The 72,089-nt window shown below is 35.5% G+C and overlaps 1 protein-coding gene across 2 annotated transcripts; it reads left to right on the top strand.

Moving 5' to 3' along the window:
- The first annotated feature begins 13,757 nt into the window (after positions 1–13,757).
- On the top strand, positions 13,758–51,184 carry RGMB (repulsive guidance molecule BMP co-receptor b). 2 transcript variants are annotated; one of them, XM_031968174.1, is made up of 5 exons: positions 13,758–13,881; positions 14,975–15,072; positions 18,459–18,697; positions 23,967–24,475; positions 47,737–51,184. In XM_031968174.1, exons 2-5 carry the CDS (start codon positions 15,068–15,070, stop codon positions 48,403–48,405), a joined length of 1,422 nt encoding a protein of 473 aa, XP_031824034.1. In that variant the 5' UTR covers positions 13,758–13,881; positions 14,975–15,067; the 3' UTR covers positions 48,406–51,184. The 2 variants fall into 2 exon arrangements, with proteins under 2 accessions (XP_031824034.1, XP_031824039.1); XM_031968179.1 differs by lacking the exons at positions 13,758–13,881; positions 14,975–15,072 and adding an exon at positions 17,909–18,077.
- The last annotated feature ends 20,905 nt before the right edge of the window (positions 51,185–72,089 follow it).

Genomic DNA, 72,089 nt, shown 5'->3' on the forward strand with positions numbered 1-72,089 from the left:
GCGCTACCTAGTTGCCCCAAAAACCTTATTTCTAAAATATATTGAAAACTGAGTCAAATTTATAAGAATACAAGCCATTACCCAATTAATATTTGGTCAGAGAATATGAATAGGCAGATTTCAGATAAAAATTAAAACTACAGTCATATAGAAAATGCTCTAAATCACTATTGATTAGAGAAATGCAAATTAAAACAAATCTGAGGTGCCATCTCACACCTGTCAGATTGGCTAAAATGACAGGAAAAGAAGATGATAAATGTTGAAAGGGTTGTAGGAAAACTGGGACACTGATGCTTTTGTTAGTGCAATTGTGAACTAATCTAATCTAATTAATCTATAAAACAATTTGGAATTATGTCCAAGGACTCTACAACTATGCATATCCTTTGACTCAGCAATGCCACTACTAAGTATATCCCAAAGAGATCCCCAAAAAGGGAAAAAGAACCACATGTAAAAAAATATTTATAGCAGGATTTTTTTTTTGATGGCAAAAGAATTCCCCATCAACTGGGGAATGCTTGAACAAGTTGTGGTATATAAATGAAATGGAATACTTTTGTTCTATAAGAAAAGATGAGCAGGCAGATTTCAGAAAAAACCTGGAAAGATTTATATAATGCTGAGTAAAGTGAGCAAAACCAGGAAAATATTGTACACAGTAATGGCATCATTATGTTATGATAAGCTATAGACTTATTTCTTCTTAGCAATGCAGAGATCCAAGACACAAAAGACTTGTGATAGAAAATGCCATCCACATCCAGAGAAAGAACTATGAAGTCTAAACGCACATTAAAAGATAATATTTTCACTTTTTTTAAATTTGTTTTTGTGGTTTTTTTCTCATGGTTTTTCTCTGCTATCCTGATTTTTCTTTCACAACATGACTAATATGGAAATATGTTTAATGTGATTATAGCCAGTACATGTAAAACTGGTGTCTTGGGGAGGAAGAGGAAAAAGAAGGAAAGGAAAAATTTTGGAGAACAAAAATTTTAAAAAATGATTGCTGAAAACTATCTTTACATGTAATTAGAAAAAAAATACTATTAAGTAAAAAAGAAAAATCTAAATTGTGAACTAGACATGAATATTTTGAGGAAAAGATCATAATTGCAATTATGTACTATGAGACAAGCTATTTAATATTAAATTTTAACATGGTGGTACAAATACTGTACTGTTTATGTTCCTTTCTGAACTTCTTCTGCTTTCCTTTATGTATTTAAGTGATTAATAAATGTTTCAGAATCACTTTCACACCCTATCATTTCCCTGAAAACTTCTTCCCAAACAAAAACACTCCTTTGTAACAAATAAATTCAGTCAAACAAAACAAATTTGTGTTGTCTTGGTTATTTTTAAAAAATACATGTCTCATGCTTCAATATCAACAATGTTCAGTAGTCAGAGCAGTTGTACAGTTGTTTCAGTTAAATCTGACTCTTCTTGACCCTATTTGCAATTTTCTTGGCAAAAATCCTAGAGTGGTTTGCCATTTCCTTTGTTAGCTCATTATATCGAAAAGGAAATAGAGGCAGACAGGGTTAAGTACTTTCCCCAGGGTAACACCCAGGACGTGTCTTGAAGCTGTATTTAAACTCACAAAGAGTAGTTTTCCTGACTTAAGGTCCAGCACTCTATGAACTGTTCTGAATTATAACTAGTAATTACATTAATTAGAGTTTTTAAGACTTTAAAAGTTGTTTTCCTTTCAATTGGCATGGTTATTATATAAATAATTTATTCTCACTTCACTTTTTCTTCCTGATTCTTCTCACTTCACTTTTTATAGAAGTCTTTTTAAAATTTATTTATTTGAATTTATTTCTTTTGTAATTTTTAAGAGACAATAATATTCCCTCAAATGCTATACCATAATTCATTGGTTCAGCCATTCTTTAAATGATGGGTACCCACTTTGCTTCCAGATCTTTGTTACAAGATGAAATGTTCTGACAAATAATTTTAAACATATTGGAATTTTCCCTCTGCCTTTGATCCTTTTGAAGTACATAAATAGCAGTGATATTATTGAGTCAAGAAGTTTATTCAGTCTAAAAGACTATGGGAGTATAATGAGTGCCTCAACAAGCATTTATTAAGTGCTTTCTATATATGAGGTACTATGCCAAACACTTGGGATTCAAAGAAAGGCAAAAATGATCCCTGTCTTTTACTAGTGTACATTTGAAGGGAGGAAAGCAAAATGTAATAACTATAACTATATATACATATTTACATATATTCATAGCTGAGGGAAATAGAAAAGATCTCTTGCAGAAAGTAGCTTTGAGTTGAGTCCTTTTATTTTATTTTTTTCGTGGTAGCCTTTATTTTTCTAAACATGTGGGAAGATAGTTTTCAACATTCATTTTTGTAAGATTTTGTGTTCCAAATCTTTTCTCCCTTCCTCCTTCTCTCTCTCCCCAGGACAACAAGCAATCTGATATAGGTTATCCTTTTAAATATATTTCCATATTTGTCATTTTGTCCAAGAAAAGTCAGATCAAAAAGGAAAAAAACATGAAAAAGAAAAAGCAACAACAACATAAAAGGTGAAAATATTACGTTAAAGCAACAACAACAAAAAAGGTGAAAATACTACACTTTAATCAATATTCAGTCTCTGTAGTTCTCTTTCTGGATACAGATGGCATTGTCCTTCCCAAATCTATTGAAATTGCCTTGGATCACCAAATTGCTGAGAAGAACTAAGTCTATCATAATTGATTATTGCATGCTATTATTATGTACAATGGTTACCTGGTTCTGCTCACTTCACTCAGCATCAGTTCATGTAAGTCTTTCTAGGCTTTTCTAAAATCAGCTTATTAATCATTTCTTATAGAGCAATAATATTCTATCATGTTCACATACCATAACTTATGCTTTGAGATGAGTCTTGAAGAAAACCAGGAAAGTTAAGAAAGTGAAATGAGGGGGAAGAATATTTCAGGCATGAGGGGACAGCCAGAACAATGACATGGAAATGGGAGATGATGTTTAAGGAATTATAAATATGCCATTGTAGCTGTATCAAAGAGTATGTAGAGAAAAATAAAGCGCGAATAAAAACTAGAAAAGAGTGAGAATTCAGTAGAAGATACTGATTGATAGGTTTATAGTTCAAGATGATGACGACTGAAGATTAGGCACTGAACAAATCACTGGAAACTTTGAAGAGACCAATTTCAATTGAAGCCAAATTCAAGAGGGTTTAGAAAAGAGTTGAAGAACAATTCCAGTTGTTCAGTGATGAGGAGAGCCATCTACACCCAAAGAGAGAGAGGACCATAGGAGCTAAGTGTGGATCACAATATAGAATTTACACTGTTCTGTTGTTGTTTGCTTACATTTTGTTTTCTTTCCCAGTTTTATTTTACTTTCTGATTTTTCTTGTGCAACAAGATAACTGTATAAATATGTATACATACATTGGATTAAAAACAAAAAGCTCCTTAGGCACAGTAAATAGATAGATACAACAGTCTTTGTATTGGATCATTTATAATTTCAGTACAAAAATATTGAGGAGGAAACCTTTGTACTTTTATAGAAAAAAACTATTTAGTTGTGGACATTTAATACTTCACAAAATTTGTATATGTACTTTTGTTTCATAAATTCCTTATGACACTTAGGGTCCAGGTGTACTATGGGACTTTTTAAAAATTTCCTTGAATTGAAGCCACTACCTAGGAAATTTTGAAAAACAAAATAGACGTCACAACAGATACTCCTCTTAGGAAATTCAAGAGAGTCTTAAAGCCTCATGTAAAGCCTGAGGGACTTTCATTGATTTGGCCACTAAAGAGGGAAACAAGAAGTTTTTTTTTTTTTCACATTATTTTTGTTATAAGTCTCATAGTGAAAGTTCAGGCTAAGAATTTTTTCTCACTGATGTTATTGTTCTTTACCAGTAATCCTGCCAAAATGTGAGGCCCCAAGTGCTTGATCAGGAAGCAAGGCCACACCATGTTTTTGCCTAATAATACTGTGTTTTAATATAGAGGCTTCAAATGTTTTTATCCTTTTTATTTTGGCAGTCCTAAAGGAGACTTTCAAAGTCTAAGAAAATACACATACTACTAGTTAAGAACATGAGTTGAGAAATTCCCAAGTTTCTCACTAATAATCTCTTTATAGGCCTGGATAATTTTTCTAATGCTAGTGAGTGGAATTATTCTAATCATCCTAATAAATTATTTTTGCTGCAGCAAAAATAAAGAGGTTTGGTAGGATAAGTTGGATAGTCTCAAGATACTCCAATATGCAGTCTCTCTAAGGACACAATATGTTTTGAAATGGAGTGGTTGAAAAATATATAAGTTATCAGATTTATTAAATTCAAATATTTTCTCCAAGCTGAATGGGAGACTTGGCACAATGAATGACAATCAAGATGCAAAAACATTTTCCAGGCTAATATGTTAGTTTAAATCAAGTAATATGAGATTTAAGAGGACTAAATGGAAAGCCTTACATAGGTCTAAAAGGTCAAATTAACATGTATGAAATAGAAGATACATAGTTGAACTATGTATTCTTTTTATTCATTCATTCATTCATTATTTCATTTATTCATTCATTCATTTTATTTTCCTGTAATTACATGTAAAAGCAATTACAAATATTGTGTTTTTTTTTTTTAATTCCAAATTCCATTCTCTTTTCCTTCTCCATCTCCCTGAAAAGATAATTTGATATAGGTATATAGGTAACTGATATAGGCTAATCATGTAAAATATTTATATATTATGGACTATATGTGTTCTGGCGGTGTTAACAGATTAAAGATTAAAGATTAGTAAAAGATATGACGTTAAGCTTCCTCTCCTCAAAAATACTAAGGCATTTTATATAAGATTTTATTTTATCTCAATTACATGTTAAATTAAAAAAAAATTTTCAAAAAAGAAAAAAAAAGACTTGAGGGAGAATAATTAAGTTCACCAATTGCAAATGGCTTTCTCAAAGAGTTCATCCATGAATGGGAGGAAATTATAAAATGATAACCAAAGGGGCTAAATGGATCAAATAAAGTTTTGTTATTATTATTTTTATGTCATTTTTTTGTTTTGTTATTGGAAAGAGGGAGACATGGAAATATTTGTAAGCATCAGGAAGCTGATAGTGAGGATAATTTGCTACATAAATTAAAAGGCTATAGGATTAAGGGAGCATACAGAAAGGTTTGCTTTCAGAAGGAGAAGAGACATATTTTCAACTGAGACTGGAGAGGAGATAAAAGAGGAAGTTTCTGAAAAAATGATATAATGAGGAGAAATAAATATAGTAGCTTGATGAATTGACTTAATTATTCCAATGAAATATGGTTGAGATCCCGGGCTAAGAAGGTATGATAGCTATATCTTATGAAACTTAAGAACCAAGAAGATTTGAAATAACTCCTGAAGAGTAGGATAGCAAATCAATTAAAGAGGGATAGAATATTTGTCTTGCCTTACTGAAAGTCCAGTTGATATTAAATACCATCAATTTGCCCAGTCATTATGGTTTTGTGATTTTCATTAGTTCTGTTAAACAACACATAAATAGTAATAAGAAAGTTGGGTGGCTGGCGCCTGAACATGGGACATAAGAATTACAAGAAGAACCATCAGCTTTAGAGATCTTTTCGTGAGTAGGATCTTCTCAGAGTTCCTTCGGTAACCCAAGGGAAAGAAAAGTGAGAAGAGACCTGGTAAGAGTTGGGGTAATTAAATGGGCCAATACATCAAAGGGCCAAGCCAGGAGACTGATGAGAGATTTAAATGCTTGTTCTGATTATAGTCCTCTTCTCCATTTGAAAGTTTGCCTCCATGACATCTCACAAAATTCAACATCTACTATAGTGCTATTTGCACTCCCTTGTATGAGGAAACTTACTGACTGTGCTGTGTGTGTGTGTGTGGGGGGGGGGGGGGGGGGGGGAGAGGGGGGGGGGGGGAGAGAGAAGGGAGGAATAATTGCGTTTAAAACAAAAAATGGGGAATTGTTAAGGACCATGCCTAAGTGAAGGTCAATTCTCCTAGAGCCTCCGCAGCTGTGGATAGTGACACCTGAGGGAGTTGTAGCATAAGTGTTTACTGACATAAGTGTTACTTGTGGACTGGGAATGAAATAAATTGGAGGCAGAGGGAAGAGGAGAGAAGTCAGACAATGCAACTGCTTCTCAGTTGAGAGGTCAGAGAACAGCAACTGCCTCTCAGTCTCCTTGTATCAGCATCATCCTCTCACATGAAGAGATCCATTCTACAGGTCTGAGTTAGACCTCCAGCAGCCACTGGCAGGTGGTTCCCATATCACAACAGGTGGTGGGAATATTACAGAGTTGGGGCTTGGCAAAACATGATTGGAAATATAACAAGGACTCAAAGCAATAAAGAATAGGAGATAGTGTAGAGCACAATTGTTTCACCATGGGATGGAGACTGAGAAGGAAGATTATAGCCAATTGAGGAATGATAGCCCAGGAAAAAACTGAGCCATAAAGGCAATGAAGATCATATTGGGACAAAAAAGAAGGTTAAATATCAAAGAGACATACAGAAAGATGGAATGGCAAAAGATTATTATCAGATAAAGGAATTTCAGAATTCATGAACATGGAAGTAGAACTATCTTTTATGTAATTGAAATATAGTGGAGAAATTCTTCACTGGAATTGAGTAGATAGAGGAACTGGGAAGTTAAGGTAGTTGAACATATATATACTGAAATTCCCTAATATGAAGGTAGGAGATGAGTAGATGAAAAGACAATGTGTCAGGCATTGATTTCACTAAAGAAAGGAATACAATCATTTGGGGGTGGAGTTATATGAATAATAGCTGCTCGATTTTGAAATTGGAGTAGATGATAAATGAATATATTTTGAATCTCAAAAAAGGGTCACTTAGTGAATGAGGTCAAGAGATGTTCTGAAAGTGACAATGGAAAACAAGGAATAGTCCAACCTCCTTTTCCCCTGACATATGAATGTGATGGAGTAGGGAGGAAGAGAGGTAGTATTGAGGAATATGAGAAAAATAATGTAGATCTTCCTGTAGGGTTAATGAGCCTTCCTGTAGAGTTAATGTTATTGAAAGGGAGGTATATCTCAGTGAGAAGATATGGAAGATGGAAGGAGTGGGAAACAAAAAGATTTAAGATGATAAATAACTGCCAGGAATTACAAAAAGCATAGTGAATATACCAGGCAGTTCTGAAGTGGGACATTATATAAAGAAAATGGGAGGTAGGATTGAGATAAATAGGTGTGAGGGAGAAGTCATTTGAGAATAAGGAACAGAGCTTCTAAATTGCCACCTGGCAGTTCAGAATCACTAGAATTGGAGAAGTATAAAGGAATATTAAGCATTGACTATGAGTCCAAGCAGAGTGTCAGGGATTAAAGAAGTATAAAGGAATATTAAGCATTGACTATGAGTCCAAGCAGAGTGTCAGGGATTAAAGAGAAACTAGTTCAAGAGGCACATGAGATTAGACTGTTCAAGATTCTCTCTTGAGGTTCAGTCTCCTGGCCAATATGTGAGATCTAAGAAAGTCCACCAAAGAAGAAGGATCTAGAATGGAGGCTATATAAAAGGTCATGTCTATAGGACAGTCCAGTGCTGAAGATTGTCCTGGTGGAGGCTCCACTAGGGTGGGAAGCAAGCAACAAATCTAATACCATCTCTTTCTTAGTGACCCATATATATATATGTGATTCATAAGGCCTGGGAAACAGGCAGGGTCCAAGCATCTTCCCCATTCCCTAATTTTATGTGGCCTGTTTTAAGAAGTAACCCTAGTTTAGAGCCTTGCAAGAAGTCAGCAAGGGGCACACAAGAGACTATACCCACCTCTTTCCTTCAGTTCAATACTGGAGTAGCCCTAGTTCAGGTTCCAAATTATTATCCAGAAAATTAGACCAACTCAATTATGTCAGTTGCAAATTAGTGTATTAACCTTACCACAAGCACTCTAACAACTTTTATTTTCTTTCCTTTTTTTTTTTTTTTTTTTTTTTTTTTTGGTCACTTTTACTAATCTAATCAGTGAGAATAGAAGAGGGTGGTACTACACTTTTTCATTTGCTTATTGATAGCCTGCCTTACTTCTTTTGAGAACTACCTATTTATAGGCTTTGGTAATGTTTCAGGAATTTTTTTTCTTCTTATACAATCTCATCAACGATATGTTTGAGCTATTAGACCTTTGGCAACAACAACAACAACAACAACAACAACAACAACAAAATGCTGCAAACATTCCTTAATTCCATTTGCACCAAAATTTCTATTTTATATATTTACAATTGTCCATTTTTTTTTTTCTGTGATCATTTGTATTCCTTAATTGGTCAAGAATTCTTCCCCTCTTCATAGCTGTAAAAGGTATCTCTTTCTATTCTCCTTTATGATATGAACTTTTATATCTAAGTCATGTAACAATTTAAAGCTTATTGTGGGTAAATGGTGTGAGATGTTGATCTAAGGCTAATTTCTCTTGGGCTACTTTCCAGTTTTCTCAGCAGTTTTTGCCAAAAAATGAGTCCCCAATCTCAGTACTTGGTGTCCTTGGGTTTATTGAGCACCATATAACTACTCAATTACTTCTAGACATTGTGTACCTGTTCTGTTCTTTTGGTCAGCTTGTCTTTTCTTTTCTTTTTCTTTCTCTTCTTTTCTCTCTTTTTTTAAAATTAAAATTAAATTGTCTTGATGATTACTGCTTTGTAGTATGTTCTTTGAGATCTATAGGTAGATGCATTTCCTTTCCACTTTTTTTTGTATTACTTCCCTTGAAATTCTTGACTTTTTGTTTCTCCAGATGAATTTTAATATTATTTATTCTAATTTAATGAAGCAATTATTTGGTATTTTGATTAATTGGTATAGTACTATTATCATCTTATTGTACTGGCATGACTAAATCATGAATAGTTAATTTCTCTGTATTTGTCTTCCTTATTTATGTATACAGTATTTTACAATGATAATCATATAATTTCTCTGCATGTTTTGCTAAGTGGACTCAGATATTTCATACATTCTATGGTAAATTTGAAAAGAATTTCTTTTTTCTACCTGCTTTTCTTCCTTCTTTATTTTATTGGTAGTATAAATAAAAATTTACTGTATTTGTAGATTTGTTTTCTATCCTGCTACTTTAATACATTATAGATCATTTCTATTAATTTTGTGTTGAACTTCTAGGATTCTATAAATAAATATTATCTGCAAAAAATGAGAATTTTATGGGGTTTTTTGCCTATGCTTACTTCCTCAATTTCTTCCCCACTTTATTGCTATAGTTAGTATTTCAAGAACTCATTTTATTGTTACAGCTGGTATTTCTAGAAGAAATAACAGTGATGACAATGGACATTAGCATACCAGTGTTTGTGTGTGTGTGTGTGTGTGGCATGTGTGTGACATGTGGAAGGATATCACTTGTACCAATCTCTGTCCTTTAAGTTTGCCCAAGTTCAACAGAGAAAGCCAAACCATTCAATAGAATTTCCCCTCTCAGTTATTGGTTCAGGGACTGACCCTGCCCACTCCAGGGGCAACTCTATCCTTGACTCAAATTCTGCAAGAGTGAAAAGTGTTAAAGATTCCTTGAATGTATAAAATCCAGAATGATTAGAAAAGAATCCAAGTACTTATCTACTACTATCATCTAGTTGACTACTAGCATAAACCTCATTGGGAAATTTGCAAGATGTTTCTTTTTGAGAGTTAATTGACATTTTGCATTTTTAACATTCAAAATATGATCAATATTTGGGGCGTTTTTCTTTCCAGTGGTTTTTCTCTCTTTGGGTATCTCTTCCAATCTGTCTCTTTTTGTCACTGTAACTTTTCTGATAGTTGCTACTCTGCTGTTCAGGTACCTGGGAAGGATCTGGTAAGGTCTTGTACCACAAGGAAGAAGACACAAATGGGAAGGTGGCCCCCACATGTATAGTATTGCTTAGGAGGCCATGAGCTCATGGCTTGTAGATAAATAAGGAGAGTTTTCTCACTCTGACCAGACTCTCATAACTTAATGAATTTCCTGACACTTCAAATCCTGTAGAAAGAGGAGGTCTTAGTGGCGGTGTTCACCTTTCTAGTTATATAGAGTTTTGGCTCAGCAATTTTTTTTTTTTTGCCACTACTTTGTAAGTAGCCCTAAATCATTATTTAATATGAGACAGCCAGAGAATATCTCACCCTTGAAAGAATACATGAGATAGGGGTTGAGAATAGAGTTTGGAGGCTAGGTTAGTTCTATCACATATGTCTTGAAGCAGAGTCTCCCTAATCTTTTATATGCTTTCTTGGAACAAAAGTTAGCATGTGCCAAAAAGAAAGCTTAGGGGAAGCTACACTAATTTTGCCACTAATCTTATTGAATAGGTAGGCCTGTGATGGTTTTAAAAAATTATTATTATTGATGATACTAGCTCTTGGTTAAGTTTCCTTTAATAGAGAACTTTCAATATTTAGAAATCTCTGTGTTTTCACGTTGTTAGGGGTAAGGTTAATATCTAATTCTGTTAGTTTAGGTTTGATGCTGATACAAAATGCAAAATGAGGCACCTATTTCACAATAGGGGAATTACTTAGCTGTAACAGCAAAAAGAATATGCTTGGCTTCTATGATTAGGTGCCCTTGGTTTCCATGTAAAAACTCATCATGTCAGCAGGACAGAGTGTGGTAACTCTCTGAGGCTGAGAAATGAGTGGGACCTTTTAATGTCCTTAGATGGCCAGAAAGCAGCAATAACTGAAAGTAAAGTTTCATCAAGTACCAGTGACAACTTTGTGTTACCTTCTAGAGAAAACAAACCTATATCTTGAGATTGTAGGGGTAACCTTGGTAATTAATCTTTTCACATAGATGTTTGGGGCTTGAAACAAATTGAAAAATAACATAAAATCATTGAATTTAAAGTGTTTTCAAAAAGCAAAATGAATGATAATATAAAGAAAAAAAGGTTTCTTTCAAATAAGTCAACATTGATATGAAAGTCAAGCACTTCTGAAATTCATATTCATGAAAAAATTCAAAGTTAACTTTAAAAGCTAATATTATTTTATGTTTTATCATTTAAATATCCTGGAAGTGGAAGAGAATTTCCCCCTAAGAAAATAATTAATATTTCATTTTTAATTGCCCATTATTTTCTGGGTATCAGAGCACATCCAGCATAATACAGAAAGATGTCATCCCTCAGAGGAAAGAGGGTAATGTTAATATATGCTTTGCTAAAGTATAATGAGACTAAGTAAAATTTAAATGTGGTTAATTAGCAAACTTATTTGAGTATTAATAAGCTAGTATCTGAGATGGACTGACCAACATTTATAGAAATGGGGGGAAATTCTACTTGTTTGTATGCATTTTTGTCTGCATGTTATGTTGGCAAAAATTCAACAAAGCAAGGGAATGGTGAAGAACTGAAGCAGCATTAGAAAGCATCCTTGCAGACCAGCTTTCTGAATGGCTTTGAACTGTTGCTTATCATTATTTTATACACCTTTTCTTTGTGTTGATGGTAGTAAGAAGAAAAACACTGGAGACTAGCCTTTAGGATATTTAATCAAAGCTACTACTCTGCTGATTGCTGTAGTGGATTTTCAAAGGGAAAAGCAAGTGGGCAAATTAAAATCCCATGTTCCTGTGGGCTGGAAGCTGAGCTTTTTGTAGCAAGAGCATGTTTTCAATTGTATCTTACTGTTACCCTATCCTTTCTGAGAACATCCTCAATACATTTTTCTCTTTCCAGTTGATTGGCACAGAAGGAGAAGAAAAAAGACAGAAACAAAAACATACAGAGAGAGAGACAGGGAGACAGAGATAAAAAGACAGAGAAAGAGATATAGACACACACACACACACACACATACACACAAAGATGGAGAGACAGACAGAGAAAGATACAGAGACAGAAGGAAGAGAAAGTGGAGGTGAAAGAGAAGAGACAGAGAACAAAGATACAGAATACAGAAAGATGGAGACTTAAAAGAAAAAAAAAAGAGATAAGCCAAGTACCAAGAAAGTGACAGAGACACAGAAAGGAAAATAAGGAAAGCATTTTATGAACCTTAAAACACTAATATTATTTTAATAAAGAGGAGAAAAAGTGGTGATATAGTACAAGGATAAAAGTGTTGGCAAATAGCTGTTGTTGAATAAGCTGGTGTTGAAAGTAATGAACTCAATAGGCTAATAAGTGACAACTGGCAGTATAACATAGATTAGATAGACAGATAAACAGATCAGGTTCTTCATTTGAATTTTTGCCCTCCAAATCTTCTCAATGTTGGCAGTGTAACACAGTGAAGAAAGAAAGTAAAATTTTTGTCTTTCTCTGAACACCTCCCACTATCACCCAAAGTCCCAAACATAGTCACTTTAATGGAAAGTTTCTTTTTCTGACAATTCTAGGTTGGTTGGTTTGTTTCTTTCAAATTACAATTTCTCACTCTTACTTGCAAGCTACAGTTCACTCTCTGCTTAACTTTTAAAGTCAAAAAAAAAAAAAAAAAAAAAGAGCCCAAATGACTGCTTAGTAGTGGCACGATTAATTCCCATAGATTTCGAATCCCTAACACTCCAACTATGATCTGTGGGTAGATTTTTAGAGTATACATGGACTTGGATGAGGAAGAATTATATCTTTATTTCAATATAATTTGTTGTTTTTATAATTCAATGTATTTCTCTTTATGCATTTACAAACATTATTCTGAGAAGTTCACAGGTTTTACCATATTGCCAAAGACATCCATACTATCCCTCTCCCCCCCAAAAAAAAGATTGAGCAAGTCTCATCTCTCTTTCGATATAAAATTTATAGCATCATTTTAGTGTGTGGGTGATTCATAGAATGCTGAGACCGGAAGGACTCTTAGAAATCAACTTTATTCAAGTCCCTTCATATCACAGGCAAGAAATTTATGGGCGCACACAACCTTCCATAATTCAAATTTTATAAACCATAAGATGATGTAAAATATGAAACGTCTGTTTTATGACTAAGGTAAGGAAAACAAATGCAGAATGTGGCTCCTAGCAAGAGCAAGGAAAATGCCGGAGGGCTAGACTGGACCAGGCTATTGTGATCTCTAAGGCTCAGCTGGTTTCTGGACACGCCAAGAAGTGGGGCGGAGCGTTTGTTGACTGCTTAAATACTTTGATGTTGAAACACGCGTTGGTCACTGCTCTGTCCAGAACTGCAAAGCCTGAAACAGAATTATGTTGTGAACAAGTGTTGCGGGTGGGAAAAGGCGAGGCGGCAGACTGGGAGGCACTGAATGTTACCCCTGGTGAAAGACACCCTTTGTGCAAGCCTTCTGGAAAAGGGGGAAGGGAGTTGGGCAGAGAAAGGGAAAGGGGAAACTGAAAGGCCAGAATTGCCATGCCCAGCTGATTCCGCCAGATGTGCAGGTACATTCCAGCGGTTACAGTAGCTGCTGAAAACTCCTGTAGGGGGATTTCAGAGATGAGACAGGAAAGGACCAACCAGCACACTCCCTCGACCCTTCTTTGTAGGGGGAGGGGCGGGGAACTAGGAGGAAGGATAGTTTCTCAAAAGCGAGAAGGGAATTAAGAAATTCCCTCCTCTCCTCTATATAGGTGGCAGAGAGACCACGCTGTCATTAAAGGCACAACACCTACCTTGGCTGCTGTGCCAGGCTTCAGAAGACCCGTTAGCCGACACTGAGAAGGGCAAGCCCCTCCTGGGTAGAGGTGTTAGAGACCTTTTTACCTTACCTGGGGGAGAAAGGGGCGCTCGGACCGCGCTCCTTCCCTCCTGCACCAAAGCTGTATGACTAGTGGCTTATTTTCCCAGCTGGCAAACGTCACCATGAAGACAAGGGAATGCCTGTGGTAAGTTGTTTATTTTGTTAGTTTGTGGTAGGGTTGAGATAGGAGGAGGGGGAGAGTGAAGACAGGGAATGAAGGGGTGTGGAGGAGAAGTAGGGGAAGGAGGGCGTTGGGAACTGAACTGCATTGCTTGGGTCTCCATCCACCAACGTAGTACAAGTCTTTCAACCCTCAAGGAAGCCGTTAAGAGAAGGAATAGTGCTAAAAATTGCTTCTTCCTCTACAAGAATTACCCTTTTACAATATTTGCAGAGTTGAGCCAATTTGATGCATAACACTGGGAGGCTATAGCATACTAGGCATACACACAATCCTCCACACAACACACTAGTTGTAAAACAACATGTTCAGGCAGCAGGTTTCCAGTGTTAGCTAACAACAGCAATTTTTTCCTGAGCTACAAAATCAGCCTCTGTCTTTTCCGTTACTTCCAGAAAAGGGGTTCCTGTAAGATGAGTAAATAAATGTGTGTGGCAAGTTGGTGGAGTTGATGAAAAACTTGTCCCGAAGGAATCCCAGAAAAATAGGTGAACTTAGTGTATGCTCTCTTTGTATATGGGTGATTTTCCTCATAATTCTTTCAAATACTAATACTGACTTGGCAGTATTTATCTTGAGGATAAATTGGCTCTGTGGCTAACAGATGGGGAGGAACTCCCCCAAAAAGTATTTGATGCCCCCATCTTTGGGGCAGGTGGTTTCAGAGCCTGATAGAATGAAGCTAGGCCTAGGCTCAGGATCACAAAGTGTAACTGATGGTAATAATTGCCTGGAAGAAAATCCTAAATACATTAGTGAGATGGTAAAGCTTTTAAGGCTTTCTTGGGAGTGAGTGCCTGGCTAATGAGAGGTTAATTTTGTTTCCAAGGGAAGACTGTGCTGGTTTCCTGAGATAAATGGCCAGGAAGCACATTACTTCCCTGGCTCTGGCAATCGGCTCCCAAATGCTTTTTGCACCTGCTACTTTCAAGCTCAGTGAGTGGTTGTAAAGATGCTGGGATTCTGTCAGACAATTTTTGTAGGAACAATTAATGAATGCTCATCCTTCCACTTTTGGACAGGGTACTAACTGTTGTGTCTATTATCTAATACATAGGTTCAAAAAGTAAGTGCCAGAGTCCGAGCTTTTCAAGGAGTTTCCATGCCCCTTTGGCCCTCCAAGAACCATACAGGACCATAAGGGTTAAAGATGATGTAAGTACAAACACTTGGAAGACTTGTATTCTTTTAGAATTTATTTTATTTTAGTCCCTTGACCTCTACCCCTCAAAATGGTAGATAACAAGGGTTGGGGGAAGGAGAGTGGGAAACATATCACATATACTGTTTTAAAAATTGAAACCCCAAGTCTGATACCCAGCTACTCTTCCCTAATGCATTGTGTATTAAGCAGACAGACCTTGAGACCTGTGTTAGATTTCTGAAAATGGAGATTATATTAACAGGGGAACAGTTAAGCCATCATGAATGCCTTCAGGAACAGCAAACCACATTTTGTTTAAAATCCATTAATGCTTCTTGCATATGTTTGAATTCTACCCAGTTACAAATTAAGTTTATATTTTGCTGGATTCTTAAATAGGTTGATACCTTGTTTCCTCTTTCCTGGACTAAAAGAAGGGGGAAAGGAACTAAGTAATTGGATAAATTCCTGAGTTGTTCAGCAAATTGTTAGTTTGAAATTTAAATTCATTATATATGAGATGGATACTGTTTTTCCCAAAGTTAATGCTGGGGACCTCATCTCATTTTTGTTTGAGTAAAAAAAAAAAAAAAAGACGTGCCCATCAGTGTCCATCTACCATACAAAGTTCTGGGTTTAAAACTTGATACAATTTATTGATAACAACTCTAATTCACTGTTACATTCCTTCAGCTCACCAAATGGCTTTGACACTTGAAAATGGGAACCTCCTTCTAAGTTAATTGTAAAAATTAGCATTTCCCTCTAGCCAACTATACACTTATATAGCAATAAAAAGTGAATTGTTACATACATAAATCTTGGGCTTGTCAGATTTTACAACAGAGGAACAATAAAGCACCTTAGAGGAGATTAAATTTTTCCTGTTAAGAAGTGTCATTTAGTGATCCCAGAGTTTGCAGAGAGCGCCCTCTATTGTTACCAAGCTCTAGAGTGTCTGTTATTATAATGATGAAACTAAAAACTTCCGAGTCAGGAAAAAAAAAATTACCTAAGTTATTTTCTTTATTTTAAATATCTCTTATGTGCTGAGATACAAAGACTAATGGTGCTTCTTTTAATTTCTTCTTAAAGCACAAGCTTCTGGATTAAAGTTTCTGGTAGGGAAAATGTTATTGTATCAGTTTTGTTAAAATACTTTGAAATATTTAATAGCACCTGTTTCTTTTTTAAAGAAAAAACTTCCATTGCAACAATTTTGATTAACTTAATATAGCATGATAATGATTTGTGTCTTACAAAATAGTTGTGGCAACAGAATAAGACTTTGGTCTGCAACAAAATCTGGAAGTATGCTAATTCCACATTTGATTCCCCTACCAAAAATCATTTCTCCAGGTCGTAGTAAAGCTATTATTATGTTATAACATAATCAAAACTTGAATTATATCTTAGGCAGTGAAAGTTATGTTTACTACTTGAGTCACCACATTGTGCGTAATAATTATGCAATGAAAAAGGTATGGTTGAATAGCGGAGGCAATCCTGCATAAAGGCCCTAATCTTGGCTAGAGCAGTCTGTAAAGAGTAAATTGTTGAGGGAGAATGCTACAAGCCTCCACACTATACAAATTTATTCGAACAGCGCATTGTTTAAAAAGTAGGGAGGGGAAAAGGTTAATGTGTCCATGGCTGACTATTTCCAAACAATGCCAAAGTTGTGTATCTGGAACCCTACATAGGCTTAAAAAAAAAAAAAAAAAAAAAAAAAAAGGTCTTCATTTGATCAATTTAAGGACAATAATATGTAATCTAGTAGAGAGAGACAAAGTAGATTGGATGGTATTCACAACTACTAATAATCATACTGAATGCTATTATCTTTTTGATAATTCCGTTTTCTCCCTTTTCAGTCTCCTTACAGATTGGCTTTTTCCTTATTGTTTTTAATTCTAGAAAAACAGAGATTTAGCTAAGGTTTTGACTGTTACATGTGATATGTTTCCCACTCTCCTTCTCCCAACGCTTGTTATCTACCATTTTGAGGGGTGAAGGTCAAGGGACTAAAATAAAATAAATTCTAAAGTGCTTTACCTAAGCACAATTACCGTGATGCATAAGATAACAATAACACATTTATATCGCATTTTAAGTGAAATGCTTTCCTCAGGATAATAAACCTGTGAGGTAGGTAAAGCAAGTAGCTACCTTTTTCAGATGAAGAAACTGAGGCTAGGAGAAGCTGTGACTTGCCCTAGCCATGATTTCAGCATCTGAGGCAATGCATTAACTTCTCATTAGTCTAAATTATCATCTAATCGGGCATGTTAAAGTTTGCCCACTTTGGGTGAACTAAGTACAAACTAACCTACGGGGCCTAAGCTGACAGCAACTCGCTAACTAGCCGCTAACTCCTGACTTTGAAGTTCAAGTGCAAGGGGAGAAATCTCACGGGCGCGGCCTGAAGGAGTGCCCACGGGCGATCCCCGGGCCCGATTAAAGCTGCTAGTAAATTCCAACGCGAGTCCGCAGAGACCTTTCCCAGCCAATCAGAGGGCCCCCGACCCGCCACTCACATTCCGACCAAGAAAGCCTGATTTCTTTCTCGCCCCGTTCCACTCTCGAGATCCAAGCCGGAATGTGGTTTCGCGAGAGGCGATTGGCTGCGGAGGTGAAGCCTCGCACACGTGATTGCCAAACGCAGCTCCTCAGGAGCGGGGACGGAGATAGGGCGTGGCCGGCGGGGGCGGGGAGCACGCGATAGAAAACAAGCGAGCCAAACTTGGGAGGCCGAATGGGGCCCTCTGAAAGTAACCCAAAAGGAGGGTCTCTCGGCCCGCCTGTTTATATTAGACTACTTTAAAAAAGCAAAAGTAAAACGGTGAATAGAGGGGGCGAGGCTGAGCGAGAGCGATGGCACATTGCTTCGTCGCAGCCAGTCTGGAACAGCCAAGGTCTCACGGCCCAGGGCGGGGAAGGCGGGCCCCGGAGGCCCCGAGAAGTGTCGGGTCTGTCTGGGTCTGCCGGCGCTCGCGGCCCCAGGGACGCTGCTGAGGTAGGAGGAGAGAGCGGATTGGCTGGGGGCGCGCCCTACGTGGGAGGGGAGTGCGGCGCTGAGATTGATTGATGGGGCGGGGGAGGGGCGTGCGGAGACACCCGAGCGAGGCGGGGGCCCCGCGCGCACACTCGCCCCCCACACCCCTCGCGCCGCACGCAGCGCCTTCCCCAGTTCTCGCCCGAGCCCGCGCGCTAGCGGCTTTAGGAAGCGGAGAGGAAGGTGGCAAGACTCATAGCCGTTCTTTGTGTTCTTTTCTCCTCTTCTGGTGATGCCGCCGGGGCCCGTTCTGCTCCTCCGGCGCGGTGTTCGGTGCTGCTGCGGTTGCTGCTGCTGTGGCTGCGCGGGTGGCGGCCGCCTCTCGCCGTCGTGGGACTGAAGGAGGAAGAAAAGGAAGCGAGGCCCGATCGCGTGTCCATGCAGCAGCCCCGGTTCCCGGGCCCCCACGCCGCCGCCAGAGCCCCGGAGGAGACCTGCATGGACGGGCATGGGGAGAGCTGCTCCTTTCTGCGCCGCCGCCGGGGCTGAGCCGCGCCGGCGCCGCCCCCATCGCGGCTGGCGCTCGCCTCCGCTGGCCGCCCTGCTGCTGCTGCTGCTCGGCCTCGGGGGGCTGCCCGCAGGTACCGGCCGTGCCCCCTCCCGCGGGGGGCAGCGTGGGGGTTGGGGGGAAGGGGGCTCCCACACGTGCCCCGGCGCCCACGCGCCGCAGCAGTGACAGGCGCGGACTCGCGCGGGGAAAGTGGGAAAGAAAGACGCCCTTACTTTTACTCTATTCGGAGAAACGCCCCCGGGGGAAGGTGGCTGAAGTGTGGTTGAGTTAGGAGGAGGGAGCCCACGGCTAAATTTCGATTTCTTTGTTTCTAGCAAAACTCCCTTGAGATTACCCGAGCAAACGAGTGTGTGTGTGTGTGTGTGTGTGTCTGTGTCACACCTGGCTACCTAACCACCTTTTAGCGAGACCCTGTAGTCGGAGCAACTGCCACAAACTGTTTAAAACATTCGGCGAGTCTGCGTGTAAGATGGCCCCTTCTCCCGAGCTTTCCCTCCCACTTTGCACAGACCTCCGAGGGATCTCCCCTCGTGGGGGGCGGGGGGAGAAGAGATTGCTTTTGAGCTTTAGACAAATGCTCCGGATGCATTGTTACTTTTTGCGATCTTATTTACCGAAAGTGGAGGATCTGATCAAGTTTCCGTTGCTCTCTCCTCCCTGCTGCAGAGAAGGAGCCTTGGGCGGTTTCTCGAGTTGGGGAAGCCGACTGATTGTACATTTTAACTAGAATGTGGAAACCAGGATGTAGCTTAATCTCAACGTAACTAAAGTACTTTTAGCCCACCAACGTATTTTAAAAACTTGGTTTGAAGAAGTTTTCGATTCTCTCTAAAAACTTAGAAACATTTTCGGGGACTGTGAATGGGATGTGAGAAAGCCGTTGTGTAGTGCATATTCTTTAAGGAAAAAGCACTAGAGGTGCTTTGATTTGGGAGCAGCGAGAGAAAGAAGTCAGTCTTAGCATGCCAGAGTCTATCTTAGATCGCTTAGATTGGTCGTTTAAAGTGCTAAAAAATCCATTGATTCGTGCTACTTAAAAAGAGTTCCAATAGGTTTCTTTGTAAGGCATTGGCTCAGAAAAACGTACTAAAAACTGGAAAAGATCTCTTCCTGAAGTTTAACCGCCAAGTTCTATCCTTTTGCTTCAGGATCTTTTCATATATTTATTTTAACCCCATTCATCAGTGCTTATATCAGCAAAAGATGTGAGTCTGTTTTTGTACCATCCAGATGTTAGTAATCGTTGTTTATTTACTAGATCACACCCACCAAGTTAAAAATCGGGAATGTCTTGGGGGGAGGAGACAGAAGAAAACACTTTACTCATTTTGGAAAACGGTACAATCAACTTTGTCTTGTGTTGTTTTCTGTTGCAATTGCTGATAGGAGGGAAAGAGAGAGACACATAGATCTTAAATATGTGTCGGGTTACAGAATTAAAATTTTAAAGGAGTGATTTTATTTCCTTTAGAAAATAAGTAGCTAATTGCGTAATATATGTACAGGACTACTCTTTGGCTGTGTTTAAAAGGTACGTTGTTTTAAAATGATTAGAGGTTCTTTTGTAAAGATGGGAGGAGTCATTGCAGTGCTTGCATCACTTTCTGTTTGGGCTCAAAGAAATTAAATTGAACCAAGAAAAGTTTTTAACAAAAGAGCATTTTTAACAACCAAATGTTTTGCATTGTATGGATTGTTGTATGGAAAGTACTAAATATCTGTACTAAGAAAATATAAAGCACAGTGTCTTGATCATGGTTGTAGTGATAACCACTATTTATACAATAAGTTAAAGTTTGACATATATCTTCTCATTTGAGCCCTACCCTCTATCATTTTACAGACAAGGCAATTGAGGCTCAGAGGTTAAGTAATTAGTTCCATAGTGTCAGAGGTGAGATTTTTGCTTAGATCTTCTGATTACCAAATCCAGCAGGTCATCCAATATACCTTACTGTCTAGTGATACTTAATATGTTTTTGTTGTAAATATTAAACTAGGCCTGTGTTAGCCTTAGCTACTCTAGAGATACATGCTTGATGATGATGATGGAAATCCTATTGGAAGTGTAAAATGTGGTCCTTGAAGATTATTATTCTCTTGGGTAAGCTGCACAAAATAATAAAAATCTTGACTTAGAAAATTAAGATCTTATTGTTTAAAAATTTGGAATGAGAAACAATGTGATTTTTTTTAAACTCATTTTTAATGCAGTCTCACTATTAAGTTAGTTGTGTTGAGAGCTTTCTTTGAACATTTGTTTCAGTCTGGCTTAAGCAGTTTATGTTTTAGAAAAGGATAGCCTAGCCCCCTTTCCATAGTGTGAGCCCTCTCCTAAGGATAGTAATTTTTGAAACTGCAAGGAATGATTTATGCTCATTTCAGAGTACCTAGTCAAGTGCTTTTTGCAGATGAGTGACCATGTATTATCACTTTAATCATGACATTTGCCTTAGCACTCATACTGATTAAAAATTTGTACTTTTTAAGATAGCTTTCACATATTTTACATTATCCAAAAAAATCACTATATTTCAAAATTGTATGGATAAATTTGGCACGTTGATTTGTGACAGTTTTGTGTTGAAATCCTTGGCAATAGGTTCTTTTGTAAACACACATCCATTAGCACATTCTTCTCCATTAACTGAAATAAAAATAGAGCAGCTAGTCTTCCTTCACATTAATAACAAATAACTTGATGGGCAAAATATTGAAACCTTTACCTGTAAATTTTTAATTTGCCCCCTTGGGAAAGCATAGAGTGCATTATTCACGTATTTTTAACAAAGCTCTGCATTTCCTGACTGAGGATAAAATATGGAGCAGCTTGCTTCCTCACATGCTTCTTGGCTTTCTTTTGCTAGGTCTTTGAGACTTTCTATTTGGCCTTGTTTTGGCATTTTGACAGGAGGTTTACTTTACCACTTATAACAGGCAAAGTGTCTGTTGCCATTATAAATTCATGAAGCCTAGATACTGCTAGGAGAATGCTGCAAATTAGTCATAATAAAGAAACTTGGGATGAGGAACTGAGAATGTTGGGCTTAGGACTATATTAACTTTTCTTTTTCTCCAGTTATTCTCCTTCATCATTCCATGTACTAAAAGGCCAAACAGCCCTTCAACACTATGTAGTTCCTCATCTCTGGAATATGTGGTTTCTCTTTTGTATAAGATTTTACAAAGGGATCAATACCAACCTACCAGCTAAAGAGAAAAGGAAAGCAAAGGAGTTAAAAAATTAATTCTTCCTTTTCCATTTGGACAGTTAGTACATTTACATTTCCACACCACTACTTTTGATAGTTTATGACTATTTGAAATAATTACAAGTAAATGTATGCTTGGTTGAATTTTATAGACCATAAAAAGAACAAATAGGCCCAGTAAGTTTAGCGGAAAGTTCTTGTGCTATCACACTAGCATAAAGCTGAATGTTAACCAAGTCATCTTAAGATCATATTTTCATTTCTTTACTTCCTCCTATGCTGTGAATCAGTTGCTTGAATCTTTATTACCATGAGCATTACTAATGTATAAATGATAATACCTAACAGAAAACGTAGCCTTGAATAGAAAGTAGGAAGCAGAAAGAACATTCAATTTGATATCAGAAGATGAGTTTGACATGTTTTTCTTATTTTACTTTTCTTTGGACAGCAGTGTTGCCAAATATATATAATGAATTTGATGATCTATAAGGATCTTTTCAGCTCTAAATCTGTGATCCTTGATCCTATGAGACCTGGAAATCAAGAGTCAAATGTTGAACCTAGGCATCAATACCAGAGGTCATTAAAATTAACACAAAAACCTAGGGTTTCTTTTTTCTTTAATTTTTTTTTTTAATTTAAAAAGATAAAAGGAGAATAAGATGTTTATGTATTTTTTAAATTTCCTAACAAAAATTATATCACCACTGGCTTAGTGTACAGACTTTAACCATTTCTCACTAAAACATGTTAAAAGTTCTTTTGGGTTCAAATTTAGGACCAGTGTTCTAATGTAAGGTTGAATTGGAATTTACTTAAATAATTGTTTTATTTTTAATACTCAGAGGTAGGTACCTTTGGCTTATAGATATACTTCTATATTCCAATATTTATTTTAGGTTAAATGCTGATTTTGTTCTGGTTTTTTAATATATGCTTTCATAACTCAAGGACAAACTGTAAAGATGTTTTGACAGCCATTATTTTGTGTTTTATGGCACATATTATGCATTATTTCTCCCTTTATTGTATGGAAAGCATCATTTTGGAAACTGTTCAACACAGGTTTTCTCACAGTGTCAGGATTTAAGATGTTTGCTATAATTTCACTTTTAATTTGCTAAAATATAATGTGTTTTTGTAAGATAAAAGGCAGCAATTGTCACATTTAGAAATCAACATTCTACATTCATTTGTTCTTTTATTTCAAAATTTTAAAAGCACAGTCTTAGCCATCTGCTTCTGTTATAGAGAATATCTCAATACCTGTTTTTCCCTTTACCTATCATTAACCATCCATAGAAAGTGAATTCCATGCAAATATTTGGTCCAGAGCATTTGATCACATGGCCCCGGAGAATAGGAGAAAATGAGAAAAATAGCTATTTTTGACAATACATTTTTTAATAGATAGGGAGTTAAAACTTTCTAGAAGGCATATAATTGTAAATAGTACAGAATAGAGGGCATCTATAGGCTTGCTAATAGAAAGTTTTTTTTTTAATGACAGTACTTTCATTTTCGGTTTAGAAACTGCATAAAAACATAGCATATTATGATTTCTAACCCATATTTTGAACTTTTAAATAGTTATTCTCTATTTTAGAAATATTTTTTCTTTTGCATAATGATAGTGCTTCTACTTTTCACAATATCATATCATATCAGATAGTTTTTCTTTACTTCCAAAAGCTAATAATTCTTTGTTGAACACAATAGAATTCTAGTAGTAAATAAGTTTTACCTGTGTAGTAACTGAGTACTTGAAAAAAAAAAACAACAATTTTAATGATTATTTTCATTTACCATTCTATCATAGCTTTTCTCTAAAGATCATCTAAACTGAGAATAATGTCCATAGTTGGCTCAAGTAAAATATTTTTCTAACAACTAGTGTTTTTCTCATGAAAGACACAGAAACAAATTTGTATCTGTATTCTTAAAGGCTCTTCTAAGTTATTGCTGAAGCCCATTCCCCTCTTTTTTTTCTTCTTGATCAAGTGGGCATAACAAATAGTCCCTGAAGGAAAATGTAGTTTTCTTATGTGCTTCATTCAGGAAGTAATATAACTTCTTAAAATGTCTCAACTTTTAAGCAGTTTGTTATTATCTTACTTCCTTTAGGATATTGCCAACAGCCAACCCAGTGTCGAATCCAGAAATGTACCACAGACTTTGTGTCACTGACTTCTCACCTGAATTCTGCCATTGATGGCTTTGATTCAGAGTTCTGCAAGGCTCTACGTGCTTATGCTGGCTGTACCCAACGTACTTCCAAAGCCTGCCGTGGAAACCTTGTCTACCATTCAGCTGTGCTAGGAATCAATGACCTCATGAGCCAGAGAAACTGTTCCAAGGATGGACCGACATCCTCTACCAACCCTGAAGTCACCCATGACCCTTGTAACTATCATAGCCATTCAGAAGCTAGAGAACATCAGGGAGGGGACCAGAGTCCTCCCACTTATCTTTTTTGTGGTTTATTTGGAGATCCTCACCTTAGAACTTTTAATGATCACTTTCAAACATGCAAGGTGGAAGGTGCCTGGCCTCTTATAGATAATAATTATCTTTCTGTACAAGTGACCAATGTACCTGTGGTCCCTGGATCCAGTGCTACTGCTACAAATAAGGTAAGATTGGCATTTCTTTTCTAACTTTGATGTAGTGAGCCAAATTTGAAGTGAAAAGCAAAAGTTTCAATTAAAATGGAGCCATTTTATTCTGTTTTTAGATTTAATAGGGTCAGTTTTGGGGGGGTTACTCTTGAAAGCTATGAGTGTAAGCCATATTAAAAAATAAAGATATGCGGGGTGAAAAAGGTAACATCAAAACTTGAAGAACTGGGCAATAATAGTTTTTAACCACACCACGCCTGTTTCTATCAATTATGCCTCTGTATGAATATGTTATTATTCTTTGTCTCTTTAAGTATTTAAATAACAAACCAGCTGAAGCATGGGAATTGCTAAGAGTAGGTGTCTGAGGCCCAAGGAGATGGGAATAACCCAATCCCTATATTTTTGCCCACCTGCATTTTGGATTTCCTTCATAGGCTAATTGTACAATATTTCAGAGTCCGATTCTTTTTGTACAGCAAAATAACGGTTTGGTCATGTATACTTATTGTGTATCTAATTTATATCTTAATATATTTAACATCTACTGGTCATCTTGCTATCTGGAGGAAGCCGGGGCGGGGAGGGGGAGGGGAAAAATTGGAACAAGAGGTTTGGCAATTGTCAATGATGTAAAGTGACCCATACATATAACCTGTAAATAAAAGGCTATTAAAAAATTAAAAAAAAAAAAAAAAAAAAGAACTGAACTTCTTAGCATTTCTAAAAGGAAAAAAAAAAGGAGATGGGAACAAAATTTCATTGGAAATTTAGAAAAGGTAGTAACATATAGTGACTGTAAGCAGAACAGATGTAAATTGTCTGAGATGTCTTCACTATTAACTTAGTGATGACCAAGGGGTGTAAAGTGTCTATTGCAGTCCAATAATGTATAGTCACAGGATAATCTGTGGACCACAGAATAACAATTTAAGGGCAAAAGTGGGAAAAGAAGCTAAAGAGCATTTAGCTTACCCATACCAGTTGGTCCATGTTTTATATAACCACTAAATCAGAAATTCTTAAACTTATTTGTGTTTTGAGCAGTCTGAAGCCCATATAACCCCTCCTTAAAATGTTTTTAAATGCATAGAATTACAAAGGAAACAAATTACATTGAAATTTTTCATTAAAAAAAAAAATAACAAATCTAAGCTCTTGGAACCAGGTTGAAAATCTCAGTATTAATGTTTTACATAGAACTAGATAAAAACCTGCTTTGCCTTCAGAGCGTCTATGCTGTTCTTCCCTGTGGGAAAGAAGGATCTATTTGCTGACTTCAGATTTTCATATCAGTCTTATTCATTGTGAATAAACAAAGGAATTAGTAATTTAGGATTTTTGTAAGAAGTGATATTCTTAGTACTCCCCTCATCAGCTTCTATTTCTGTAGAAGGCCTTAAATATAAAAGTATCATATTAGATAGATTTTTTTTTTTGAACAAGTAATTTCCAAATTTGTGTGATTTTATTTTTATCATTTCTAAGAAAATATCATGTAAATATTCTACATGAAATGTATATTTTAAAATTAACTTGAGTTAATCTAAGAAAATGTCATGTAAATATTCTACATGAAATGTTTATTTTAAAAATTAACTTGAGTTAAAATTAATTTTTTTTAGCATTGTTGTAGAAATTGTTACAAAACTTCCTGGCAGTCATTGGTAACACCCTTAAGAGTGTACAGTTTGGAATTCATTTCTCTGAACAAAAAAAGAGCCTTGCTTTCACCTGGACATAAATGATGAATACAGAAATGTTTGCAGTTACAGCCTCAACCAAAACTTAAAACTTCCCTTTTGGTTTTCTCAATGTTATGATAAATTCTACTATGATTTTTATATAGATTTTTTTTTTCGGGTCATATAATTGTTAAGGAACATGTTTGCTATTCATATACAAGATGTGACTAAAAAAAAATCCACATCATTACTTTTATGGTTTTAAATAAGCACTTCATTTATAATAAAAAAAAACATTCTTTAAGACCACTAAACACTGGAAATACAAGAAGAAAATATCTCCTGGGGTGTAAAAAATCAGTACTCAAAGTTTTGTAAATTATTGGAGATTAGAGATGGCATAGAATGTAACCATTATCTTATGTGGCAATCAAAGGGGGAGAGATGACTTATTTTGCAAGAGACTGATGCACTTTACAAATTGTCATATCTAGTAATGTCTTCTGTCTTCAGTCTTTTAAAAATTTGATTATTTGGAGTGATTGTATTTAAAAATATTTTATAAGACCTGCTATTTTGTGGAGTTTAATATTTATAGCTAGAAAAATGATCAAATAGCAAAGGAGTTATTGAAGTATTTTTGTTTTCTTTCTTTTGTTATTCTATTGAAAAATGGTTCTTCACACTTGATAACTGTGCTATCCAGCGGCAAAATCCTCAGAGATACGACTATAGCCTGCAGTCTCTCTCAGTGAACCACTCTACAAATCCTTTCTCACAATGCACAATTGAGTGCATATCATATACAGACCAATTTGAGGTAGAAAATATCCCAAGGATTTCATTAACTTAATCTCTATACTAAATCAAAACTTCTTTAATCTCAATACTAGAATATGTCAAGGATTTCTTTAACTTCCTTTTTCAGAATTAAGCTATTAAACTGTGGTAAGCTCCATTAAGGAGATTGCTTTATTTAAACATATTCTTATTTTGTTTCTATCACCAGATTGGACAGTTCATTGGACTTGATATTCTTTGCCTAATCATCTGTCTCAAAAACACATGTCCTTCCTTTAAATATATACACGTTGCCAGGGAGGGGGAAAGGACATAGTGAAAAGAATTCCTAAGTGGAATATTCCTTTTTTAGATAGAGCCTCTCCACTTGTTTTCTTGAGCAGACGAATTTGGGAATAGAGATTTAGAATTGTGAAGAAGACATTAAGCGATGTGCTCTTAAGTTATATTTGTAATGAGTCAGAAGTGGGATTTGAACTTAGTTTCTCTCATTCTAGAGTCTATAAGTTCTCTTTCCCATCCTTTTTTAATTCTTCTCTCCTTCCCCTTTGAAACCTTTCCCCTTTCTCCCAGAAAACAACCCAAAAGAAAAATCCAGTGAAGTTTTATCTTTTTTTTTTTTTTTTTTTTTTTTTTTTTTTTGCTTCAGGAGGCCTTTTCTAACTAACCAAAATTGTGAAATATAACGTAAATAGAAAGCTGAAGGGCAAATAGCTTTATCCAGACAAAGCATCCAAAGAAATATTTACAGGAGCTGGAAGGGCTCGTCTAATCCAACCTCTTCATTTTACAGAGGAGGGAATTGAAGCCTAGAAAATCTTTAAGTGTTTTGTCCATTTGTCACCACATGTATACACTTAGGTCATTTGTCTATCTTTTCTTCCCCACCCCTAGAATAAAATGTAGCACACTTCTTGTGTTGAGATTTTTTTTTTTTTTCAGGAGTTGTTTTGTGCACTCCCTCTTCTTTCTCTCTCCTTCCCCCCCAGTTTAATGATCCTCCTTTTTTTGGGGGGAGGAAGGGTTTTATTGTACCTGTGTTGTATTTTCTGCATTATCAGGAAGATCCTTAACTTAAGGTAAGGGGCTTATTTTTCTCTCAGCCTCCATTCCCATCCAAACAAGAGACTATAAGGATTTTTGGCATAGCAGCACTCCTTACAGATCCCTATCAGCTCTGGGCTGCTTGAGATGAGTGTAGGCACCCACGCATGGAGGCAGGGTGAGATGAGAGCCATAGAACTGGAACTTCAAATAGATTCTTAAAGGAGAAGCATTTCTCTGTAGGATGAAAAGAGCCCAATTACATTGGCTCCCAAAAGACTGAATATAAGCTGCCTTGGATAAGGCTTTAGAACTTGTGGACTTCTTAGTGCAATGTTTTCAAATTCACCACTAATGCGTTTATAAGAGTCCTTGAAGCCTGCATATTGACTAAGAAAACTATATATTAATATTAACTGTGTTCTGTTGTTTTGTATTTATTTTGTTAAAATATTTTCCAATTACATTTTATTCTGGTTGGGCCACATTTCCTGCATGTTTGAAACCTTTATTGCATCCACCTTTCCTACTGTAATACTTACATTCACTGTAAGCTTTTGTTTAGCTAAATTGTGTGTATTATGTATCCTGATTTAAGCAAATCTAGGAATAAAATATTAAAATCCAGATTCCCAGACAATGTAAATTAGATTATTTATCTTTCAAAACAGTTACTATATTTAAAGTGTTAGAGCAGGAAAGGATCTTAAGAACACTATAGTCTAAAAACCTCATTTTTAGACTAGACTAGAAACATGAGATGATTTAAGGACACACAGATCATTATGAGTATATCTGGATCTAAACTTGGTTTATTAACTCCAAGTCAGGAAACTGTTCCATGAATCCTCTCAGGAGCAGGTTCTACTACAATGTTTAAAATGTGACATTATTTAGGGGAATTAGATCTTTATGCCATAATTCAGTAATAGTAATACACCTACTTTTAAAAAGCAAAATATATCTATGATGGTAAGTTTTAAAAAACTAATTTCCTTATTCAGCTAAATATTCTGGTCTCTTTGTGATCCCCGCTTCTCACTCTAATCACTTGCTCTTGTGTTCATGTTTTTTCTCTCATGTCTCCATTGCTTTCAATTATACTAATCCTACCTTGTTCTCAGTAAGAAAGGAAAAAGACAGGATCTTTCTATTGCCTTTTCATTGTAAATTTTCCTGTTCACTGGATCATTGTAGAAGCTCATTTATTTGCAAGTTAGTGTATGTGTTCAGGACTGGAGTTTGTGGGTTTTTTTGCACATTGCTGTGTCAGATACTGCTCATGAACGAGAGTGACAATTTGTTTCTGATGGGTAGCATTGGGACAAGCTGAGACTACCCTGGTGTGTTTCCTATTTGTCACCACTTTCCAAGTTACCATGTGTTACCAGTTTTCCTGATTCAGGTGGGCAAGATAAATCTTGACAGCCTTCCCAGATCTGTTAAAGAGAGTATACAAATTGCTTTTCTCACTTGGGAGAGAAGTTCTATACTCCAGTCCTCAGTGAAAGCTCTCAAATGCTTCCAGTCTAGCCATTGAGCCCCCTTCATTCTTTTTGCCTTTAGTGTGGACTCAGTTAGTTTTGGGGTTAAACTTCTATTATCCTGCTCTTTAGCTACATAGTAACTTTCATTGAATTTTCCTAAAGTTTATAATGGATGATGAGAGGAGCGAGCAAAACATTTTGATTTGAATGATTTTTTTCATGTCTGCCATCTTCCTCAAGTATGTTTCATCTAGAGCAGGACTTCTTAAACTTTTTCCAATCACAACTCCTCACCTGAAAAATTTTTACATGAACCTCAGGTACATAGGTATACAAATCAAACATCTATTGATAATAAATCCTAAAGAAAATTATTTTAAAACAATTCTTTGATATACATATAATTTTAGTATTTTTATTAAATACAAAAGCAAATTTATATATTAATGAGATTGATGTGCTTGTTTATTTTTGCACAAAGAATTAAATTTTAGTAGAATATTTGATACCTTTTACTTTTGCCAATATGTTTCCCAACATCCTCAATTCAGTTACATGACCCCATATGGGGTCACAACCCACGGTTTAAAAAGCTTTGATCTAGAGTCTGGCATGATAGAAAGTGCACTAAAATTAAAAATGGGAGTCCCTTGTTTATTTTCTGTATCTTCTTTATTCTTCTATATGACCATGGACAAGTTACTTTACTTTTGTGACTCTCAGTACTTTTCTATAAAGTGGTGAGGATATTAATGTTGTACAAATTTCAAAGAATTGTTTATAAAATCACACTACTGGAAAAGACTTCAGTAGCAATCTGATCCAACCCATATGTGAAAAAGAATCCACTATCCCCAGCAATGGTCATCAAGCCTTTACATAACCTTTCCAAATGAAAAGGAAACCATTGTCTTCTGGCAGCAGTTAAAGCACCATTAATTACCCTGAAAGTTTCTTAGTGACTGCTTGTGTCTTAGTTCCCTGAGAACATTCTTCTGTGTACATGAAGACTTCAGTCAGTTCTTGTATTCTTGAATTGCAAGATCAGGATCAGGACATATCATGTTTCCAATAATTGAGAAGAATCATTCTACATTGATTTTTAGTGTGATAGCTTTTGGCTGTTTGCCCTCAAGAGTGTACAGTTATTGGAGAAATGTTTTCGTAACCAAGTCTCCTTTAACTGCTAAGATGGGTGCCAGTTTTGGTGGTATTCCTTTGTGTTGCAGGCAGATGACCTTGATAATTTGTATATAATGGCTATACTAAAAGAACTGGAGCAGGGGTGTGTGTGTGTGTGTGTGTGTGTGTGTGTTTTAATGTAAATGTATTCTATGACAAACTGCTTGCTTTTTCCATAAAGCAAAATTTTTTTGTGTTACTGATCCTGTATATCTGTGAGATTAGATAAGTAAAGTGTGTGTGTTTGTGTGTGTGTGGTACACATATATGTACACACACATACACACACACACACACACACACACACACACAAATATAATTGGCCTTTGTAGTCCCTTGAAGGAAAAGGAAAAGGATATAGAAGGAACTGGTTAGAAATAGTCTAAAACATGCCAAATGGGAAAGATTCACATTATGGCTATGTTCAAATACTGGAGAAAAAAATGCTGTTATATTTTAGACTTCCCGCTTCCCGCAACTTCCTCCAACTTTCTCTCTCAAATGTGCCTTGGAGGGAGGAGTTGGAAAAATGGAGTTTTGATAACCTTTTCCTTAATTAAAATTAACTCAAAAGCTGACTGTTTTAAGTAGTTTTCTCATTAAGGAACAGCATATCTGTTGCTTTAAAAACCAATACACTGGGGCAGCTAGGTGGCACAGTGACTAGAGCACCAGCCCTGAAGTCAGGAGGACCTGAGTTCAAATATGGACTCAGACACTTAACACTTCCTGACTGTGTGACCCTGGCAAGTCACTTAACCCCCAATTGCCTCAGCAACAACAACAACAACAACAACAACAACAACAACAAAAACAATACACTCTGGGACAGTGGCTAGAGCACCATCCCTGAAGTCAGGAGGACCTGAGTTCAAATCTTGTCTCAGACACTTAATACTTCTTGGCTGTGTGACCCTGGGCAATTCACTTAACCCCTAATTGCCTCAGCCAAAAAAAAAAAAAAAAAAAAACAATACACTGCTTGCATCACCTATTAGCTTGTACGCCTGATGCTAAAACTTGGTCTTGTGTACTGCTGAAAGTTAGAACTTACTTTTCTGTCACATTTCCAAGCTATAATTCTAAACATATGAGGAAGAGGCAAGAAGAAACGTTAGGTAGTTATTCCTTTTTAGACAACATCAAGCAGTATTAACCAATTAATTTGTTTGTATGTAATGTGGTGGGTAAAAATTGCCTATCAAATTGAGCAATGAAAAATGCTTTCTTACCTAATTTTTTTTATTATGCGTTTATTTTGACTGAATGGAACTTAATCGTCTACACAAAGTTTGTTGTCTTTTGAGTGGAGCAACTTAAATTGTGACTTAAAAAACATGCATTTTTAAAAATTGCCAGTGAAAATGGAATGGCTTACATTTAAGATATTTAACACAGTCAGCCTGAAAGGGGTTAGGGAGGGATGCTTAGAGTCAGGTGACTTATAGTGAAATTTTAGTCCTCATTTGTAGAAGAATGAGGACTAGATGATTATTTTGAGATTGCTAAAGAAAAAGGCACTGTATAGAATTGATATGAAAGCATTTTGTATACTAACTTATGGGCGATTCTTCGTTACCAAAATGAAATTAATCTTTAGAGTTAAAGGTTTTTGTGTATATTTGAGTATGCTTTCTGCTTATGAAATGAGGATTTAAAAGAGGAAAAGACCATTGATTTGGAAAATTTCACTTAATAGAATCACTGAACACTGGAACTGCAACAGTCTCTCACCTTCCTAACTGACTTATTATTCCTAATGGGAAGGAAGCTCTTGTGGAAAGCCTTCAAGCTTTCTTACCTTTCTTTTCTTTCCTTTTCTTTCTTTCTTTCTATTTTTTTTTTTTTTTTTTTTACTGTTTTGCATTTTTCTAGATCTGAAAAATATTTTTGATGGACTCAGCAAGAGTAGTACTCCCTTTGCCTTTCTCCCCATCTCCCCCACTTGGTCTGGACCAACTCTACCCTTGCTACCTCAGAGTTTGCCTGAGCAACTTTAAGGATCAGTCACTCAACGAATATTTAATAAACATCTACTGAGTGCCTAGTGTGGAAATGTAGATCATTTGCAGCTTCCAGACCATTTCACTGTGACTTTTTTTATTTTTTTAATTATTTGGCTCCTATCCGGAGACCACAAAGAGTGGGCCTGGCAAGCAACCAATGACTAAGCCCCTGATTTCCTTGGTCTTTTCAGACCTCTTTATAGCCTCGGGTAGAATTTGGGCCTTTGAGGACACCCAGGCCTAGGCAGAAAGCTGTCTGCACTTGTCTAGCTTCAGGCCTACCACTTGAGAGCAACTTCAGCCTTTTATAACTCAATGGTTATTACATTGCAGAAAACAGAAAAGAGTGGTGGTAAATTTTGGTGCAGTCATTCAAGATGGAGTCTCTCTTCTTGAGGTCTCACCTGAAATGCTGGTAGTGGTAGCAAGTTCTTTCTGGGTATGTTTATTCTGTTGGGTTGATGAGAGGCAAATCAATTAATTAAAACACAATGGAATCATGATTGTGATTGTCTTGCTAAAACACCCCCAGTAGTTCCTAATTAGTGTTAAAATAAAATACATATACCTGGGCCTCTTTATTTATTACCCTTGGACTCAACAAGCAATTTGAAAATCTTTTGGGGCTATTTTTATGCTATATTTCTTGACCTATCTGCTTTCCTGGACTATGCATTGTTTCCTGAGCTCATCTCATTCTTAAATTTCCATATTCACTTTATCTCCTAGGCTTGATGTAATCCTACTCTCCTTTTCCATCATTCTTAATCCTACACATAGTTTTGCCTTTTAAAATCCTTTTTAAGAATTCCAGCTGAAGTGCTACTACTGGGCTTATACCCCAAAGAGATACTAAAGAAGGGAAAGGGCCCTGTATGTGCCAAAATGTTTGTGGCAGCCCTGTTTGTAGTGGCCAGAAACTGGAAAATGAATGGATGCCCATCAATTGGAGAATGGTTGGGTAAATTGTGGTATATGAATGTCATGAAATATTATTGTTCTATAAGAAATGACCAGCAGGATGAATACAGAGAGGCTTGGAGAGACTTACATGAACTGATGCTAAATGAAATGAGCAGAACCAAGAGATCATTATATACTTCAACAACAATACTGTATGAGGATGTATTCTGATGGAAGTGGATTTCGTTGACAAAGAGAAGATCTAACTCAGTTTCAATTGATCAATGATGGACAAAAGCATCTACACCCAAAGAAAGAACACTGGGAAATGAATGTAAACTGTTTGCATCTTTGCTTTTCTTCCCGGGTTATTTTTACCTTCTGAATCCAATTCTTCCTGTGCAACAAGAGAACTGTTCAGTTCTGCACACATATATTGTATCTAGGATATACTGTGACATATTTAACATGTATAGGACTGTTTGCCCTCCCCTCTGGGGGAGGAGGTGGAGGGAGGGAGGGGAAAAATCGGAACAGAAGTGAGTGCAAGGGATAATGTGTAAAAAAAACAAAAACAAAAAAACAAAAACTACCCTGACATAAATTCTGTCAATAAAAAGTTATAATTATTTAAAAAAAAAAAAAAAGAATTCCAGCTGAAATGTTACTTTCTTTCATGAAACCTTTCCTGATTTCCCTCATCTCCCCTTCCCAATAAGTGATCTTATTTTCCTCAAAAATTCTCATATTTTACTTTGTGGTGAGGTGGTACATATCATACATTCTTGAATGTTAGTGCAAATAGAACACAGACCCTAGCAGGATCTATTAGCCTGTCTTAAAGATATGTCTAGTTAAATGTAGATAATCTTATCACCAAAAAGTTGGTTGAGCACATGATTTTAGTTGCTATTTGGGGTGAGGACAGGGTTATCATGGAGAACATTTACCATAGAATTATGAAATGTCATACACAAGCGTTACCTATGTCTGTGAAATCTTGACTCGAGGTATCGAAATAAGTAACTTCATTGTTTGCTGTCTTGAATCACCTATAATTGCTTTTGATTCCAACCCTTCCCATCTTCCCTAGCAGTTTGCTAATATAATTATTTCTCTCTAAAATTCCTATTCTCTTTCCTAAAAACAAGATCAGACCTCTCCATACTCAAAAACAACTCTTCTTCACTAGATTTCAGCATCCCTGTGATTGTCCCTTTTGAAGACAAACACTCTTCCCTCCTCCAGTTGCCATTACTTCCTTTCTCTTTATTTACTTCTTAACTTAGAAATTCCACTTTCCATTGTTGACTAATTATCTGTTAATTGCTAGGTCTTTCCTCTGTCCTCACTATTTGATCTTTCTGCTATACTGGATATTTTTTTACCTCTTTTTGCTTGTGGATACTCTCTCCTCTTTGGGTTTTTGTGACACTTTCTCCTGAATTTTTCCTTTTAACTGTGTATTTCTCAAGGGTCTTTGGTCCTGAGCCCTCTTTTTTCCCTAGCACCTTGCTTGATGACTTCATCAGCTTGCATAGGTTTAATTATTTTTTCTATGGTGATAATTTCCATATCTGTATATTCACACATCTTCTCCTGAGTTCCAAAATCACATTTCCAGCTGCCTTTAACATTTCAAACTGTATGTCTCCTACGTATCTCAAACTCTCTTTTTCAAAAACAAAATTCATCTTTCTTTTTGGACCTAGCCAACTTTCAGTTTTTTCTATTAATGTTGAAGACCCCACCCTTCCAGTTACCTAGGACTCCAGATATCCATTCATTGGTTGAATCAGCTTGTTTCACTCAGACTAAGCTGTATTAGATCCTCATCATCTCTCACAGAAACCTCCTAAGGAACTTAATTCTAGTCCATTAGTTATTCAACAAGTACTAATTATATACCTGTTCTATGCATTCCCCTTGGCACTGGGTATACAAAGACACAAATGGAATATTCCTTGCCTTAAATGTCGTTATTTTTCTAGAACAATGTCTCACTATGCCATTCCCCTATTCAGTGAACTCCAGCAACTGTATTGTTTTAAACTCAAATAAAAACTTCTCTGTTAAGCTTTTATAGCCTTTTAAACCTTTTCCCACCTATTTTTCCAACTTTCCCATATTCTCTGATCTATCAAAATTGCTCTTGTCGTTCCTTACACTTGGCCTTTTATCTCTGTGCCCTTGCCTTGGTTATCCTTCTTGCCTGGAATTCACTTTCTTCACATCTCTGTCTCTTATGATCCCTTATTTCCTTCACAATTCAGTTCAAGCATTACCTGCTTATGTAACTTTTCAGCTCTGCCTCCTTATTAGAATTCTAAACCCTCCCCCCCCCATATATACACACAGTACCTTCTATTGTGTGTGTGTGGGGGGGGGGGTGTATGTATACCTACATACATACACGTTGCTTCCCCTGAAAAAATATAAGATCTATGAGGGCAGAGACTTACATTTTTCTCTTTTATTTCCCAAGTCCTAGTATAGTACCTGTCATATAGTTGATAAATGTTGGTTAATGTTTTATTTTTGAATGCCAAAAACATGTTTTATTTATGTTATATGTTACATTTGTACTTAACAAGTATTTGTTGAATTGTTACTGAATTTAGTTGTTTTGTAAGTTACTTTGTGGCAATTGACATCTTTTACTCCTTTCTCTGAGATGGCTCTTCTTTGCCAGAGGATTCCCACAACTGGGGTCCATGTTAACATCTCAGACCACCCTAAAAATCTCCAGCTTAGTATATCCATCACCCCATTGCCAAGTGGTCCATTAGCTGCCAAGCTGCTTCTGTTCCTACATAGTACTACCTAGTTAGGACAAACTAAAGCCTGGTCCATTTGTTACTCTTTGAATTGAGAAGAAATGTGGCTCAGGAGTGGGGAAAAAAGGATGAAAGAATCCATATGAATATTACTTTTAAAAGTGATGAAATTAGTTTCATTCTGAATCTAAATATCTACAGGGAGTTAAAAATAATGATGGATTTGAAGCCTTCCCTTCTAAAATAACACAGGATTACTTTTTTTAAAAATCTGCATCTTGGTTGTAACTTCCATATATATTTGATTCAAACATATGATTCATCAGTGTCAGATGTATCCAAGTGCTCCTTTCTCATTCCTTTTTTAATGCAAATTACCGCATGCTCTTAGAGAGTTATCTGGGATAAGGAAAGATTGTGACTTATCCTTGGGTAATACAGCTAGCTGAAGTCAAAGGCAAGATTCGAAAGTTTTTATTGACTCTGAGATCAGTATTCTGTTACAGTTCTTATTCTCTTTATCACACATTGACTGTACCATATATTGATAATTAAGTTTTATTTGGTTCCTTGATTTGTATATGGCTTCTTGGCATTGTATAGGTTTGTAAAGTCAAAGGAAATTTGTTTTTGGTGAAATGTGTCAGTGCATATTATTTTTCTAAAGCTAAAATGTAAAACCTATGTTCTACATCTTTGTGAAGTTCTAAAAATATATTTTAATTAGTCTAGATCAGAGGTCCTCAAACTATGGCCCGTGGGCCAGATGCAGCAGCTGAGGACTTTTATCCCCCTCACCCAGGGCTATGAAGTTTCTTTATTTAAAAGCCCATAAAACAGTTTTTGTTTTTACTATAGTCCGGCCCTCCAACAGTCTGAGGAACAGTGAATTGGCCCCCTATTTAAAAAGTTTGAGGACCCCTGGTCTAGATGAAATTTATTATTTATGCTATCAAATTTAGGGGGGGGGTTATTCTCAAATTTTTTAAAATTAATTCTTAAAAATTCTTAAACACTAAAAAAGGCTGCATTTCTATGCATGATGCAGAATACAAAAAAGAGGCTTTGAATATGAAAACATAAATCTCTATGTTATTCCATTTGGTTATATATACACACACACACACACACATATATATATATATCTTAATAAATAACATACTACTTTCAAAACTGTTCTGCTTATCTTTCTCTTTTGTGCATTTTAAAAGGCTACAGCAGCCATTTATTTATTTATTTATTTTGGCATTTCTTTCTGATCCCTTGGCAAGCTCAGTTAAAAATTGAAAGGAAAAAAAATCCTTTTATAATAAATAAGCATAGTCACAAAAATATTAGTGCACATAGTAGCCATGTCCAAAACTCTTATCTCTTTCTTCACTTTGTGTCCATCACTTTTCTGTCAAGAGGTGGCGAACATGCTTCATCAAATGTCCTTGGAGACCTGGTTACTTATATTAATCAGATTCCTTAAGTCTTTCAATGTTGTTTTTGCTTTATGTTGTTGCTGCCCTGGTATCTCTTGTTTACTTTTGTTTATTTCTTTCTGTGTTAGATCATACAACCTAGGATTCTCTGAAATTGTCTCTTTCATCATTTCTTATGCCATAATAATATTAAGTTCATATACTACATATTAAATTTGCATATCACAATTTGTTCAACTATTCTCCAATTGTCTAATAAACAATGTAAGGTATATCTCCTTAGACTCGACTTCATTTTTTTTTTTTTTTGCCCTTTTGCTTCTTCCTTTAGGATTTCAGTTTATTTTACTTGTGACTATTCCCCTTTCAGTATTCTTCCATATTACCATTCCCCTATTCCTCCCTTGTTTGTTAAATTTGATGTATTTCTACATGAAAATGTGTGTGTTTGACTATGCTTTATTCCATTTCAGTTAAGAGTAACATTCATTGTCTGCCCTCTCTCTGAGCTCATTTCTTTGGACTTCATGTTTGTTTAGTCTTGGCATAGCCCAATTAGAAGAGAGAGCAAGTTCCAAACTATTTTTCTGTATGTCTTTTACCCTCCCTTCTTTTCCTTCTTTAAATGCTCAGAACCAAACCAGTCTAAGCCAGGCCCCTTTTTTCCCTTCCCTTAATATTTTTTGAAAATAATAAAGTTCTTATGCTCAAAAAATTATCAAACTGTGCATACCCTTTGATCCAGCAGTGTTACTTACTACTGGGCTTATATCCCAAAGAGATTATAAAGAAGGGAAAGGGATCTGTATGTGCACGAATGTTTGTGGCAGCCCTTTTTGTAGTGGTCAGAAACTGGAAACTGAATGGATGCCCATCAGTTGGAGAATGGCTGAATAAATTGTGGTATATGAATATTATGGAATATTACTGTTCTGTAAGAAATTACCAACAGGATGATTTCAGAAAGGCCTGGAGAGACTTACATGAACTGATGCTGAGTGAAACGAGCAGGACCAGGAGATCATTATATACTTCAACAACAATACTATATGATGACCAGTTCTGATGGATCAGGCCATCCTCAGCAACGAGATCAACCAAATCATTTCTAATGGAGCAGTAATGAACTGAACTAGCTATGCCCAGAGAAAGAACTCTGGGAGATGACTAAAAACCATTACATTGAATTCCCAATCCCTATATTTTTGCCCACCTGCATTTTTGATTTCCTTCACAAGCTAATTGTACAATATTTCAGAGTTTGATTCTTTTTGTACAGCAAAATAACAGTCTGGTCATGTATAAAAAAAATAATAATAAAGTTCTAAAGGGATGCTTATTTCTTTTCCCTCTAATATAATATTAGCACTCACTCCATCTCTACATAGCTCCTTTCAAATGCCCAAATAAATTTACCAAATTTCTCTCGATTCTGTGATTATATATATTTCCAAGCTATAGTATTTTTTTAGTCGGAAATACTTAAAATATACTTCCATTAAAGATGTGTAGCATCCCAGTAGAGTATATAGCATCTTGTTGCCATTGGGCCTGTGGTATCTGGATCTGAGGACTACAGTTGTATGATGGGGATTGCCACTATCTGGGGTTTTCAGGCTGTATGTTTTACTGACCTATCTCCAATCTCACTGGTAGGCTGACACCCAGTTTGCCTGAACTGGCGTTGGGCTTTACTGCCATTGGATTTTTGGCTGACTTTTTTCTATAGTTCTGGGTTGGAAGAATTGACTGTAGTTTCTCGTTGGCTTTTTAATATCCCTTTTTTTTTTTTTTAAATAGCTTTTTATTTACAAGTTATATGCATGGGTAATTTTACAGCATTGACAATTGCCAAATCTTTTGTTTCAATTTTTCCCCTACTTCCTCCCATCCCCTCCCCCCCGATGGTAGGTTGACCAATACATGTTAAGTATGTTAAAGTGTAAATTAAATACAATATAAGCATACATGTCCTAACAGTTATTTTGCTGTACAAAAAGAATCAGAGTTTGAAATAGTGTACTATTAGCCTGTGAAGGAAATCAAAAATGCAGGTGGAAAAAAATAGAGGGATTGGGAATTCTATGTAGTGGTTCATAGTCATTTCCCAGAGTTGTTTCACTGGATGTAGCTGGTTAAATTTATTACTGCTCTATTGGAGCTGATTTGGTTCATCTCATTGTTGAAGAGGGCCATGTCCAGCAGAATTGATCATCATATAGTATTGTTGTTGAAGTATATAATGATCTCTTGGCCCTGCTCGTTTCACTCAGCATCAGTTCATGGCTTTTTAATATCCTTTCATCTGATTGGAACTTCGAGTTTTTGCTAGAATAGGCTTGTGGAACATGGGCAATATGCCTCTATTTGGACAACCACTTTGGCCAGAAGTTTGTAAGTTTTATAATGGGTTTGTAGGTTTTAATAATAATGATTACAACTCACTTTTATATATAAATCATCTTAAGACTTACAGAGTTTTTCTTCATAGCAATCTGTTTTAGTCTCCATTCCAGTCAATCTGGTATTCTATCTCCTACATTAATGTTTCTGTACATACCAGGTCACTATGTCTAGAATGGACTCCCTCTTTACTTCTTCCTCTTAAAAAGTACCATCTAGGTGCTACCTCTTACACAATATCTTCTCTTCACTCAGTTATTGGACACGCTTATTCCTGAAATTACTTTGTATTGTGTTGCATTTACTTGGACCAGAGAAGTCTCTGTAGTTTTTCATTTTGTTAATTAAATTTTATTTTTAGTTCTAAAGTTTCTTCCCCGATTTTCATCTCTTCCATTCATGCAGAAGGAAAGAAAAACAATGTGTTACAAATATGTACAGTCATGCAAAACAAATTCTTGCATTAACCATGTCCAAAAAAAAAAAAAAAAAAAAAAAAACAAGAAAAAAAGGAAAAGAAATATTATTCAATTTGTGCTCTGATTCTATCAGTTCTCTTATCACGAAACAGCATGTTTCATCATTACTTCTTTGGAGTTGTGGCTGGTCATTATATTGATCAGATAAGTCTTTCATAGTTGATTACAATTGTAGAAATTGTTCTCCTGGTTTTGCTTACTTCACAAGTATTCCACAGGTTTTTCTGAAACTATCTCCTTAATTTCTTAGAATGTGATAGTATTCCATCAATTCATATGCCATATCTTTTTCAGCCATTTCCCAGATGATGATCCAATTTTTTGCCACTACAAAAAGATGTTATTAATAGTTTTTTATATATTGATCTTTTTTCCTTTTCCTCCGATCTCCTTGGAATATAGATCTACTAATTGTTGCTGGTTCAAAATATATTATGGGGCATAGTTCCAAATAGTTCAGAATGGTGAGCTAGTTCACAGCTCCACTAACAGTGCATTAGTGTATCTGTTTTTTGACAGTCCTTTCAGCAGTTGTCATTTTTCCCTTTTTGTCATCTTAGCCAATCTGATAGATGTGAAGTAATACCTCAGAGTTGTTTTAATTTCTGTTTCTCTAATTATGAGTGATTCAAATAACTATTGATGGATTTGAATTTTTTTCTTTAAAAACTGACTAAATATTCTCTGACCACTTATGAATTGAGGAATGAGTCTTCTTAGAAATTTGATTCATTTCCCTTTGTATTTTAGAAATGATACTTTATCAGAGAAATTTGCAATTTTTTTTGCAGTTTTCTGCTTTTATTCTAAATTTAGCCACATTGATTTTATTTAAAAACTTAAATTTTATATAATTGAATTTATCTGTTTTATCTTCTGTGAACCTCTTAACTGATCATAAGTTTTTACTATATCCATAAATGTGCCAATATGTTTTTTCTGTGTTCTCCTAATTTGCTTATGATATAAACCTATCTAATATCTAATTCATCTACCCATTTTGATGTTATAATGGTATATGGTATGAGATGTTGGTCTTTGTCTATTTTCTGCCAGGCTACTTCCATTTTCCTTATAGTTTTTGTTGAATACTCAGTTTTTGCCCCAATAGCTGCATTATTTTGGTTACTGTGCTTATTTACTTATATATTTTCCTTATTCTGTTTCACTGAATAACCTCTCCTTTTCTTACCCAGTAACAATTTCTTTTGATTATTACAACTTTCTAGAATATTTTGACATCTGGTAGTGTTAGCCCCTCTTCCTTTTAATTTTTTCCATTAAGTCTCTAATATTTTAGACCTTTCATTTCTTCAGATAAATGTTTTTTCTAAATCTATAAAGTAATTCTTTGGTAGTATGATTGGTATAACATCAAATAAATTAATTTAGGTAGTCATTTTATTATATTGACTCATTTTACCCATGAGCAATTAATATTCTACAGTGTAGATGTCTTTATTTGTGTGAAGAGTGTTTTCTAATTTTTTTTTTTAATTGTTGTGTGTGTGTGTGTTGGCTGTGGTACCTTTTAGAAAAATTTCTTTTCCCTGTTTATCTCTTAATTAAGTTTGTTATTGCTTTTTCATCCTCTGAGCATATAATTGACTTTGTAAGCTTGATTGATTCTAGATGCTCATTAATAGAGCATCTAGAAGAGGGCAACTAGAATATTTAATATCTTCCAAGGATTAATTGTAACAATTGGAAATATTTAGCATGGAGAAGAGAAGGCTGGAAGGAGGAATATGATAAGTACTTTCATGTACTTGAAAGGCTATAATGTGGAAAATAGATGAGAATTATTTCCTTTGGGTATAGAAGGCAGAATTTAGTAATCAATAAAACTTATTTAAGCCACCTAGTAGGTGGCACATTGGCTAGAGTATTGGACCTGGAGTTAGATACTTACTACCTTTGTGTGAGTCAAGTCAATTGACCCTGTTTGCCTCACTTATAAAATGAGCTGGAAACGGAAATGGCCCCAAACAAACAAACAAACAAACAAAACAAAACAAAACAAACAACAACAACAAAAAAAAACCAGTATCTCTGCTAAGAAAACTCCAAGTGAGGACAACAGTTACCAGCTCCTGTGACCAAGCATAAATGGGAAGGGTTCAGAGTGAGAAATGGTCTGAGGAGTTTCCAGTTTCTGAGTTGATGTGGAATCCAGGATGTCTGTATTCTAAATGATGAGATGTGATTTTGCTTAGTGCCCCCTCTTCCTGGAGGAGCTCTCCAGTGTCTCTGGTTTGTGGAAGGAAGAACCTAGGGGGCAGGGATGCTTGGCAGTATGAATTTCAAAGTTGATTTTTATCTTGCAGGATGTTGAGTTTCTGGAGATCATGAAATCAAGATGAGGGTGGGGAGTGAACTAGAACAAGGCAAAAATGGAAGTTACAGGCAAATGTGGTCAGAAAAAATTTTTTATAATAAATCAGAAACTATTGTTTACTCTGCAAAAATGAAATAGCCCCAGCTTTTAAGGAACTTAAAGCAACTCTAAAATGGACTTCAATGGAAGGAAATGGATATCCCCTCACTTATGGGTCTGGAGGGAAAGGCTAGATCATCACTTATCAATTTTATCAAGTAGGAATTGTTTTCTTGGGTGTGGATTGGATTAGATCAGGGCTTCTTAAACTTTTTTCACTCAGGATCCTTTTTTGCCTGAGAAATTTTTATGTGATCCTAAGTATATAGTTATATAAATGAGTATACCAATCAAACATTTACTGATAATAAATCACAATTTCACAGACTCATAGTTTAAGAAGTTTTAGACTAGATTATTGCTAAGGTCCCTTCCATCTCTGAAATTATCAGATTCCTTAAATTATTGTTGCTTTTTCAGGAGAGGTTGCTTTGTAATCTTTCTCTCTCTATTTCTTGTTCTCTCTCCCTCTCTCTCCCTTATCCTGTTTTCCCTCCTTTCTCTCTCTCTTCCCTCCTTGCCTTTCATCCTTTTTACTCTCTCCCCCCCCTTTCTGTCCACCTCCTCTTTTTCACTCTTTCTATTCTCCCCCCATTTCCACTTTACCTCTTGATAGCCTTTGTGAGTGGTGAAGATCACAGAGAATAAAACATTAAAAATGAATGAGAAAAACTGGAATAGTTTGTCTCAGGATTGGTGGTTGAGAGGGGTGGGGTGGAGGAAATTTAACAAAAGGCATTGATGTTTTAAATGCACAGCAATAGAATCCATCAATAATAAATGGTGTGGCGTAGAGCAAATGTGCCAAATTGAGTTATTACAGTATATAGATTAGTACATAGAGAAAAAATAAACTGTATAGTTGGTGTCAGAGATTCACTGGGTTCTTCTGATTACAATTTACAAAATTATGTTCATGTTAACAAAAAGCTTTTACAACTTCTACTTGGAAACATAAAAGTTTTACTTTGAAAAAACAATTTGAAGCATTTTAAGAAAGAATTGCTGGGAATGAATAGATTTTTTTGACCTTAATTAGGAGAAAGTAAATTTCTGATATCTCATTCCATATAATGATTACAAGGAAGAAAATCTTTTCATGATTGAAGTGAAAGTAGAATGTGATTTTATAAAAATCATTGATCTAGAGCAAAAAAGGAAACATAGATGTCATCTATTCTTTGTCTCTTTCCCTCTCTCCAATTTTATAAAGAAACGGGAGACAGGACACTTGCCCCTTGGCACAGAGATGTTGTAGACAGTAACGAAGGATTCATGACTAGGTATCTCTGGTTATCTTCATTTTCTCTTTCTATCCCACCACTTCTCATATAAACAAATCTGCACTAGATGGAATACTCTGAAATAATCTCAGACTGCTTTGAAAATGTTCATTGAGATACTTTCTAGAATGGTATCATTCCACACATATGTTATGTATGAGATCATCTTACCCAGTAGAAAACCAGACCAAGAAAAATCTGTAATTTTTCCTATAGGCATACATTATTCTTAAGAAATTGACGAGAGACAAAAAAATTGTCTTGAGTAATTAGAATTCCTTATTGGTACAGAAGAGTGGGAATAAAACTTAACATTTTGAACACTATAACAGATGAAGACAACCATGTATGGGAATCTACAAAGTAATTTAGGTGCAAGTGATAAAGTCTGTGTGTGTGTCTGTGTGTTGTTTCTGGATTGAAATGAGAGTGTTAATGAATAAAACAGATTCTTGGTTAAGATTAGTGAAGAGTTCCATATGTTTTATGGAAGCTTGTTTGCCTGTCTTGGAAACTGTTATTGAGAGCTGGATGCTATCAGTGCTTTTTTTCCTGTCCCAACTAAATAACTTCCTCTTGGTTTTTCCCAAGGTGAGCAAAAAATGCTTATTTCTGGAGATGATGCCAAGCTGGGTTACATTTAGTGTTTGGTAAACTAGAAAGACAAATTGCTTGGCTCTTTGAAGCAATGTTCATTTAATCATTGAGTGCTGATGTTGTAATTCTTGAGAATGAGGGTAGTTATTATATGAAAATTCCAGTTCTGTATCTCATGATTTCTGGTTTTCATATTAACTCCTAACTTGCTCAGGTGCAGAACTGATTTGAGTTGCTCATCATATATTTTTGGTGTCATACTTAAACTGTTTGAATTTAGAACCATGAAATAAAACTATTTAGTAGTTTTGATAGTAGTAGGAAGGCCTACTTCCACAAACCTTATTTACTTATGAAGTTCATATACACAACCAAGTTTCTGAAATGTCTTTGGTCCTATTCCTCTAGAGTGTTATAAGGTGTTGAAATGTGAGAAGACTGGGAGTGAAATGAAATTGTGGTTCAGGGTAATTGGAGGTGGGGAAAACCCAGTATTTTCACAGTGCATTGTCTGCTTTTGAGCTGTTTTTCAATCCCAGCTGCAGACGGCGGATATGAATTGTGAACCAGCTGCTGTGGTACAGCTGGTTCAGATCTGACTTTATAAGTGCTTGAATGAAACAAAATGAAATGTCTGGAAAATTCCAGTCAGCAAACACCGGTGGACACATGTGAAATTAAAATTGTGTGAGCAAATGTGGGCTAAGTTGGGCAAATGAGACAATCTTGACAGTAGGCGTGAGAATTCTATAGTATGGGGAGGACTCAGAATTGCTCCAGCTTTTAAAACCTCTTCAACAAGAGTTATTCTTTTGATTTTTCTCCTTGACCTCATTAGGCATCAGTTTTCCTCATCTGTAAAACGAGGGTGTGGACCAGATGTCCTTTAACATTGATTCCACTGCTAGGTTCTGTGGTCCCTTATGATAACTTTCCTCATTCGGGGATAGAAAAAGGAAAAGTTAGCAGAAAGAGTATTTATGATGTTAAAGGTTAGACATACTTTCAGAATACAGTTGATTTATTATTCAGAACTGATTTATGGCACAAAAGAAAACTAACAGTGGATTTGTAATTGGAGGATCCTAGTTCAAATCCTAGTTCTACCACTTTCTAGGCCTTAGTTTCTATATCAGTAAAATGAGGGATTAGATTAAATCACTTTCAAATTCCCTTTCAGCTCCAAATTTAGGATTCTAGGATCTTTTTCTTATGTTAGTCAGTAGTCTTGTCTTTAAATTGCCTGGCAGTATGTTGAACACTAGAAATACAAAGAAAGGCAAAAGATGGGCCCTCTTCTCAGGGAACTCACAATCTAATGGGGAAGGTAATATGAAAAAAAACTGTGTGAAAACAGGATATATGTCTATATCAATTGAAAATAGACAGTAAAGGGAAAGTAGCTGGACTTTAGATAGTCTAGTCTTTAGGCTATGAATTCTATCAGAAATCATTTGCTGATACCATTGAGTCTTCCTCACTGTGTACTCTCTTGTTCTGTAGTTTGAGTTAATCAAGAAGTATCCTGCCCAGAAAATGAAAGGGCCAGGGTCCAAAATAAAAGTGATGTTTAAGTGCATTATTTGCTGTGATAAAGTCAGGCTCTTTCTACCCTGCCCACAGGCACCAGAACCATATTGCTCAGAGCTTCTCCTGTAGGGATGAGATGGGGAATGCCTCCAACTGTTAAGTGACTTTTGTCTTCAAAACACATGGTTGATAACTTGTTGGGATTTCCCTCACTTCATCTCTCAGCTTCTAATTTCAGTATTTATATTTGGAAGTGGTTGTGCCCTGGTTTGATGACTTTGTAGTTCAAAGGAGAAAAGACCTTATTGGTCCATTGTGTTATAAAGTGTTCAGGGTTTGGAGTCAGAGGGTCAGGGTTTGAGTTCTGGTTCTGGGACCTTTGGGCAGTCGTTTAACCTCCATCGACTTCAGGTTCCTCATCTTTAAAATTAGGGGGGTTAACTGGTAGCCTAATGACTAAGAAGGATACTGACGAATTCTTAAATTTTCCAATTAGCACATTTATTAGATTCATTAATTGTCATCTTAAAAAGATGGTGAGTCTTTTGGAAGGGAACTAGGAATGGGACCAAAAAATTGGATGGAAAGAAGAAGAGGAGAGGAAAGGGTGGCTGTACCGCTGGGCTGGGGATAGAAGAATAACTGACTTAGGGAAGGAAGAGGCCTGGGGTCTACCCTACCTCTTCCTTCCCTAAGTCAGTTATCCCTCTATTGGGCAAGGTATATGGGCTGTTCATTTAAAAATTTTGGGCCTCGTGATTCATTCTTTCTAGTAAATAGCATCACCATGCTTTAATGGGAGAAAACAATACACTGCTAAAGACTTTCTGTAAGTTTCAACCCAAAAAATCATGTATAAATTTTAGTTTAGCACATTTTTAGTATATTCTGGAGCTATTATAGGCTTCACAAGACCATTGGTTCCATCCTGGAGAAATGAAGAGAAACTCTTCTTTTGCATTTGTTCCCTACATTTACCTTAAAATTTGGTTCTGAATAAATAGGGATCCTATCCTAAAATGACACCATGAAGGTGTCAAGCATGTTGTCTGCAAATGATTTGGAATTGAAGATAAAAGACACCTGGTGTCCCTAACTATTCATTACTCCCTCTCCCAAATAAATATGATCCCTTGATATTCATACGATGACTGCTTGAATAGCCAGAATGTTGTGGTCCAATTTTTTTTGCTTTTAAAAAATAACAAAAACAATTCTTTTCTTATTTTTTGCAGATAACTATCATTTTCAAATCTCACCATGAGTGTACCGATCAAAAAGTATACCAGGCCGTGACAGATGACTTGCCAGCAGCTTTCGTTGATGGCACCACCAGTGGTGGGGATGGTGAGATCAAAAGCCTGCACATTGTGGAGAAGGTGAGCGGCCATCATGTGGAGATGCACGCCAGGTACATCGGAACCACGGTGTACGTGCGGCAGCTGGGGCGCTACCTGACTTTGGCTATCCGCATGCCCAAAAACTTGGCTATGGCTTATGAAGAGAGCCAGGATCTGCAGCTCTGTGTGAATGGCTGCCCTGTAAGTGAGCGCATTGATGATGGACAAGGGCAGGTGTCTGCTATCATGGGGCAGATGCTTCCCCGAGCTGCCTTAGCCCCGGCTTGGCCTGGGTATACACTGGAGACCGCCACTACTCAATGCCACGAGAAGATGCCGGTGAAAGACATCTACTTTCATTCCTGTGTCTTCGACCTGCTCACCACTGGTGATGCTAACTTCACTGCAGCAGCTCACAGTGCCTTGGAAGATGTAGAGGCACTGCACCCTAGAAAGGAACGCTGGCACCTTTTCCCTAGCAATGGAATTGGGGGCCTAATGGGAAGCAGCATCTTGTCTGTCAGTCTTAGACTCGTGTGCTTGATCCTTGTGGCGTTTTTGTAGGGTTGTGTTTTTTTGTCTATAACAAAGGTTTTAAAATATATATTGTCATAATATATTGAGTAAAAAGATAAGAGTATATATGTATATACCATGTATATGAAGGGATGTTTGTCCTGGGACACCCACCGGATTGTACATATTGTGTTGGACTGTTTTTCATGTATGTTGGATGTAGTATTCTTTGATTGTATCAATTTTGCTTTGCAGTTTTGTGAAATGTTTTATAATGTCCCTGCATTGGGACCTGTTAGAAAGCACTTTATTTTTTATATATTAAATATTTATGTGTGTATATGGTTAATATGTACAGTCTATACACACAGATACCACATCCAGTCCTCCTTCTGAAGGTCTACTTAAGATGCAGATAAGCTCATTATTACTTTTTTATTACCTGATTCTATAATGCTGTGTTGCCAAGGGCTTCAATTGTCATGTTCATAAAAATCACATTCTTTATTTTCATAGATCAAACTGATTAGGTCATTTAAACTATCTTCATGTTCTTTTTTTCCATCTTTCACCCAATGGTAAGCATACATGCTTTATCTTAGACTACTGAGGAAGAGAGCCCACCTACAAGGATCACACTAACATTTTTTTGTCCATTATTCTTTAGAGAGATGAGAGAGGCTCTCTGTGAGTCAAAATTTTTGTCACCTGATGTACTGTCAACATTTTTTTCCTTTGAACATCTTCCTAAATGTCATTATATTGTTTCTCATTGCTGTTCTTTTCCAAGTTTTTCATACGTGTCACCTTTCCCAGTTAAGACTGTATCTATATGTCCAAAATGAAATGGAGCATGGAAGCAATGACAATACAAGCTTTGTTATGCTGACATGACAAATTAGAGGTGGGTGGTTAAAGTAATAGTTGTTGCCCAGGTCATTGCATTGGCTTCTTTCCCAAGACCTCTAAGTGAATTTTAAAAGTAATAAGTTATCCCTAATTCAGGGTTGTTTTCAAAACTGGGAACCAAGAGCTCTAATTTTTGCTTATCTGTACCACTCTCCCATCCAAAAGAAAAAAACAAAATCAAATGACTCTTTGACCATCTTGTATATTCTTGTACCAGGTGGAACTACTAGCTCACCTTTACCAAATTTGGATAATTTTGGTAATATATAAATCTGGGTTTAGCTTCTGTTTGTCAACTAACTGCCTCCTCCTTCCACATCACTTTGTAAACATAGCAGAGCTAATGACCAAGTCTTAGTGTCATTCTTTCAGCTGAGGAAGCTGGCTGAAGTTCAACACAGCAACAATCTTGAGTGATTTGAGGCTTCTTTACATTGAGAAATTCTAGTTTAATTTAGGACTGTGATAAGATAGTATCTCTGGCTCCCTGTCTATTCATGTATCCAAGAGCTTGAGAGAACAAGTTGATGCTAGGTCTGGGAAGATGTTAAAAGAATCCTGGCTCTCACATCGAATGATACATCCGCTCCAAAGCTAGGGACTAGACTTTTTGTTTCAATGGTATAGAGAACTTCCAGAGGAGCAAACTCCCTCTACCAGTGCAGGTTAGCATCTTTTCTGCCATTTATAGTCTTAGAGAATTAGAGTGAGTGTAGAAGCACTTAGAAACTTGCTAGGGTCTCAAAGTCAGTTTGTGTCAGAAGTGGGACACATTCCAGAACTAGTTCAGTGGAAATAGATCTTGAAAGTATCTTAGAAATTATTTACCAGCCTCCTTGTTTTACACTTAAAGAAGAGTCCTGAGGTTAATTGGCTTGCCAAAGTCACATAGGTAAGTAATAGAATTTGGGATTTGAATCCAGGTCTTCTACCTTCAATTCAAGCACTAGTTGAACAAATTTCTTTTAATTTTTTTCTAAAATATAAATTTTGCACAAATTGTTATCAAATTGAATAAAGACCATTTCTTTAAAGCAATATGTGAAACCCTGAAGGATTGAAAGGTGTTACTACTTTTGTACCCTTGTAGGTCCTTTTTAGAGAGGAAAAAAGTACCTCTCAATGGTTTGAAAAAATAAAACTGAGCTTTTTATTTCAATGAATGGATAAGTGGAAATGGTCTATATCCTAATGCAAAATCAAATTATGGATGTTAAGTACCTAATCTCTCACAGTATACTCGGCCAATTCCCTTTCTTGCTAGAATAATTGTCTGCTCCTTTTCTGTAATCCGAGGCCCCACACATCAGTAAGTTTCAGAAATGAAAATTCTTCTCTAGGGAGAGAGTGAAGTTCATTTTCTGATGTTCCTTCTCTTGGGTCTCTGGAAAAAGTGTTTACTTGCACAAGTGCGTTCCTAAAATTCATCGAATTTTATTAACCCCCAAATCTTTAAAAAAAGTTTTCCTTCACCCCAAATATGTGGGTGGGTAGCCCAAAGCTGGTGAATGGTCTCCTGAGGAACTCAAGCATAGAACACGGTTTTTCCATAGATGCTTCTAGGAGCTGCCTTAAGAAGCCTTCAATTCTTTTCTATTTCTTTGTGTGCTTCCCCCCCCCTCGCCCAATGTGTCAAGATTTTACAGGAAAGTTTTAGATGTGGTTCATGGATATACTCATAAGTATTTGTGTAAAAGAGTGAGTGTGCAGTGTGTAAATACTTTAAATTATTATGCTAGAAAAATAAAGTTACATACCCTGCTGTGGAGTGCTTGTCGTGGTTATAGTGACACCTGCTGAAAATGCAAAGAAGCACAGGTGCAGAAAGAATTTAAAAAGCACCAGTGCAGGATATCAAATAACCATCTGATTATACTTAATGTGTCATCTACCTCTAAACTCAAAAAAAAAAAAAAAATAGTATTTCCTTCATATTATTAGATGGTGGATCTTTTTTAAAGGGGTGATGGCATGCCGGGGGGGCAGTGTTTTTTGGGGTGTTTGGAAGTTTTTAGTCAGATAACTATCAGAGCTGAAAAGGACCTCAAAAATTACTCAGTTTAAATCTTTCCATTGCCTTAGTGTTCCAAGATTTCAATAGAAATCTGGTTCATGTTCATATTCACTGTTGGCTTTAGACAGTTTTTACTGATATGTGTTAGATTAGGAATAAGAACAGACATTACAATTTATATTTTTTTCTCTTATTTTATCTTTATAACAATGCTGTGAAGTAGTGCTGTTATCCCTACTTCATGGATGTGAAAACTAAGGCTTAGTTTAAGTGACTTGCTTAGGATTACATATTGCTATCAGTTCAGATTTGATCCCGGAACTTCTCAACTTCAAGTCCAGTATTCAGCACTCTACCATCATTCTGAAGAAGATTGGGGATTTTTAAATTTTAGCATATTCCCACGTTTTGGATATTCTTTAAAATTACGTCACAATTACATCACTTCAGGGTAAAAATATATACTTCTTGTTTACTTACTACTTTACTTACATATTCAGATGTCTGTCTCCACTTGTGCTTTTTGATGAAAGACTACTTTAGACCTCTAACTTTCCCTTGCCTCTCCATAAATGTCTGTATTTTTACCCATTAAAATTACTCCTGAGCAAGAGATTTACCTTCTTGCCCTGGGCAATTAAATCTATCCCTTTCTACCTCCTGGGACATTTTTTTTTTTAATTTATTGCATTTCTCCTGTGTATCTGTGTGTGTGTGTGTGTGTGTGTGTGTATAGATATAGATATTTTTTAATCTCAAACTTGATAGACTCCTAAGGAAATAAGCTGCACCTTCCATCTGCCATTCTTTTAACTTTCTTTCACTGGCAAGAAATTTTAAAGTTTCTTTTCTTCCTCACCACTCACTCACTCCTTAACCTTTTACATTTCAGGCTTTGCTCTCAACAGTGACCACTTATTAAGTCCATTGGCTTTAAGTCTTGGCTTCTTTGCATCCTACGAAACCTTTTCAGCATTGTTCTTGGAACTTCTTTAGTGACTTACTGTTTCCAAAAAATGTCGCATCTTTTTATTTTTCTGGTTCAAAAGTTTTGTTTGTGTTCTCCTGAATGCCTTTTGTCCCTATTCATCCCTACATCTGTTCTTAGTGAAATCTTTTTTCTTAAATTTGTCATTTATCCACATGCTTTTTCTTAATACAACCTGTCATTTTGATATTATATAATACAAAGAATTTAAAAGAAAAAGCAGTTTAGGTAAACCAACACACAAAAGTTTGAGTGTATGACATGTTCCAAGTCATGGTTCCCCCCCCTCCCCCCGACTTCTGTAAAAAGGTAGGGAATAACATTTTCTCATCATTGACACAATGCTCAGATTGGAGTTTCTATTTATATTGTTGCACTCAGGCCTATTTTTCTCCAGCATTACTTCATTGTGCTTCAGTTCATTATGTCTTCAAATGGTTCTTTGTATTCATATTGTTCCTTAACCTATATTTCAGAGGTGATCTCAAATGTTTCCTTTTTCATGACTTTTTCCTACAATCTCTCCCTCCTTAGTACCCCAGTAACATTTAGTATCTCTGGTGCAACACATTCCCTCTTGTTTTCTTTATTAATATTATCAAATCCTAGGGGCAGGGGTTATATCATTACTTGTTTTTTCCCCAGTTGTACCTGGTACAATGCTTTGCATGTAGCAAAGCTTAGTGAAAATTTGTGGAATGAAAGAATGGAACTAACCAAATGCGATATTATTATAAAATATCTGCTGCCTCCTTAACTACATTGTGCCAGTACTGGACTAGGTTTAGAATACATGACAAAGTAAACAATAAGTTTTTGTTTTGAAGGAGCTTAACTTTGTGCTAGATAAATACAAGATAAATAAGGTAATTTTAGGAGGGAAAGCACTAAATTGTTTTCCTACTTTTTTTACCCCACTTAGTTTGTCTTAGAATTACTTTCAAATTCTTACTCAGAATTGTATCTGAATGTGAGGCAAGCCTTTTTCTTCATAATTATATTAATTTGTAGTCTCAAAAAGGAAAAGATCTCATCTAACCCTCTAATAACTGAGATGGGGTGGGTTAGAACACAAAAGTGACTTACTCAAACTCACACAGATAGGAAATGATAAAGAGCTCGGACTCAGTCTCAGGTTTAGTTCTTATCCTATAATATAATCCTTCACTCCTTGGCACTTTATTAGATAATTTGATTAATGAATTCAAGTATACAGATTACACTATAGCTCCTTTTTGTTTGCCAACCAAACACATAAATCAATTGCATCTTTATTATTCAGATGCAATTTTCTTCAATCCCTTTTGAATGTTCCTTTTTCAAAGCTCTAGAAACCAATCGACTAAATTGAGATAGTTCAGGGGTCCTCAAACTTTTTAAATAGGGGGCCAGTTCACTGTCCCTCAGACTGTTGGAGAGCCCGGACTATAGTAAAAACAAAAACTTTGTTTTGTGGGCCTTTAAATAAAGAAACTTCATAGCCCTGGGTGAGGGGAATAAACGTCCAAAGCTGCTGTATCTGACCCGAGGGTTGTAGTTTGAGGACCCCTTTAGGACATCCATCATGCAGGGTTAGAGACTAGTCTTGTGATTATTGGTCTAGGGAACTTGGATGAAGAAGCTCACTTTGATACAGGTGGTCCCTCTACAACTTATAGTCTTAATTTTCTAGGGCACTGAGGGCTTAAGTGATTGGCCCAGGGTCATACACAACTTAAACCTGGATCTTCTGTCCTCCATCTACAAAGTCACTAACAGCCTGTCATCAGGGGTACATTGAGTTCTTTTCAGGAATGGTGATAAATTTCTTATTTCTCTCTCTTTTTTTTTAACCTCTGTATTTTCTAGGTGATTGAGACCAGAGTAAAGGTGAGATCAGTAACTATGGAGCAGAATGATAATAAGTCCTCGGCACAAATATGGTCAGAGAATGTAAGGACAAAATTAGCAGACCAGAAGCCAGAGAGCAAAATCAAGTCTGCCACCTAGTGACTTGCCTCAGTGTTTACTCATGAATAGAGTTCCCACCCCACTCTGGAGTTTGACCTTCAAGGATCTGATTCCCAGTTTATATTCTCATTCTGACCCTATGCTCTGTCTTTTCCTCCACTCTAGCTCAGAGCCAGTTTGATCAGAAAAACATCAATTTCTTAAGAGAAAGCACCCTATGATTTTTTCCCAAAGAGAGCTAGAACTTGTGACCTTAGATTCAGCATGTTTCTTTAACAAGCTTAAAATGATGGAAAATACATAATTAGATCATTGCTATGAATGTGTATGGAACGAGTTTACCTGTTAAATACAGAGTTAGCAAGATAGAATAAAAATCAGAATGAAATAAAATCAGATATGTGAAGTATTTTGCAAATCTTAAAAGACTGAATAAATATTAGTTATTTTATCTAACTAGCTACATCAACTGAAGCATAACCAGTTAGGACTATTTAAACTGCCAAAGAATAAGTATAGCTTATGTTTGTCTGTCCAGATGGTTGTATATTTCAAAAAAGGGTTGGATCATTTCACAACTCTACCAACAATGCATTAGAATCCCAGTTTTCCGACATCCCCTCCAACATTTATCATTATCTTTTCCTGTCATCTTAGACAATCTGTGAGGTGTGAAGTGGTACCTCAAAGTTGTCTTAATTTGTATTTTTCTAAGCAATAGTGATTTAAAGCATTTTCTCGTATGACCACAGATGACTTTAATTTCTTAATATGAAAATTGTCTTCATATCTTTGACCATTTATCAATTGGGGAATGACTTGTATTATAAATTTGACTCAGTTCTCTATATATTTTTAAAATGTGGCCTTTATCAGATACTGACTATAAAAATTATTTTCCAGCTTTCTGCTTTCTTTCCCATCTTGATTGCATTGGTTTTGTTTGTACAAAATCTTTTAAATTTAATGAAATCAAAATTATCCATTTTGCATTTCATAATATTCTCTAACTCTTTGACCACAAATTCCTCTCCTTTGCTTTTCTAATTTGCTTAAAGTATCACTTTTTATATCTCAATCACGAACCCATTTTGACCTTATCTTTATATAGAATGTTAGAAGTTCGTCAATGCCTATTTTCTCCCATGTTATTTTCCAATTTTCCCAGAAATTTTTGTCAATTAGTTGTTATCCCAGAAGCTGGGTTTATCAAACACTATATTATTGTGTCTTGTGTACCTAACTTATTCCACTGGACCACTACTCTTATTTCTTAGACAGTACTAAATGGTTTTGGTAATCATCACTTTCTAATATAGTATTAGGTCTATTATTTAACTTATTAAGATCCTTCTTAAAGTATGATACCCTAAACTAAACACAGTATTTCAGATTTGACCTGACCAGTGACACCATCACTAAATTGGCCCTGTGCTTTTATGTTATTCATGGCTCAGAATCTCAAGCTTTAAGTTTAAACAGATCTGTTCAAACTTCCAACCTGATGATACAGCCTCATCAATCAATGTATTTCAGTTACAGGATAACTTTCATTTCACCCCCATAGAAAATGCAAAACAGCATAAAGAATAGCAGTAGTTTATTTTTTTAAGAAAAAAAAAAAAAACCTCTTTTCTTCTTTAGGGAATCTTACTTCCCTCTAGGGTCACATATAATCTTAGAAAGTTATAGTACAACCTTAAGGATTAAAATTCTCCCAGAAAGGAATAAGGCATTTGAGGTACACGGTAAGTATGATCATCTATAAGCCATTCATTTTCCAAATAATTGATGGTGATATTGAAAATGATTCTATGTGAGAATTAATTCATTTAGACCCCAACTCTATTCCAATCAGTGATAATGTCATAGAATCATATCAAGTTTCTGTATATAAAAGACCCCAGAGTTGTGAGCTTCAGATTCTAAATTCACTTGCTTAAGTGTAGGAAGTTAACAAATGATCCTCCACACTTGTTTTGGCTTGCTATGACCAACCCCAGAATGGCAGAGATCACAATTACAAGGAAAGTCCCCAAAACATTTTTGTACCTCTACTAATCCTTTGTCCAATAGGAGCAAAGGACCATCTTATGACCACTCAGGTAACTAACCGTGACAGCTCCTGCCCAAATTAAAGAGAATCCTGTTCATCTTGTGTGAAAATTTTCCTTAGTTCACCCAACTTGTGACCCTGCTGATATATTTTGCTTATTTTAGCAAATGTATCACATCTCCATCAATGGAATTATTCTGTATTTGGTACTGCTGTTCCGGAATGACTGGACATGTACCCCTATAAAAGTAGGGTCCTGAAAGGAGGAAACATCTTAGATCATGAGGAAGATCTGAGGTCCACTTCATTTAAAGGGACCATGGACTCTTCAAAGTCCCATTGGCTCTGAGCTCTGTCTCAGTTTCTTTTATTGTAGGTAGGATAATTTTGATCCCCACATAATACCTGTTCTCTTCAAAAACATCAATAAGGGGACTTGATGCACAATTTCTTCTTCTGATCCTAGCCAAGGCAAGCTTGCTTTCTGGAATATTGATTCATAGAACCCTATTTCTTTCTTTCAAAAGACTGAGATTTAGGAAATTTCATAACCTTGCCCTGCCTGCTCTTCCTGCTGACAGCCCTCGAGCCTAGAAGCTATCACCACTTCTCCATGGTTACCACCTACAGTACTAATGTTTCTGAAGGCTTGCTCTGATGCACAGACTGTACTTCTTGAGAACATATTCTGTTCTCCAGTTTTTGCTCAGTTCTCGGAATCTCTCCATACTCTCTGGCACATCTACTTGCCTCCTTTGGGACCCAGGTTATAGCTCAGATCTGTAGTATCTGATGAGTATCTGTATTATCTGATAGATTATAGTCTAATATAATCTAATACAATACAAATGATTATATTCTAAAACCTTTCAAATGATGTAGTTTAGTAAGGTAGAAGGCATCTAATCTAGCCCATACTGAAAAAACAAAACACAAAATACCTCTACATCCCAAAAAGTTAGGAAGACCTGCATTCAAGTCCAACTTCTGATACAACACTGCCTATGTATCCAGGAGCAAGTCATTTAACTCTTCAATGCCCTAAGCAATTATCAGCTCCAAAATTACAGGTGATTTTCAACAATGGAAGTTTCCCCATACCAAAGAAAACATAGGTTTGCATCAAAATTTTAAAAGGGCAATGTGAAGTGACAGTACACTTCATCATAATTAGAGCTTTTTGATCTTCACAATAAGCCTATGGAAAAGGCAGTACAAATGTATAATTTCAGTCACTCAGGCTCACAACTTTTGAGCCATTCTCAACCTCCCTCACTGTAGTAGTGTAATAATAAAAATCTGCAATAGAGAAAAACTGAGGCATGATCAAATTATTAGCATTACTTATGAATACCAATAAATTGGCTCCATGCTCCCTTAGTAATCAAGGAGGCATCTGTCAGAGCAACTCTCATAGAATTTACATAATAACTATTCAAATACATTTTGCTTCTGATTGGTGGTTAGTCACCTGGTGGACCAATATTCCTCACTAATATCCTTTGGAAAGTCTCGTCGTAGTAGGTTATCATCATCAGACTGACTCATCTTCTCTAGAAAGTCCCGTGGTGGGCAAATATCCTATAACCTGATTGATACATTTCTCCTCATGGTCAGCAAGAGTTCACAAATTTGAATCTTTGTGAGTGGAATTTAGCCCATAAGAATAGGGAGGTTAGGTTCTTACGGATTTTACCAGCAGAGCCTGTGCAATCAAATTTGAATTTGATCCACAAATATTGATTCTGATTAGATGCAATTCTCAATCAATAATCAGGCAACTCAAGTTATAAGCTTAAGGGAATTTAAACTTATCATGATGAGGGGGCCAATCAAGATGTACTGAATTGACTAAGTCTTATTAAAATGGTACAAATTAAAGCTGGGTGTCCATTTTTAATTTCATGATATCCTTCAGTCACCAAATCCTACTTTACTTATCTTCATGACATCTCATATCTTTCACATTCTCTCCACTCTCACAGACACTAATGCTAGTGAATACCACCTTCTGTGGGGTAACTACGATGGCCTCCTAATTGGTTTCTTTGCTTAGTTCTCTTCCTACTCTAAACCATTCTTCATTCAATTTCCAAAATGAATTTTCCAAGCATAGGTGTAACTACATCGCTAATTAAGGAATTAAGGCTGATAGAAAAAATAAGAACAATCTCAGATATGAAGACAATATCACTCTGATGGCATAAAATTAAGAAATAAGAAATCTTAATGAGGGTGAAAGAGGAAAGTACAAAAACTTATTAAAGATTTTTTTTAAAAAACCTAAAATTATAGCAACTAATCTCACCACTTCTTGGCAAATAGAGAAGTGGAAGTAGGATTTTATATTCTTAGACTCAAAGTTCACTGCAGATAGCATTGATTGCTGATATGAAACTAAAAATACTTGCTCCTTAGAAGGAAAATTATGGAAAATCTGTACAGCATACTAAAAAGCAGTGAAATCACCTTGCTAACAAAGAACTACATAGTCAAAGCTATGGTTTTTCCAGTAGTAATGAATGGTTGGGAGAATTAGATTGTAAAGAAAGCTGAGAGCTAAAGAATCAATGCTTTTGAGTTGCAGTGCTGGAGAAAACTTTTAAGAATCCCTTGGATAGCAAGGAAGTTCAATCAGTCAATACTTAAAGAAATTAATTCAAACTATTCACTGGAAGGACAAATATTGAAGCTAAAGTTTAAATACTCTGGCCACACAATGAGAAGACAAGATTCAGTGGAAAGGATCTCAATGTGAAGGCAAAAGGAAAAGGACAGCAGAGGATGAGATGGATAATGTCATGGGAGCAATGAACATGAGCTTGGAAAAACATTGGGAGATAGTAGAAGATAAAGGTGGCTGGTATGCTATGGTCCATGGGTTCACAAAGAGTTAGACACAACTGAATGACTGAACAACAAGAACAATAACAACTATACCATTCCCTTACTCTCTAATTTCCAGTAGTTCTCTATTGTCTCTGTGAACAAATGTGCGTTCTCTAGTATTTAAAGGCCTTAACAAGATGGATCCAGCCTATTCTTTCCAACTTTCCTTTATATTATTCACCTAAACTATAATCAGCCCAATTGACTTTCTTCCATGGATTATTCTAACTCCCACCACCATTCAAGCTGGCCCCCATACCTGGAATGCATCCTCTCTTTACTTCTTCTTCTTAAAAACCTTAATTTCCTTCAAAGTAATCTTTGAATTGATTACCTTTTACACAATGATCCCTCTAGCTACTAGTGCCCGATAAATATCTTGTATGTATATATTTTATACATATTTACATATGTGCATGCTGCCTTCCTTCAGGAGAATGTAAGAACTATGAAGGCAAGGACTATTTCATTTTTGTCTTTTTATTTCTCACTATTTTTGGTTCATAGTAGGAACTTGAAAACTTCATAAAATCAAAATTTTAAATTTGGAAAGGACCTTGAAGGAATCATTTTACAGATAAGAAAACTAAGGTCAAGAGAAAGTTATTCTATGACTTGCCCAATATCACACTAATTAATAGTTGAGGCAGAATCTCAACTCAGATCTTCCTGATTATAGGTTCAGCACTCTATTCACTGTGCCACCAGTTGCCTCAAATTTAATTGATTGATCTTAATTTTCCACAGGAGTAGACTGACTCACAGTAAGTTTGGATGATTTTTTTTTTCTTTACTCACACAGAGTAAATGACAGAATTGAGGTTTGAGTATATGTCTTTTGGTCCTAAATTCTGTGCTCTTTCTCATTCATTAAAAAAAAAAAAAACCCCAGAATAGTTTGTTGAGAGTTCACTTGCATAATCCATGATAACACAGAATCCTGCCTTAAAAGATAACAGAGAACGTATGCTGCTAGATTGATTTGATCTTTTGTATAGATCAATCAAGGAGGGATTGTGTCCTCCATCAATAGTATTTTATTTATATTTATCCAGATTATTTCAAACAATGTTGTAATCCTGTTGTAATCAAACAATGTTTGCAATCCAATGTTGTAATGCTATTGTAATATCTACAAAGAATCCTAGAAGTAGATTTAAATCCCTTTCAAATACTTGGATTGGGGAAAAAGGGACATGAGTGATGCATTTGTTTCTCTACCACTAATTTCCTCTTTCAAGAAGAAAATAGCATTCAAAGCTTGGTCAGTGAAGCAAGAAGTTCATTGTGTATTTCCCTCTTATCTTATCCTTCTATACTTTCCCCTTTCCCCAAATTGCTCTTCTGTGTTTGCTACTGGAACTTAATTAGGCTGCTGATGGTTTAGGTAAAATCTTCCTCCTACTTTCAACGAAAGCGAGACAGAGTTCAGATTATAATGTCAACAGTGAGTCACACACACATCTATGTATCTATGCCATACATACATTCATACATATCTTACAAAGATCATAAAGAGACGGACACTATTTGTCTCAGAAACTGTTTTCCACTTGAGACACATGGATTTCTGTGTCTTAAAATCATGATTACAGGGATTTGAGTGTTGTTGTTTCTAAGTTCTAATTCATATTCCCAAGTAATAGTTGAAACTTAAAGCTATTGGGTATCAAAAATTAGACATTATGAACCTCAAGGGCTCCATCCAGCCCTTCTCCCCACTCACATATCTTCTCATAGTCTCTCACCTAGACTTTTGCAATGGCTTCTTAATAGCCTCCCTCTTTTCCCTCTTCAAGCCATCCTCCACAAATTAGACAAAATTATTTTCCCTAAGACCAGATTGGATATTCTTCTCAATAAATTCCAGTAGTTCCCTATTATCTCTGAGCAAAATAGAAAATTTTTCTCTTAGGCTTTTAAAGTCCTTTACATCTGACCCTAATTACCTTTCCAACCTCATTATACATTTCCCTTCCCATTCTCTAAACTCCACATAAACTAGCTTTTCTGTACCTCATATAGAGCATTCCATCTTCTGTCTCTATACTTTTGCATTATAGTTCCCCATACTTGGAATTCCTTCTTTCCTCAATAACTCCTTCTTCATTCTAATATAGCTCTGTTACCATCTTCTACGCAAGCTTGTCCTGATCTTCCTGAAAGCTAGGGCCCTCCTTCCTAATTCCTTTGTGTTTAACTATTTTGTATTTATTCAGCACATGCTTATACATCTACAGATAGAAAGTAATGTAATACTAGAATGTAAAATCCTTGAAAATAGGGATTGTTTCATTCTATATGTTTAAATACCCATTGCCTGGCAAATATTAAGCAAAATTACTAACAATGTGACCATGAGCAAATCATTTAACCCCATTTGCTTCAGTTCCTCATCTGTAAAGTGAGCTGGAAAAGGAAAAGGAAAAGTCTTCCAGTCTCTTTGCAAAACAAATAAACAAACAAACAAAACAAATGGGATCATAACAAATGGAAGCATGACTGAAACTACTCAACAAAATTGTTTATTGATTGACTCTATTTAAGTTAATACTTATAACCAGAAGAAGCACACACCATTCTAAAGCAAAACTTTCTTAATCAAAATAATAATTATTATTTTTGAATTATTTTGTCCTGGAATGTTATGTTGGAAATACATAATATTTTGGACTTGCATGCATAGTAGTGGTTTTGCTTCAGTCCATGTTTCCAATTTGGTTGGTTTCAAAGGAATAGAGGGGGTGAGAAAACTAATTATTTTTGTGCCTCATCAGCATGGCAGTGTGGTCCAAGAGAAAAAAAAATGTGAGAGATCTGAACTTAGAGGATTTGGGCTTCCCAAATTTCTCAGTAACAGATCATATCTCTTGACTACTTAGACCATGTATGACCCTTCTAAACCTTAGTTTTCTTATCTATAAAAAGAGGAGAATGAATTATATCTCTAAAATCCTTTCCAAGTCAAACCTGTGATCCTAAATATTTTGATAATAGATTGTTCAAAAATACACAGAAACAAATACACTATTTTTGATTTGTAGAGACACACTGCCCTCTAGAGTCATGAATGGGAGATTGAGTTCATAAAAGAATGTTCACAGGATCCTAAATTTAGAGATGGAAAATGATAAAGAATGATAAAGGTAGGGAAAAGAGCAAATCATAGAAATAATAGATAAATCATCATAAGAAAATGATGACAATATACCTATGAGATAATATACCTATGAGCTGCATCAAAAATAGTCTGAGGGGAAAGGTCATTCTTAGGGCAAAAACTCAGTAAGACAATTCACATTTTAGTGACTTTATTTGCATAATATCAAATTTTTTCCCAAATGGTGGTATCAATTCATAGTTACAACAACAATGAACCAAGAAAAATGTTTCTGTAATCTAGATTAAAGAGAGTGAATAGATGGTGAATGTAGATAGAATGAATGCAGATAAATTGCTAGTTATGAACATAATTTCCCCTTCCTTCTTCCTCACCCTTTTTCTTTGTTAAAAAAAAAAAAAAAAAAAAAGATGGGGAGACGATGAAAAAGAGAAGAAAAAGGGTGAGAGGATAAGGGGAAGAGAAATATACAATTTGCAAACATTAATATGAATGTGTATGGAAATAAAAAAGGATTTTAAAAAATGGAGTTGAAAATTCAATATGAGATTTACAAAAAACACATCTGAAATTAAGTTTCCCACAGAATTAAAGCAAGAAGCTAATCCAGGAACTTATGCTTCAGGTGAAATAAAAAAATCATAGATTATTATCATGATCTCAGACAAAAATACAGCAAAAATAGACATGATTAAAAGAAATAAATGGGAAAATCATATTATGATAAGAAACATGATAAATCAATTTAAATATCTAATGTTTGTACTGAATACTATAGAATCTGAATAATTTTTTTAGAAAAGGAAACTAAAATTAAAGGGGAAAATATCTAGTAAATCTATGGTAATAGGGAACTTCAATGTACTCCTTTCATATTCAGAAAATTCTAACACAAAGATAAATGAAAAGGAGGTAAGGGTGTGAATAGAATTTTATAAAAGTTAGAAATAGTAGCTCTGTAGATATTGAATAGGAATAGGAAGGTGTTGTTTGTTTACATATTTTTCAATTCATCATTGTACCATTACAAAAACTGACCATTGTGGCATTATAACATTATCACTAGAGGAAAACAAATATATAAACTTGTTCTTTACTGACAAGCCAATAAAATATTAAACCTTAGTTTTCTTATCTATAAAAAGAGGAGAATGAATTATATCTCTAAGATCCTTTCCAGGTCTAATCTATGATCCTAAATAGTTTTTTTTAGAATTTATTTAATTTATTAAATTTATTAAAAAATAAGATAAAACATTAACATTATTTAAAAGTAGACTTAATCTTAAAAAATTCATGAGTCAAAGAACAAATCATAGAAAAATTAGAAATTTTTATCTAAGAAATTTCATTGAGATGACATTTCCAAACTTTGGAAATACAAACAAAGTAGTCATGAGCAGGGCAGAGCCAAAATGGCAGAATAGGGGCAGCAACCAGATTAACTCTACTAGTATTCCTCTCAAAACAATTTTAAAATAATGCCTTAAATAAATTTTTGGAGCAGCAAAGCCAACAAAATGTTGAAGTGAGACACTTTTACAGACTAAGATAATTTAGGTGAGCAAGATAGGTCTGTGATATCAGGGTGGGAGCTGACCTGGAATACACTTTATATAATGTTAGCAATGGGTTGAGGAAACAGCTAGGTAAGAACATTAGCATCAGTAGCTTTGGAAGCTCTTAGTCCAGAGCTTGTAAGAGGGTTGGAAACATACCAAAAATAGATTGCTAAGGGTCATTTGCTGCCATTGGGAACAGCTGACACGAAGTGGCAACTCTGTTACCTTAGGGTACTGGGTTGAGGTTTCCATTTGCAATTCCAAGGTGAAAAGGAGAGCTGGGGGCTGGTCACAAGGGAGCAGACCTACAGTTCTAAGGCAGAGAAGGGTAATAGCACTTTTTGCCTTAGGGATGAGGGAGCCTTTCTGCGTAAAGAAAAAAGCACAGACTAGGAGGGTAGCAATCACACCTCTTTGGAAGTACAAAAAACTTGCAGATCCTCAAAATTAACCCTGAAAATAGCATCCCCAACAGTTTGAAGCTTGGGAAAATGTTTTCCTATCCCCAAGTGAGCACAGCCTATCTTTAAAATAAAGTTCAAATGAAACAAACAATAAAAAGAATTTGACCATAAAAGTACCATTATGTAAACTTAGAATACAACAATGTAAAAATAGCTACAACCCAAGTCTCAAAGAAAAATGCAGATTAGACACAAGCACAGCAAGAATTTCTGAAAGAGTTAAAGGAAGAGATAAGAATGGGAGAGGAAAAGTTGGGAAAAGATATGAGAGTTATGTGAGAAATTTATTAAAAGAGATAACAGCTTATTTAATTTAAAGGCACAAAAATACTGAAGAAAACATCTTAAAAAGCAGAATAGGGCAAATGAAAAAGGAGGGTACACAAATTCACTGAAAAAAAGAACTCCATAAAAAAATCAAAATTGATCAAATGAAGAAAAAAGAAAGTATGAAAGCTAACTGAAGAAAATAATTCCTTAAAAATGAGAAGACATTAAAAATTAATAAAAACAGGGGCAGAGCTATGATGGCAGAAAGAAGCCAAGCCATTGCTGAGCTCTCTCCAATTTCCCTCAGAATCAATACTAGATCAAGCTTCTGAATGGATTTTGGGGTGAAAGAACCCACAAATATTTGGAATGAAACAATTTTCCAGCTTAAGATATTTGGGAAGTACTTTGAGAAAGGTCTGTCTCACTTGGGCAAGAGGGAATGCAGTAAGCCAACAGCACTCCTGGACCCAGCATGGAAAGTCAGTGAGAGGCCTCTCTTCCCCTGCAAAAAAAGCTTGGGACAATCTTCCCTGTGCCCTAGAAGCTGTGCTCATCTTTTAAAAATGAGCAAAATCGCAAAATGAGTTCTGACCATAGAAAGCTACTATGGTAATAGGGAAGATCAGAACACAAACTCAGAAAAGAACATCAGTGGCAAAATACTTACATGTGAAACTTCAAAGTAGGGTATGAACTGCTTTCAAACTCATAAAGCTCTCTTGGAAGAACCTTGGAAGAGAAAAGATTTTAAAAATCCAAGAAAGATAGAAGAAAAATGGGGGAAAGAAGTGAGAGCTATGCAGAAAAATTATGAAAGCTTTTAGAGACAAGGGGAGCCACCAACTTGTAAAAGGAAACACATTAATTGAAGGAAACAACTCCTTAAAAATAGATTTAGCAAAATGGAAAAAAAAATACTGAAGAAAACAATTACTTAAAAAATAGAATTAGCGAAATAATAATTAAAAAAACCCCACTAAACAAAACAATTCTTTTAAAAATACAATTGGCCAAATGAAAAGGGAGTTTAAAGCATCAAGAACCAAATAAATTTTTTTTTAAATGAAAAAATAGAAGAAAATGTAAAATATCTCAATGGAAAAACAACTGACCTGGAAAATAGATCCAGGAGAGATAACCTAAGAATTTCTGGACTACCTAAAAGCCATGATTTAAAAAAAAAAAAAAAAAAAAAAAAAAGCCTGGACAATATCTTTCAAGTAATCATCAAAGAAAACTGCCCTGATATCCTAGAATGAGAGAGTAAAATAATCATTGAAAGAATCCTCCAGCCACCTCCTGAAAGAGACCCCCAAAGAAAACTCCAAGGAATATTGTAGCTAATTCTAGGATTATCAGGTCAAGTAAAAAACAGTTCAAGCAACCAGAAATAAATGCTTCAAATATCGAGGAGCTACAATCAGGATTACCTAGGACACAGCAGCTTCCATATTAAAGCATCAGGGGACCTAGAATATGATATTCCAGAAGGCAAAAATCTTGGACTACAACAAAGAATCAATTATCCAGCAAAACTAAATATTATCTTTTGGGGGGAAATGAACATTTAATGAAATAGAAGATTTTCAGTCATTTCTGATGAAAAGACCAGAGCTTTTAGAGCTAAATAGAAAATTTGATCTTCAAATCAAAATCAAATCAAATCAAAATAATGTAAAAAGGTAAACAGAAAAGAAATATATATATATATATATATATATATATATATATATACACACACACACACACACACACACACACACACATATATATATATATGTTTTCAAAAAGTTTAACTATTTAAATCCCTAAATGGAAAGATACTAGTAACTCTTAAGAATTGTATCTTTGTCAGGGAAGTTATAAGGGGTATACATAGACAGAGAGTGTGAGTATAAGTTGATTTTAATGTGATGTTATAAAAAAAGAAGTTAAGAACGGAAAAAAAGTTTGTACTGGTTGAAGAAGAAAAAGAAAGTAAAATAGGGTAAACTACATCACATGAAAAGACATAAAAGAGCTATTACAGTAGAGGGAAAGGAGGAATGAGCATTGTTTTTCACCAGATTTGGCTCAAAGAGGGAATAACATTCAAATTAGTCTGTAGAGAAATTTGTCTCACACTATAGGGAAGTAGAGGGGAAAGGAGAAAGAAAAGAAAAGCTGATAAAGGGAGAAGCAGATTGAGAGAAGTGGGGATCAGAAGCAAAACGCTAATGAGAAGAGAAATGATGAAAGGAGAGGGAAAAGTATTAGTGGGGGGGGGGGGATAGGATGGAGAGAAATAAGAAATACAGAGTTAGTGATCTTAATTGGGAATGTGAATGGGATGAACTCTCCCATAAAACAGAAATAGATAGCAGAGTGGATTAAAAGAATTTTTACAATGTGTTGTTTGAAAGAAACACATTTGAAACAAAGATATGCATAGAGTAAGGATAAAAGGTTGAGCAGAAAATATGCTTCAGCTGAAGTTAAAAAAATAGAGGTAGTAATCCTGATCTCAGGCCAAGGAAAATCAAAAATAGATCTAATTAAAAGAAATAAGGAAGGAAACTACATCTTGCTAAAAGGTATTATAGATAATGAAATAATACTAATACTAAATATATATATATATATATATATATATATATATATTTGTAACTTCTTTCTCTCAGAACTAGATAAATTTAACCACAGAATAAACAAAAAAGAACTTAATGAGGTAAACAGAATTTTAGAAAAGTTAGGTATGATAGACCTTTGGAGAAAATAAAATGGACATAGAAAGGAATATAACTTCTTTTCAATGGTACATGGCACCTACACAAAAATTGACCATATATTAGGGCATAAAAATCTTACAATTAAATGTAGAAAGGCAGAAATATTAACTACATCCTTTTCAAATCATGATGCAATAAAAATTACAGGTAATAACCATATAAAATAGACCAAAAATTAATTGGAAATTAAATAACCTAATCTTAAGAACTCCACACACACACACACACACACACATACACACATTTGAACAATTTAATAAGGAAAGAACTATCAGAGAAAAAATAAGTCTACAGACTAATATTCCTAATGAATATCAAATGAAAAAGTTAAAGTATGCACTAAACTAAAGTATGAAAAAGTTAAAGTATGGTTGTGGAAAAAAATTTTTTTAAATGTACACTATATCCAAGTGGGAACATAGGAATAAATAAATGAGACTTTCTTTTGTACATGGGAGATAGTATTTCTCTCACTCCAAAAGTTAGCATTATAGTTAATGGGAATAAACTAGAAACTTTTTCAATAAGATAAGGGATAAAGCAAGAGGGTACCTTCCTGGAATTATGATTACTCATAGTGCTAAAAATGCTATAACATATAGATAAGAAAAAAATAGAATAAGCTCAGAGAAATAAGAAATAATAATAACAAGCATTTAATAAAAACATTAAAGTTTTCGAAGCACTTTACAAATGTATTATACCTCAAAACAGCTCTGGAGATGGAAATGTTATCATCCCCATTTTACAGATGGGAAAATCTGTATTTGCTGTGAGACTGTGAGACTGAAGGCAATAAAAACTTTACTCCAGTTCATATAACCAATAGTTCTGAAGTAAATAGACTCAGGTCTTCCTGACTCCAGGTCAGTTACAGTGAAGTATCTTGGATTTCAGTTTTTAGAGTTCAAAAAATAAAAAGGTACAGAATGAGAAATGTATTTTTGAACGTAATAAATGTGTCAAATTTTATTTTTGCATAACTACTTTTTTATAATATTATTTAATTTGAGGAATTTAGAGGGGATAGAGAGGGGTTCAAAAATAATCGAAAAAATGGGTAATATTATATATAGAAATTCCATCTAATAGACTAAATTAACTGTTAACACTGCATCAATGGTTAAATCTACATCCATTTTTCTTCAGTATTTGGATTTTAATGTTGTAATGTATCAAGAAATGTAAATATTGTCATATGTAAAGAATAGGAAAAATGCTCATTGAAATATGAAACAGCAGATCTATTACATATGGTTTGTTTTGAAGAATATAAAAAAATCAACATAGTTCCAAAGCTATATTGTTTTTACCTGTGTTTCCTTTTGGACATTCTTCTATTTTATTCTGTGTATTAAAGAGTTCCACTAATGATTTTTATTGCTTTTTAAAAAATACTTTTCCTTAACACTCCCTCAATTTCCTCATTTCCAACTCTCCTTTTTCTTCTCCCCACCCCCAAATCCCTGAATGTAATAAATAAGTATAGTCAAGTAAAACAAATTCACAATTTGTCAAGCCTGAAAATGTTTTCATTTATATTTTAAGTTTCTCATTTCTCCATTAAGATGTACACGACATGTTTTATCATCAGACTTCTGGAGTTGCATTGTGCTGATTATACTGGTTAAATGGTTCAAAGCTGTTTTCCTTGTTTTTCTAATTTTACTCTGCACCATTTTTTTTTTAATTTATTTACAGGTTATATGCATGGGTAACTTTACAGCATTAACAATTGCCAAACCTCTTGTTCCAATTTTTCACCTCTTACACCCCACCCACCCCCTCCCCCAGATGGCAGGATGACCAGTAGATGTTAAACATATTAAAATATAAATTAGATACACAATAAATATACATGACCAAATCATTATTTTGCTGTACAAAAAGAATCAGACTCTGAAATATTGTACAATTAGCTTGTGAAGGAAATCAAAAATGCAGGTGGGCATAAATATAGGGATTGGGAATTCAATGTAATGGTTTTTAGTCATCTCCCAGAGTTCTGTCTCTGGGCATAGCTGGTTCAGTTCATTACTGCTCCATTGGAAATGATTTGGTTGATCTCATTGCTGAGGATGGCCAGGTCCATCAGAACTGGTCATCATATAGTATTGTTGTTGAAGTATATAATGATCTCCTGCTCCTGCTCATTTCACTCAGCATCAGTTCATGTAAGTCTCTCCAGGCTTTTCTGAAATCATCCTGCTGGTCATTTCTTACAGAACAATAATATTCCATAATATTCATATACCACAATTTATTCAGCCATTCTCCAACTGCTGGGCATCCATTCAGTTTCCAGTTTCTGGCCACTACAAAAAGGGCTGCCACAAACATTCGTCTGCACCACTTTTTTATGTAGTGCTTTTTTATTTCTTTTTTTTTATTATAGCTTTCAAATGGAGAAGAGGATTGTAGTCAAAACAGGCATTTAAGTCTTTCATCAGTCTCCTGGCTTGGCCCTTTGATGTGTTGGCCCATTTGATTACCCCAACTAAAAAAGTCTTACTAGAGCAACCAAATAATAATTAAAGAATGTTATAAAATGCAAAATGGATAATTTTGATTACATGAAACTAAAAAGTTTTTGCACAAACAAAAACATTGCAGCCAAGATAAGAAAGGAAGCAGAAAGTGGGGGGGGGGAGAAAGAGTAGGGTAGATTAGTTTGGCTAAGATGACAGAAAAAGATAATGATATATGTTGGAGAGGATAGGGGAAAACTGGGACACTAATACATTGTTGGTGGAGTTGTGAACTGATCCTGGAGAGCAATTTGGTACTATGCCCAGAGAGCTATAACACAATGTATCCCCTTTGAAGCAGCAGTGTTACTACTGGGTCTGTATCCCAAAGAGATCGTAAAAGGAAAAGATCCACATGGGCAAAAATGTTTGTATCAGCTCTTTTTGTGGTGGCAAAGAATTGGAAAATGAGCAGATGCCCATCAGATGGGAAATGGCTGAATAAGTTATGGTATATGAATATAATAGGATACTATTGTTTTATAAGAAATGATCAGCGGGTTGATTTTTAAAAAGCCTGGAAAGACTTACATGAACTGATGCTAAGTGAAGTGAGAAGAACCAGGAAAACATTATATACAGTAACAGCAAGGTCATATGATGATCAACTATGATAAACTTAGCTCTTCTCAGCAATTCAATGATCCAAGACAATTCCAATGGACTTGGGATGGAAAATGACATTTGTATTCAAAGAAAGAAGTAGGGAGATCTTTTTTTTTTGTCTGTTTATTTTGTTTTTTTCTTTCTTCTGATTTTTTTTTTCTGTTTGTACTGATTTTTCTTTTCCAACATGAATAATATGGAAATATGTTTAAAATGGTTCTACACGTACAACCTATATCAGAATGCTTGCTGTTTGGGGGAAAGAGGAAGTAAGCAAAGGAGGGAGGAAAAAAAAAGTAGAACTCAACATTTTACAAAAATAAATGTTGAAAACTATCTTTACATGTAATTGTAAAAATAAAATACGATTAGCATAAAAATCTAAGTTCAAGACTTAGACCAATTAATTATCAAATATCAATGAATTGTCTACTGAAGCATCCCATGAAATATTCCATTTCCTAAAGAGATGTTTTTTGGGTGGCCCCAGGACAACAGCAAAAAGTAAGGTATGAATCAATAACTATTATAAACCCTCAAACAAAAAGTCATAATCCTCTGATCTTTAATTTTCATTCTCCCTTTACTCCTTCTTAATAAGGGGATAGCTCAAACTCCTAAATAAACTTCCAAGATATCTAATATTGTATTGTTTAAAAAAAAAAAAGCTTTGGTGGAATTGTGAACTGCTCCAACTATTTTGGAGAGCAATTTGGAACTATGCTCAAAGGGCTATCAAACTGTTCATACTCTTTGATTCAGCAGTGTTTCTATTTAGTCTAATCACAAAGAGATCATAAAAAAAATGAAAAAGACCCACATGGGCAAAAATGTTTGTAGCAGCCCTTTTTGTAGTGACAAGGAATTGAAAAGTGAGTGGATGTCCATCAGTTGGGGATATGTTATGGTATATGAATGTTATGGAATGTTATTGTTCTACAAGAAATGATCAGCAGGATGATTTCAGAAAGACCTGGAGAGACTTAGATGAATTGATGCTAGTGAAGTGAGTAGAACCAAGAGAACATTATACATGGCAACAAGATTATGTGATAAGCCCCTCTAATGAACTTGGCTCTTCTCAACTATGAGGCAATTTAAGCCAATTCCAAAAGACTTGTGATGGAGAGAGCCACCTGCACCCAAGAAAGAAGACTATAGTGAATGAATATGGATCACAACATAGTATTTTCACTTTTTTGGTTATTGTTTGCTTGCTTTTTTTCTTTTTTCTTCCTTTTTGATCAGATTTTTCTTGTACAGCATAAATGTGGAAATATGCATAGAATAATTACACATGTTTAACATATATTGGATTACTTGCTGTCTAGAAGAGAGGATTTGTGGGAAGTAAGGGAGAAATATTTGGAACACAAGGTTTTGCAAGGGCAAATGTTGAACATTATTTTTGTATGTATTTTGAAAATAAGTTATTTTTTAAAATAATTTTTCAATTAATAAAAATCAATTTTCCTTTCCTTCCCCTTCATTAAAAGGAAAATATTAGAAGAGACATTCTAATAAAAAAAAAGAAGAAACATTCCTAAAAAAAAATTAAGTTTCACAAGTATAAAGTCAAGCCATCAGTTTGAATTCAGGAATAT

The sequence above is a fragment of the Sarcophilus harrisii genome, chromosome 1 (assembly GCF_902635505.1).
Source record: "Sarcophilus harrisii chromosome 1, mSarHar1.11, whole genome shotgun sequence".
NCBI classification, from domain to species: domain Eukaryota; kingdom Metazoa; phylum Chordata; class Mammalia; order Dasyuromorphia; family Dasyuridae; genus Sarcophilus; species Sarcophilus harrisii.

Excerpts from the sequence above, each read along its gene's own strand:
- RGMB (XM_031968174.1), top strand. Across the intron at positions 18,698-23,966 it reads CCTCGGGGGGCTGCCCGCAG|GATATTGCCAACAGCCAACC; the intron begins GTACCGGCCGTG and ends TACTTCCTTTAG. Across the intron at positions 24,476-47,736 it reads GTGCTACTGCTACAAATAAG|ATAACTATCATTTTCAAATC; the intron begins GTAAGATTGGCA and ends TATTTTTTGCAG.